This window comes from Sturnira hondurensis, unplaced genomic scaffold (assembly GCF_014824575.4).
Source record: "Sturnira hondurensis isolate 20B ecotype Veracruz unplaced genomic scaffold, ASM1482457v3 Scaffold0000451, whole genome shotgun sequence".
NCBI lineage: Eukaryota > Metazoa > Chordata > Mammalia > Chiroptera > Phyllostomidae > Sturnira > Sturnira hondurensis.
Window position 1 is genome coordinate 139385 of NW_028073082.1, and position 66674 is coordinate 206058.

General features: G+C 39.1%; 3 protein-coding genes and 1 pseudogene across 3 annotated transcripts; all 4 read right to left on the reverse strand.

Moving 5' to 3' along the window:
• Positions 1 to 11610: 11610 nt before the first annotated feature.
• On the reverse strand, positions 11611 to 14468 carry LOC118983472 (zinc finger protein 540-like). Its single transcript, XM_037041031.1, is given in 6 exon segments — positions 11611 to 11808; positions 11810 to 11903; positions 11905 to 12306; positions 12363 to 12520; positions 14089 to 14162; positions 14456 to 14468. Coding segments are annotated over 6 exon segments (939 nt in total).
• A 450-nt stretch (positions 14469 to 14918) lies between these two features.
• Positions 14919 to 15411, reverse strand: LOC118983528 (deoxyuridine 5'-triphosphate nucleotidohydrolase, mitochondrial-like; annotated as a pseudogene).
• A 16506-nt stretch (positions 15412 to 31917) lies between these two features.
• On the reverse strand, positions 31918 to 40829 carry LOC118983478 (zinc finger protein 420-like). The gene is made up of 6 exons (XM_037041042.1): positions 40815 to 40829; positions 39210 to 39336; positions 38764 to 38859; positions 34701 to 34774; positions 33207 to 33450; positions 31918 to 33122 (listed from the first exon to the last, which is right to left on the reverse strand). The coding sequence occupies exons 1-6, from the start codon at positions 40827 to 40829 to the stop codon at positions 31918 to 31920; spliced, it is 1761 nt and encodes a 586-aa protein (XP_036896937.1).
• A 9307-nt stretch (positions 40830 to 50136) lies between these two features.
• On the reverse strand, positions 50137 to 51987 carry LOC118983484 (zinc finger protein 345-like). The gene has a single exon (XM_037041055.1). It carries the CDS (start codon positions 51985 to 51987, stop codon positions 50137 to 50139), a length of 1851 nt encoding a protein of 616 aa, XP_036896950.1.
• Positions 51988 to 66674: the final 14687 nt, after the last annotated feature.

A 66674-nucleotide genomic window follows, 5' to 3' on the forward strand; every position in this document is an offset into this window, starting at 1 on the left:
ATGATTACATTGGAAAAATTAGTGACTGAAACCTTATTCCCACTCTACATTTTGAACAATTCAAATGATTACCAACACCACAAGTTATGAGATATCTTAGATTTTCCAGAAGGTCTTTAGAAAAGGGTAGTCAATCTCAATTCTACCATGTGCCACTTTGGCCTGATCATTCCCTTCAGTGGGCTGCATGTAATTTTAGGACCATGTGAATGTTACTATTCTAATGTAGGGGCAAGGATTTTGGCGATGCTTCCAGGTAGGAAGAAAGTTCTGGGTTGGACAAAAGAAGGTTGAGGGCCAGATTCAGCCTGGAGATCTTGTGTTTGCCACCTGTGCTTTAGAACAATATGTACACCTAGAATAATATGTTCAGTCTTTCTATTTGGAAATACATTGGTCTGTAAAGGTATCTGACTTAAAGTCGAAATTCCCACAGATTTGAAATATTTTCACATCTTTTTATAACCATGATTTTTCATGAATCTCTTTTAAAGTTAGTTTTCTCCATTCAATCATCCTTTGTTTCTTGTCATAAACTTCCTTATCAATATCAAAAGCACAGCTCTCATATCTTACCAGTATTTCTTCCAAAAATACATCTTCTTTTCCTGACCTCTCCAGGAAGTACTGGTTGACTGTAGATGACACAGCTGAGAGACACAAAAGAAAGGTTCACAGGTATGACACACAGGTGAATGTACAATGACCTTACAAGGAATTTTAAAACAAATCACAGTGTTGAGTACTTCAAATCACTTAAATACTTGCAGGAGGATGAAGTGTGGTACAATGACAAAAAGTCACAAGAAAGGGGAACAATGGCTGTATACTCTCATAAAACACTGTGCTCGTCTCTCTTGACACACAATAGTAGTAGAATAAATAAACTCCACATTCCCATTGTTTCCAGACACATAGTGTGCAGTGTATTCAATCACCTCACTGTTGTCCTCCATGTTCCCAATACGTTTTTCTCTTGTGCAGGACACACAGTGCTCACGCCATAACACCACATGGTGAACACATTATAGTGCACACTAAAAAGAAAGGGTAATAGTTGAAATAACACAGACCAGTGGACAGAAGACCAATGTCAAGCATAATAAGATATCATGGGCTTTGAAAAAGAAACAGGCATGATATAAATCTTGGAACACAAAAACTCTAAAAAACAAACACCAACCACATTTCCCCCCGAAATTAGAGTTTAAACTGGGGGTGAATGATATTTCTCTCTCTTTTTTTCAACCTGGGGAAAGCAAGCTCATAGAGCATAGTTCTTTACCGTTATGAAACTCAACAATTATATCAACTAAGTATACTTGGAAGCTAAAGCTTGATTAACCACCAAATCACTAAAGAAAAGCTTTTTTTTAAAGACAAAACTGTGGTTTCTCATTTTTTATTTTCAGCATACATTTCAATTTTTTCCAGTGTAACCAAAGCCTCCAGAACCCCATTCTTTGTCATCTATACCTTCAACTTCCTCTATTTCTGGATGATAAATCAGTTCACAAATGAAGTATGCAAGGCCATCATGTTTTTTAACTTCATACCTTCCTTTGCCAAAATTGAGCTGTACAACACCAATATTTCCTCCATAATCTTCATCTGTGACACTAGCTGGTACATCCATGAGGCATTTTGTAGCCAATCTAGAATGTTCAGCGACCACTCCATAGCACCCAGCAGGCAGAGTGATATTCCGGTGAGCTTTCACAAAGGCTTTCTACATTGGTTGCAGTGGGTAATAATTGACACTGGGGAGATCTTAGCCAGCCACCCGCACACACCCCTTGGTCGGGGTAATGGGGTAACACTGGGGCATTATTAATGCCAGTGTGAACCACCCTCTTCTGCAGGTGGGACCATTTGCTGGACCACATGGTGCACATCTCTTCAGAGCATAGCATAAATGAGGAGTACTCAAGCACAGCTTGCCACAAAGGAAAAGAAAGGCCTGAATCAGATCTTATCAAAAATTACATTGAATTCAGAAAACCTACTTTTGAAGATTTTATTTATTTGGGGGGAAAAGAGGAAAGAAGGTGGAGACACCAATGTGAAGTTGCCTCACACATGGCCCGTACTGGGAACATGGCCGACAACCCAGGAATGTACCCCAACTGGGAATCAAACCAGGAAACTTTGGCTTTGCAAGCTGGCACTCAAGCCAGTGACCCACAACAGGTGGGGCCAATATAGAAATGTTTATATCTGACATTCAGTGAATACAAATTCACCCATGGACAAATATAAAATGAATACTATTTCTGTGACTTAAAGCAGCAAACAGCCATTTTCCATTAAAAAAGCACAGAAAGAAGCAATGAAAAGAACAAGGAAAGATATAAACGAATGTGAATTTAAATTTCATGGCAATTGATGTATGGCTGATTCATATTTGAATCAAGTCCCACAATGATTAAATACTGATCTTAAAACTATCATTTATTTTCCCTATATGTCAATAAATGCTAAAAAGCCAATCAACAAACTTTGAAGAATTTGTGTTAAAAAGGGAATTACCCTGGAAAACCAGCAGTGATAATGACTGACTGAGACTGACAGATGCTGGAGTCGAAGTCTTTCTTTTAAAGGGCCTGATGCAGAGCTGCAGCTACTCACAAGCTGTGACCTTAAGCCTTGGGAGAGCACATTGAAAGTTGCTAGAGACATTCAGGGAGGTACTCAACTCTCTGGCTTCAGGGCTAAGGCTGGATAGGCAGTCTTCTCCCACACAGCAGTCATCTGAGGTCCTTCTTCCCTTGCAGAGCTCTCCCAAGAAAACAGGTAGAAGGTGCGATATCTGAGTCCCCTCCTATCTGGCTAATGCTACAGCCCTGTCCTAGTGATGCTCGGAGACCTTGCAAGAGTCCACTTGAGAAATCACCCAAGCAATATCCAGTGGCTTTTCCATACAAATGGCCTATCTTGCTCATGATGCAGACTCTTCTAAATCTCTCAAAGAGGCTGGATCTGCCTTTTCATGCTCTATACTTTTGACTCAGTAGCCCAGGAAAAACAAAAGAACATTGTCTTTCTACATTTTTAAAAATATTTTATTTATTTATCTTTCGAGGGGAAGGGAAGGAGAGAGGGAGAGAAACATCAATGTATGGTTGCCTTTCGTGTGTCCCCTGCTGGGAGTTGGCCTGCAGGGAACTGGCCTGCAACCCAGGCATGTGCCCTGACTGGGAATCGAACCTCAATCCACTGAGCTATACCAGCCAGGGCACTTTCTACATTTTTAATGGTGTTCAAATGTAGCTGTCTCCATTTTCCCTCCAAGTCTCTGACACAACACAATTATCCAAGTTCTCTCCATCGTTCCAACCACCTTCCGTTTTTTCCATGTGTTCTCTTTTTATCTAATTGTTGTTTGAGTAAACTGTTTTGTTTTTTGTCCCATCACAGCCCACCCCACCCCTCTCCAATCCCTCTCATTTCCACTCCTCCATAGTTTTTATCCATGTGACCTTTATACATGTTCCTGAAAACTCTTGCCCTCTTTCTTCTCATGATTTCCTCCCAAGTCCCTTCTGGTTACTGTCAGTTTGTTCTTTCTTTCAATGGTTCTGTTTATATTTTGCTTGCTTTTTTGTTTTGATGATTCATTTCCTCTTATAGGTGAGATTATATGATGTTTGTCTTTCACCTCTTGCCTTATTTCATTATCATAATGCTCTCCAGATCCATCCATGGTGTCCCAAAAGATAGGAGCGCCTTCTACCCTAAGAAACCTGAAACACCAACTAAAAAGGACCTATGATCCCCAACGTTGAGATCACCACAATTTATAATAGTCAAATGCTGGAAGCAACCTAAGCGCCCATGAGGAAATGAATGATCAGGAAACCATAGTACATTTGCACAAGTACAAGTATATTTTGAAGTGAAACAGAAAAGTAGATTGTCTCAATACCATATGACATAACCATTAACAGGTATCTAAACAACAAAAAAAACAAGCAAGCAAAATATGACCAATTACACACAAATACGGAACAGGCTGACAGGGTGCGGAGGGGAGAGGGGAGAGAATCATAGGGGGGAAAAGGATGACTCACATAAACAAGTACATAGGACACATGGACAATAACTAAATTGGGGGGTGAAATGGGAGGGAGGTGGCGAGCACTGGGGGTTCAGGGGTGGGAATATAAGACAGAAAACTGTACTTCAACAAGAATAAAATAAAGGGAGAGGGAGGGCTTTGGTTGAAACTGCAAACAGAATAATACAGGTCACTGCAGTGTAAAGAGAATTCTGAAAACATGAAGGAGCATGACACACTGTTGGACACCAGCTGGCCCTCTCTGACAGCAACACATACAAATCTGCCTCTTCACAATCCTTTCCCCTGAAGCACAGCTTCTCATACAATGCCTGAAAGTCTGGCTTCCTGTCACCACTGGGTGTCTCACCTGTGACACCTTCATCTCCATTTCCACCTACCTGGGGGGGTCGGATATTGACTTTTTTCTGCAAATATCCCAGAGGTCCTTCATTTGCTCCAAAAATCTAACAAGGACTGACTTAGAAACAACAAGACCTATGTACAAAATAATAATTATTATTTTAAATCTGTCTCCATTTCCAACCCACTTTGAGCTGAGAAAAAAAGGGCTGTGGGAAATTTAAAATATTCTAGATCATTTTCCAAAATTCTGTCTCCTCATAGTGCCTTAATCATTCTAACAACAAGTAAATATTTCAGATAATGAGCTGCAAAGGACTGCAGTTCTCAAAGCCTTTATTTAATCCATGAGATAACCTCCAAACCCTGCCCTGTGAGCATCAATCTGAAAGTCTCCCATACAAAGTAGAGTCCCCAAAAGAGTTGAAATAAAAAGAAATCCTGGGGTGGAGGAGAAACTCCAAAGGAAATCATTCTCACTCAGGGAGACCAGGTTGCTGTAATTCTCCAACATCACATCCGAGTACAATTTCCGCTGACCTGCGTCTAGACACTCCCACTCCTCTCGAGAAAAATCTACTGACACGTCCTTGAAGGTTAAGAATGGCTGATGATAAAAAAAAAGGACAAGCATATTTTTCCACAATACACAGGACAGATCTCACTGTCATCTAACATGAAAGCTGTTAGAAGTGGTTTTCACCTAGTAGATATCCTGCATCATTCAGTAAGGCCACTTTGACCTTCTAAAACTCTCAAAAGTATTTGGTAACACAAAGAACTGACCATAATACATGTGTCTACAAATCCACTGCAAAGACAATACTTTTCAGGAAAATAAACTTTAAAATGTAGGAACACACACAGGTATACTGATTGCTGAGTGTTGTATTTCTATCATTCAGAATCAGCTATGTATACTCCTCAGCTACAAAAGCATGATGAACTGTAACTGTCAGAAACTTCTTTAGGTTTCATTCAGACAGCAAACAATGTCCTTTTCTAAAAATGCAGAATCTGATTCAGGAGTTGTGGGTGGGGCCTATGTTTCCACATTTTTTCAGAAGCTCACTTGCTTAAGTATGTTTTATTGATTATATTCTCATAATTATCCCATTTTTTCTTCCCTTTCTCCCCTCTTGCCCTTAAACCTGTCTCCCTCCATAACTCCTACACTAGGTTCATGTCCATGGATCATTCGAAAGAGTTCTATGACTTTTCCAGATCCTATACTATTTTAAATTCTCCCTATGTATGTTATACCCATCATTTATGTTTCTTCCCTGTATCTTTGACCAGATTCTCCCACTAACTCCACCCAGTACACAACCCTCCATATGAACTCCATTTTGGTTATGGTGGTCCTGTTCTGGTTATTTTCTTATTTTCATTTTGGTTTTGTATTTACAGAACTTTTGGTTAAAAGTTGTGAGCTTGTTATCATTTCACTCTTTAAAATTTTGATCATCTTCTTTTTCGTAGACAAGTGTGTGGGACATTTTATATAAGGGCTTGGTGATAATGAAATCCTTTAACCTGACCTTATCTGGGAGGCAATTCACTTATCCTTCCATTCTAAATGATAGTTTTCCCCCTTAATTAATCTTGGATGTAGGTCCCTGCGTTTCCTGACTTTGAATAATTATTTCCAGCCCCTTGTGGTCTGCAAAGTTTCTTTTTAGAAGTCAGCTGACAGTATTATGGGAACCCCTTTGTAGCTAACTCTCCTTTTGTGGTCCTTCCTTTAAGATTCTATCCTTACCTTTTATCTTGGGTAATGGAATTGTGATGTGCCTTGCTGTGTTCCCCCTTGGGTGCAACTTCTTTGACTCTGTGAGGTTCCCTCACTTGCACCTCTATTTTATTCACCACACTGGTAAGTTTTCCTTCTTTACTTTTCAAATCAGTTTTCCATTTTGTGCTCTTCCTCTTCTCCTTCTGGAAACCCTATGATTAGAATGTTGGAGATTTTAAAGTTCTTCCAAAGCTCACTCAGCCTCTCCTCATTTTATTCAATTCTGGTTACTTCATTCTATTTGCGATGAGTGTTTGTTTCTTCTTTGTGGTCCAAATTACTGATTGGAGTCCTAGTTCCTTTCATTTCACTGTTGGTCCTCTGTATATGTTTCTGTATGTCATTCTGTATAGCCGGCACTTCTTCCTTTTGTAGCTCTACTCAGCCATGTCTGTGAGCATCCTGATTACCAATGTTTTGAATCCTGCATCTCATTGGTTGGATATATCTTTGGCACTTAGTTCATTTTTAAAGGATTTCTTTTTACAGATGGTGTAGGGAGGGAGACAGAGTAAGAGAAACACAAATGTGTGGTGCCCTCTTGTGTGACTCATATGGGAACCTAGCTGTCAACCAAGGTGAGTGCCCTCACTGGGTATTGAACCATCAACTCTTTGGTTCACAGGGTGGCACTTCCTCCACTGATGCACAGCACTCAGGCATCTTTTGCCAGAATGTTGCTCTGCTCTTTCATTTGGGCTATTATTCTTTGTCTAACTGCACCTGTTACGTTCCCAGGTGTGGAGCTATAAATATTTGTCAGTGCAGGGCCACCCACCTTGCTGTGTTGTGGTGCTGTGTCTGAGGTAGTGTTCAGAGAGAAAATAATCCTGCTAGCTCATCTCTCACACAGCTTTCAGTCAAGTCTCCTGATACCAGCAAGCAAATTGCCCTTTCTGGTCATGATTCTGTGGTGAGTGGGCTTGTGTAACTCCTAGGATCCCATGGAATCCTGCAGCAGACTCTTCTGTAAGACTGGGTGTTTCTCCTGTAGCTGCACTTCTACAGGTTTTTATAGCCAGAGGGTTTGTGGCTTCAGTTTCACATGCTGGAAGCCTAAATTATTCTGTGTGTATTGTTCCCATGTTATTCTTCTTGTGTATGTGCACATTAATGTAATACCACTTGGTTCACCAAATACCGCCGCAGCTCGCCAGCCCACCAGCACCTGGCCCACAGAACAGTTTAGCCAGCTGCCTCCTTGCTGCACATCATCTCCACCCCGACTTGGTATCTCTGACCCTCCTAGCAGTTTGTATGAATGTTTCTTCTGTAACTCCTTGGTAGTCAGACTTTCATTACAGTTATATCTCTGATATTTGTGGTAGTTTGTTGTTTTTAAAATGGTGGCTATCCTTCCTTTGTTTGTGCAAAAAAAGCAATACACATCTACCTATGTCTTCATCATGGACGCCAGAGACAAGCTCACTTTTTACTAATGAAACCACCATCTATGATCCACCTGCCACACTTCTCACTAGCACATAATGGAGACACTGAAAAAAATCACACAAATGCTTTGCACCTTAGCATATGTTAGAAAATTTACATTTCCAAAGAAGTAAGTACATAGCAGCCAGAATTTCATTTGAAAATTTTCACAGTTATTTTGAGAACAAAATTATTCTTCATATTGAAATAGTTTCTGAAACATACAGTAAAAGATGGACCTTTAGTTTCATTCAAAACTTAAGCTATGATCTTCAAACTATCATAGCCAATTTCACACAGAGACCTCATGGATATTCACTGCTCTGTATGTAACTGAACAGAATGAAAAGAGTAAACTTAACAAAAGAGAAAACTAACACAATCATTAACATTTTATGCACACAGTAAGGAATACATGTAAATATGGAAAATAGGTGTAAATGAAAGGAAATAGAACATACATATTCTATGTCAATATAAATCACGGTTATTTTGTGATTCTGTAACTCTGGTGAATCCCTCTGCGAAAGATACTCTGTGTAATTTATAAACACAATAAAGAGAAACACACACATAATGATGGGAAGGAAGTTAACACTATAGTTTCTTTGTTCACGTGTGACTGTTTTATTTCATTAAAAATGTCTTTGTATCATGAGTGGTGAAATAAATCTTACCAATTTATCTAAATTAAACACACATTTATAGCATGATTCCTGTAAAATTACCTGAAAATATGAAAGGTGATAATGTAGGGTACATGTGTGACCTGAGTGTGCAATGTAACAAACTTTCACAGGAACAAGGACCACTGATTAAATCCTCCTTGTCAAGTTGCCTATGATATCTATGAAATAAATATACGGCCTTCATTTCCCAAGGCAAACAGAAGTTAGAAAGACAACAAAACTGTTCAGATGACCTGTGATAGTTTTTTCACACCCCTCAATAGTTCCCTATCAGACTACTATTAATGATAAAGGAAAAACTATTAACTCTACACTGAATAGAACATCTCAGTCAAGTGACTATCAGGTGGATTGGATCCATCCATATCCAGTGACTCAGGCTTGCAGAAGAACATGCCCTTATTGGTGTGACACTATTTTCGAAATACAGAAATAAGAAAGTCATTATGTGAAAATAATCATAAGTAAACACTCACTTTTTCTAATGTCAATCTACATGTACCTCTCATGTTCAATACACTCATTGTGTATTTAAATAGCAAGACTTCCTTATGAACTCAGCGACAATGTCTATTCTACTGACTCTCGGTTTTCAGAACAGGGATTCTCACTGAAAAATCTGCATTCACTTACCTCTGATGTACAGAGGTGATGCTTAAGCCACATGAAGTGAAACATATATCCCTTCTTCACCAATACCCTAGCCTCTGAGACCATCCCAGCAAGTATATTGCACACGGCTGCATTCCAACTTTCATCTTTCACTCAGAAGACGTATTCCCTTTTAGATGGTTATTAATTAAAGGAAGGAATGCTTGACCTTGGGCAGCATAGATAAAGATAAGGGACAGAGGGCCCTGAGACATAGACATTAGTACAGTACACAAAATACTGTACTTGAGAAACATAAACAGAAAATGATACTAGTAGAAAAATACAACCTCACTACCCAACAACATGAAAGAACAGAAATGAAGGTTGCTGGTTCTTAAGCCAATCATATTAGGAGGAAAAGCAAGCACAGCCTCAGATGCAGGGGCAGGGCACATCTTTTACCTGAGTAGCTGCCAATAATGCAGTGGCATTATAAAGGAGCTTAGCTGAACTCTTCAAAAAGCACATATCATCTATTGTCATTATTGGAACCCTCCATTAGGCATAATGAACAATGGGTATTTTTTCACATTATTTAATGTCTAAGGAAACCAAGGAAATAAACTGCTACTGCCATAACTGCACTGCATTATGGAAGGACAAATGGTTATCTGAAAACTTCAGTGAAGTTGGAGATGTAAACACATTCCAGTAAATTCACCTTTATTAATAAAAATAATCAATTCACACATTATCTAAATAAAGAATCACAAAACAATTGTGTTACCATTTCTAAAACCAGACATTGTAAACAATCGGGAGTGTTACTTTTCTGGCATATTATAATCCAAGACTGCAGTTTTCTTTGGTTTCTTTTTTTTTAAAGATTTTATTTATTTATTTATATTTAGAGGAGAAGGAGAGAGGGAGAGAAACATCAATGTATGGTTTCCTTTTGTGCTTCCCCTGCTGGTAGTTGGCCTGCAAGGAACCAGCCTGCAACCTAGGCATGTGCCCTGACTGGGAATCAAACCTCGATCCTCTGGTTCGCAGGCCCACGTACAATCCACTGAGCTACACCAGGCAGGGCCTCTTTGGTTTCTAATTGGAAGCCAACAGTTGGAGGCCAACTGTTGAGCAAACGTGGACATACAGCCTTGTTATGCACTGAGGGATGAACTGTCCATATTCCTTCACATATCGCTGATGGCTTTTTTATTCCAACGACATTAACTAACACTTAACTATGACTATGATGAGGACAGATCAGGATTTTAACAAAACAACATTTTCCTTAAAGGGAGATTTAGAAAAGTAGTTAAAATTTATATCGTTTCTACATCTTCCTATAATGTAAACTAGCATGACTTCCATTGTAACATACAATAAAATTCTGAGGAGCATAAAACAAACAATTTCATTTATATTTCTCAATACATTGGACAATCATTAGATTTTTTCATACATTGTGCATTATAGTGTCTTCAACCTTCTGTACAAATGTAGTCATGAGTGAAGCTCACCTAATATACAAGAATTCACTGGTGGTTAAAGACACAAAAATCACCCCACAGATTTCACACAGAGCAGAAATAAAAACTTAGTAGCATTAACTGAAAAAAGACTGGAATCAGTCTAAGATTTCCTTCTCAAAATATTTCAAATGCTGTCAATATACTATAGTTTACATTCTGAGCAATTATACATATCTAGACATCCATCCCCTCCACATTTTGAAGCACACTGGACAGGAACAATTGCTGTTTTTAAACTTTGTGCAATTCTCCCTACTAATATTCTGGTCTACAGCAATACCTGAAACCTACCAATAGCTCTCTACTCTGAATTATGATATTTTAAGCTGCGGTTTTTATTATATACTTTTCTAAATTTTTACATTTTTCAAGCCACTTTCATGTATAAATTCTTTTGGGTTATTAGAACTGTGTAATTTCACAAAAGTCTTTCGCTCTTTATGAACATAAAATTCCACCTTTCTGTGCTTTCCCTAATATATAATAAGGCAGCAGGTTCAGCTATACAATTTTCTGCAATCTCTGTTTTCATGGTGTTTTTATAGTGTTAATTCTTATATGCCACATAAGAGGTGAATGCTGAAAAACATGATTTACAATGTTGCGTATGTTTTGGATATAGGTTAAAATATTGCCAAAGACTCCATGTTTGAACAGTTTTTCTCTAGATGGATGTGTCTCATATTGGGTAAGGCACCTCTGATAAAAAATACACTTTTTATATGCACTACTTTTTATGGTTTCTCTCCAGTATGCATGATCCGATCTCGAAACGTTTCGTCACTTGGTTTACATTTATAAGCCTTGTTTCCAGTATGAATTTTCTGAAGTTTAGTAAGAGTTGTAAGTGGCTAAAGGCTTTATCCCATTTTGCACATTTAATAGGCTTCACTGCAGTATAAATATACTTTGTGATGAATGAGCATTGAGGACTGGTTGAAGCTTATACCACAAAAGTATACATAGAAGGTCTTCCTGTGTCGTGAATTGTTTGATGTTGAGTAAGGTCTGAGGGCTGCAAAGATGCTTTATCAGATGCTGAACACTTACAATTTGAATTTTCCGGTGCTAACAAAGGTTACCTTAGAGGTTTAACAATTTACCAAATATTTCGCATATATACGGCTTCTCTTCAGTGTGAATTATCTAATGTTGAGTAAGGCTTGTGATCGACCTAAGACTGCCGTGTGGGGAAAATTTCTTTGACTTCTCTCCAGTGTGAATTTTCAGATGTCGAGTGAGGTGTGAGTTCAGCCTAAAAGCTTTGCCACATTGACTACATTCATAAGGCTTCTCTCCAGTATGAATTTTCTGATGTCGAGTAAGTGTTGTCTGATGCCTAAAGGGCTTTGCCACATTTTGTACATTCATAAGGCTTCTCTCCAGAAAGAATCTTCTGATGTTGAGTAAGGGATGACCTCAGCGTAAAGGCTTTGCCATTTTGTACATTCATAAGGCTTCTCTCCATAATGAATGGTCTGATGTTGTGTAAGTGGTGACCTCAGCCTAAAGGCTTTGCCAGATTGTGAGCATTCATAAGGCTTCTCAACAGTATGAATTTTCGGATGCGGAGTAATGGGTGACCTCAGCCTAAAGGCTTTGCCACATTGTGTACATTTATAAGACTTCTCTCCAGTATGAATTTTCTGATGTCGAGTAAGGTGTGAGGTCAACCTAAAGGCTTTGCCACATTGTGTACATTCATAAGGCTTTTCTCCAGTATGAATTTTCTGATGTGGAGTAAGGGATGTCTGATGCCTAAAGGGCTTCCCATATTCTGTACATTCATAAGGCTTCTCTCCAGGATGAATTTTCTGATGTTGAGTCAGGTGTAAGGTCAACCTAAAGGGTTTGCCACATTGAGTACTATCATAAGGGTTAGGGTTAGACTCTGGCACCTAAGGGTTGAGGACCGTGTAAATGTTTTGCCACATTGTGTACATTTATAAGGCTTCCTTCCAGTATGAATTGTCTGATGTCTTGTAAGGTTTCAGATCCACCTGAAGGCTTTGCAACATTTTCTGCATTCATAAGACTCCTCTTCTGCATGAATTTTCTGAGCTTATGTGAGGTTTGACGATCTCCTGAATGCTTCTGAACATTCTGTACACATAGGAGAGTTTTCACCGGTATGAATTCTGTCATGCTCAACAAGACTATAGGACTCTCAAAATTCATTGTCACATGCACTACATTTGAAAAATTTCTCTCCTGTATCAATTTTCTGATGATCATTAACATTTGGGGACCAGTTAAAGGCTTTAGCACATTGTCTACATTCATCACAGTTGTGTCCAATGTGCACTGTGTGATGATTAGGAAGGGTTGGTGTTCTCCAAAAAACTTTGTCAGATTCTTTACAAATTTCAGTTTTCTGTCCAAGATAACTTTTTTTATGTAGAATTACACCTGAGATCCAGTGACCTGTTTTAGCACAGTCTTCACATTTATGTTCTTTGCTGGGACCTCTTTTCTTAATCTTATTGAAATTTGATATTTGATTGGAGCATTTCCTGCATGTTATGTATTTGCAAACATTCTCCCTGACAGCTATATTCATTTGTTGAGTGCTATTTGAGGATTCCTTTAAGCATTGGACATTATGACTTTGCTTGTTTGTCTTCTTCTCAGTAGGAACAACCTGATGAGTATTGTGAACTGACGTTTTGTCAAAGACTTTTCCACAATCATAATGGCTATCTGCAAGCTGACTCTTTGGCTGGACATTAGAATTTGACTCATGGAGAAAACTCTTCCAATGTTCACTGCATTGACTACCTCTGTAATCATCACACACACTCTGGGAAACATTGAACACAGAAAGGCTATTAGTGACATCTATAATTTAATTAATCGTGTAAACTTATTCCTAAGTAATCTTGCTGTGATCCCTATAAAACCCTGTTGGTTGTATTAAAAATTCTACTCAAGTTCAAGAAAGCATTATGCAGTGGATTAAAAGAAAACATCATTTCTGCAAAAGTACAGCATTTTCTGAAGAAAGGAAATGTCAAATCCATCACATTTAAGCTTTCTACGTGCATTCCAAATGCCTACATTGTACAAATTAGTGACTGAAACCTTATTCCCACTCTACATTTCAAACAATTCAAATGATTACCAACACCAAAACTTATGAGATATATTTGATTTTCCAGAGGGTCTTTAGAAAAGGGTGGCCAATCTCAATTCTACTATGGCCCCTTCAGCCTCATCATTCCCTTCAGTGGGCTGCATATACTTTTAGGACCATGTGAATGTTACTATTCTAATGTAGGGGCAAGGAGTTAGGTGATGCCTCCAGGTAAGAAAAAGGTTCTGGATTGGATAAAAGAAGGTTGAGGGCCAGATTTAGCCTGGAGATCTTGTGTTTGCCATGTGTGCTTTAGAAGAATATGTACAGCTAGAATAATATTTTCAGTCTCCCTATTTGGAAATTCATTGGTCTGTAAAGGTATCTGATTTAAACTGGAAGTTTCCCCAGATTTGTAATATTTTTCACATCTTATATAACCATGAATTTTCATGAATTATTTTTAAAGTGAGTTTTCTCCATTCAATCATGCTTTGCTTCTTGTCATAAACTTCCTTATCAGTATCAAAGGCACAGCTCTCATATCTTACCAGTGTTTCTTCAAAAAATAGTTCTTCTATTCCTGACCTTTCCAGGAAGTACTGGTTCTCTGTAGATGACACAGCTGATAGACACAAAAGAAAGGTTCACAGGTATGACACACTTGTGAATGTACATCGACATTACAATGAATTTTTAAACAAATCACAGTTTTGAGTACTTTGAATCACTTAAATACTTGCAGGAGAATGAAGTGTGGTGCAATGAAAAAAAGTTACAAAAAAGGGGAACAATGGCTGTTTACTCTCATAAAACACTGTGCTCATCTCCCTTGACACACAATGGAAATAGAGTAAATAAATTCCACATTTCTATTGTTTCCAGACACATAGTGTCCAGTGTATTCAATCTTCTCACTGTTGTCCTCCATGTTCCCAATACGTGTTTCTGTTGTGCAGGATACACAGTGCTCAGACAACACATGGTGAACACATTACAGTGCACACTAAAAAGAAAGGGTAATACTTGAAATTACATAGACGAGTGCACTGAAGACCAATGTCAAGCATAAAAAGATATCATGGGCTTTGAAAAAGAAACAGGCATGATATAAATCTTGCAACCCAGAAACACTCAAAACCAAACACCCACCACTTTTCCCCCCCAAAATTAGAGTTTAAACTAGGGGTGAATGTTATTTCTTTTTTAAACCCGGAGAAAGCAAGCTCATAAAGCATAGTTGTTTACAGTTATGAAACTCAAAATTATATCAACTAGTATTTTTGGAAGCTAAACCTTGATTAAGCACCAAGTCACTAAACAAAAGCTTCTCTTTTAAGACAAAAGTATTGTTCCTCATTTCGCATTTTCAGCAGACATTTCAATTCTTTCCAGTGGAACCAACGCCTCCAGAACCCCATTCTGTGTCATGTATGCATTCAACGTCCTCTGTTTCTGGATAATAAATCAATTCACAAATGAATTGTGCAATGCCATTATGTTTTTTAACTTCAAACTTTCCTTTGCCAAAATTGAGCAGTACAACACCAACATTTCCTCCGTAATCTTCATCTATGAATTCAGGTGCTACATCTATGAGGCCGTTTGTATCCAATGTAGAACGTGCAGCTACCCTTCCATAAACCCCAGCAGCAGAGTGATATGAATGATAGATTTTACAAGGGCTTTCTACATTCATTGCAGTGTGTAATTTTTGGCAATGTGTAGGTTATAGCCAGCCACCCACGCAAACCCCTTGGTTTGGGTGGTGGGGAAACACTGGAGCATTATTAATGAGAGTGTGCACCGCCCTCCTCTCCAGGTGGGGACCATTTGCTGGACCACATGGTGCACATCTCTTCAGAGCACTGCATAAAAGACAAGTGCGCAAGCAAACCTTGCCACAAAGGAACAGAAAGGCCTGAATCATATCTTTTCAAAAACTGCATTCAATTCACAAAAGCTACTTTTGAAGATTTTATTTATTTTTAGACAAAAAAGAAAGGATGGTGAGAGACATAAATGTGAAGTTGCCTCAGACGTGCCCCCTACTGGGAGCAGAGCCCACAACCCAGGAATGTACCCCAACTGGGAATCAAAGCAGGAATCTTTGGCTTTGCAAGCTGACACTCAAGGCAGTGACCCACAACAGGTGGGGCCAACATAGAAAAGTTTATATCCGACATACAGTGAATACAAATTCAGCCATGGACAAAGAGAAAATAAAGACTATTTCTGTGACTCAAAAGACCAAACAGCCATTTACCATTAGAAAAGCACAGAAAGAAGCAATGAAAAGAATAAGGAAAAACATAAAGGAATGTGAATTTAAATTTCATGGCAATTGATGTATGGCTGATTCATATTTGAATCATGCCCCACAATGATTAAATAGTGATCTTAAAACTATCATTTATTTTCCCTATATGGAAATAAATGCTAAAAAGTCAATCAACACACTTTGAAGAACTTATGATATAAAAGGAATCACCCTGGAAAATCACCAGTGATAAGGACTGACTGAGACTGAGAGATGCTGGAGTCCAAGTCTTTCTCTTAAAGGGCCTGATGCAGAGCTGCAGCTACTCACAGGCTCTGACCTTAAGCCTGGGGAGAGCACATTGAAAGTTGCTAGAGACATTCAGGGAGGTACTCAACTCTCTGGCTTCACGGCTAAGGCTGGATAGGCAGCCTTCTCCAACACGGATGTCATGTGAGGCACTTCTTCCCCTGCAGAGCTCTACCAATAAAACAGGTAGAACGTGGTATTTTTGAGTCCCCACCTACCTGGCTAATGCTACAGTCCTGTCCTAGTGATTCCCCGAGATCTTCCAAGACTCCACTTCAGAAATCACCCAAGCCATATCTAGTGGCTTTTCCATTCAAGGGGCTCCCCTTGCCGCATGATGCAGACTCTTCTAAATCTCTCAAAGCTACTGGATATGCTTTTACGTGCTCTATACTTCTGACTCAGTAGCCCAGGAAAAACAGAACATTTTCTTTCCACATTTTTAATGCTGTTCAAATGCAGCTGTCTCCATTTTCCCTCCAACTATCCCACACAACACAACTATCCCCACTGATCTCCATGGTTCCTACCAGCTTCTGTTTTTTCCATGTGTCCTCTTTTTATTTGTTGTTTGAGTACAGTGTTTTGTTTTTTGTCCCATCACAGCCCAGCCCACCCTTACCCAATCCCTCTCATTTCCACTCCTCCATAGTTTTTGTCCAGGTTACATTTATACATGTTCTTGAAAACACTTGCCCTCTTTCTTCTCATGATTTCCTCCCAAGTCCCTCTGGTCATTGTCAGTTTGTTCATTATTTCAATGTTTCTGTTTATGTTTTTCTTGCTTGTTTGTTTTGACGATTCATTTCCTCTTATAGGTGAAATCATATGGTATTTTTCTTTCACCACTTGGCTTATTTCATTACCATAATGCTCTCCAGATCCATCCATGCTGTCCCAAGACCCAGGAGCTCCTTCTACACTAAGAAACCTGAAACACCAACTGAAAAGGACCTATGAACCTGAATGTTAATAACACCACAATTTACATTAGTCACATGCTGGAAGCAACCTAAGCGCCCATGAGGAAATCAACGAATCAAGAAACCATAGTACATTTGCAGAAGCACAAGGACATTCTGAAGTGAAACAGAGAACTAGATTGTCTCATACCATATGATATCACCATTAACAGGATTCTAAACAAGAACACAAACAAACAAGCAAAATATGATCAATGACACTCAAATACGGGACAGGTTGACAGGGTCCAGAGGGGAGAGGGGAGAGAATCATAGAGAAAAAGACGATGGACTCTCATGAACAAGTATAAAGGACACATGGACAATAAGGTGAGGGGCAGAAACGGGAGGAAGCTGGGGAGCACTGGAGAGGCAGGGCTGGGAATGTAAGAGAGAAAAATGCACTTGACCAAGAACTAAATAAAATATAAAATTAAAAAGAAGAAAACTAGACTGTCTCAATTTGTGGAGGTACATTGAGTTGCAAGAGAATCAACGGGTCTAAACTTCAAAGGGATTTGTTTGCAACCTCGAGAGGGTTAAAAATTGTAAGTTCAAAAACATGACATCTGGCCACAGGGTTCCTGTGATATCTGCATCATATTCCACGATCACAACCACTTTCTTCATGAACTCCATTCTTGCCACAAGAACAAAAGGAAAAAAGGAAATGGCTTAATGTACAATTCCTCAAGAACGTGTACAGTTTTTCCCAGGTCCTCAAAGCAATGAAAGTGGAGTCAGACTATGGAGACCCTTAAAATCTAAAAAATGAGTTAACTGTATGCACTGCACACGTTGTAAAGATCCTATTTTTTTATTTTTAGACAGGGAGTGCTTATGTTGAAACTACTAACACAATAACAGAGGTCACTGCAGTGTAAATAGAATTCTGAAAACATGTATGAGCATGACACACTGTTGGACACCAGCTGGCCCTCTCTGACAGGAACACATACAATCCTGCCCTTTCACAATCCTTTCTCCTGAAGCACAGATTGTCATAGCATGCCTGAAGGTCTGGCTTCCTTGTGACCACTAGGTTTCTCACCTGTGACATCTGCATCTCCATTTCCACCTACCCGGGGGGCCGGATATGGACTTTTTTCTGAAAATATCCCAGAGGTCCTTCATTTGCCCCAAAAATGTGACCAGGACTGGCTTAGAAACAACAAGACCTGTGAACAAAATAATAATTATTATTTTTAATAATGTCTCAATTTCCAATCCACTTTGAGCTCAGGAAAAAGGGCTGTGGAAAATTTAAAATATTCTACAAGATCATTATCCAAAATCCTGTCTCCTCATAGTGCCTTAGTCATTCTAAAAACATGTAAATATTTCAGATAATGAGCTGCAAAGGACTGCAGTTCTCAAACTCTTTATTTTCTCCATGAGATAACCTCCAAACCCTGCCCTGTGAGCATCAATCTGAAAGTCTCCCATACAAAGTAGAGTCCCCAAAAGATGTGAAATAGAAAGAAATCCTGAGGTGGGGAGTAGAAACTCTTAAGGAAATCATTCTCACCCAGGGAGACCAGGTTGCTGTAATTCTCCAACATCACATCCGAGTACAATTTCCGCTGACCTGAGTCTAGACACTCCCACTCCTCTCGAGAAAAATCTACTGACACATCCTTGAAGGTTAAGAATGGCTGATGATAACAACAACAACAACAAAAGAACAGGCATATTTTTCCACAATACACAGGAGAGATCGCACTCTCATCTAACATGAAAACTGCTAGAAGTGATTTTCACCTAGGAGATACCCTGCATCATTCAGTAAGGCCACTTTGACCCTCTAACACTCTCCAAAGTATTTGGTAACACAAAGAACTGACCATAATACATGTGTCTACAAATCCACTGAAAAGACATTGCTTTTCAGGAAAATAAACTTTAAAATATAGGAACAGACACAGGTATACTGATTGCTGAGTGTTGTATTTCTATCATTCAGAATCAGCTATGGATACTCCTCAGCTACAAAAGCATGATGAGGTGTAACTGTAAGAAACTTCTTTAGGTTTCATTCAGACAGCAAGCAATGTACTTTTCTAAAAATGCAGATTCTGCTTCAGGAGTTGTGGGTGGGGCCTGTGTTTCCACATTTTTTCAGAAGCTCACTTGCTTAAGTATGTTTTATTGATTATATTCTCATAATTATCCCATTTTTTCTCCCCTTTCTCCCCTCTTTCCCTGAAACCAAGATATCAAGTTGCCAGTGATATCTATGAAATAAATATACGGCCTTCATTTCCCAAGGCAAACAGAAGTTAGAAAGACAACAAAACTGTTCAGATGACCTGTGATAGTTTTTTCACACCCCTCAATAGTTCCCTATCAGACTACTATTACTGATAAAGGAAAAACTATTAACTCTACACTGAATAGAACATCTCAGTCAAGTGACTACCAGGTGGATTGGATCCATCCATATCCAGTGACTCAGGCATGCAGAAAAACATGTCCTTATTGGTGTGACACTGCTCTCGAAATACAGAAATAAGAAAGTCATTATGTGAAAATAATCATAAGTAAACACTCACTTTTTCTAATGTCAATCTACATGTACCTCTCATGTTCAGTACACTCATTGTGTATTTAAATAGCAAGACTTCCTTATCAATTCAGCGACAATGTCTATTCTACTGACTCTCGTTTTTCTCTTACAGGGTTTCTCACTAGAAAATCTGCATTCACTTACCTCTGATGTACAGAGGTGATTCTGCAGCCACATGAACTGAAACATATATCCCTTCTCCACCAATACCCTAGCCTCTGAGACCATCCCAGTAAATATATTGCACATGGCTGCATTCCACCTTTCAGTTTTCACTCAGAAGACGTGTTCCCTTTTAGATGGTTACTAATTAAAGGAAGGAATTCTTGACCTTGGGCAGCATAGATAAAGATAAGGGGCAGAGGGCCCTGGCACATAGACTTTAGTACTGTACACAAACTGCTGTACTTGACAAACATAAATAGAAATTGATACTAGTACAAAAATACAACCTCACTACCCAACAACATGAAAGAACAGAAATGAAGGTTGCTGGTTCTTAAGGCAATCATATTAGGAGGAAAATCAAGCACCAAGCCTCAGATGCAGGGGCAGGGCACATCCTTTACCTGAGAAGATGCCATATCCTCTTGGTACTCTTGCTCCTCCTCCTCTGGGTTCTGTTCTCGGGAGACCATATGTACAGGAATCAAGTTAGCATTGTGAGAATTTGTCTTGAAAGCCACAGCCTTTTTAAGTAATCCCACCACAATCACTGGCAGAACCACCTGGGAAACTTGAATGACACACACTGTCATCTCCTTTGTCCTGAGGAGGCAAGATAATGAGCAACTACATGGAGATCACACTGAGTTTGTTTTTCTGCATTCCTGTGCTCTCTCCTCACACAGAGGTCCAGAAATTGCTACACCAATAAGAACGTGTGTTGCTCTCCTGAACATCACACCCAAGGGAGCAGTCTATTATCTCCCCTGAACAAAGCCTGCTCTCCACACTCACAGACACATTCCAGAGTCCTCCTACCAATCAATGGGTTCACCTGAGCATCTCCTGGGGCTACTCATTCCACAAGATTGTCCCACCAAGAGAAGTTGAGGTCTGAGAGGGATCTCAGCTGATGCCACTTTTCCTCAGGTAATCCAATAACAACCCAAAGGAGTTTTACAGTTGACCTGTAAATAGCCTGCGGAACCCATTGAGATCAAAGCCCTACTTCGCATCCAGAATCTGCCCTGCTGCCACTGCACTTGCCTTCACAAATCCTCCAAACCGGTCTCCCTATCTCCAGTGCATCTTATTAAACTCTGAGGATATCTAAGGGGACTTCAGCACACCTGCACCCTGGGGAGAAATTCGGGTTCCCTGGCCCGGGTACTGAGAAGTGCACAGATTGGTAGCTCGACTTGACTTGTGACATCAAATGCTTAGGAGTGGGCCGGTTCGCCACGCAATGTTTCTCTGCAGAAAATTCACAATAAAAGGGGAGAGAATCCTCGGGCAGGAATGCCTCAGAGTTTCCTCGAAAATTGCCCCTCCAACCCGCAGCCAAGGCGTGAGAGTGTGGGGACGACTCCCCTGTACTCTAGACTCACCATTGTGGAGGCACAGTGGCTAGAATTTTAACCAAAGTAGCCAACCTCGGGCTTCCCGTGCACAGGAATGTGGACTCAGAGGATCCGAATCAATGGGAAACACCGGTCAAAACAATATTCACCCTAAGACGTTGGCTCTATTACTACTTTACGGAGTCTCAAAGATTGCGCAGGCGCACTTTATGTGGATTCACAGGGGTGGGAGTCTGAGTGGAGCACTTCTGGCCATGGGCAGTGCCTGAATACAGGCCTGCGGGTGGTGGAGACCTGCGTGGCTGAGCTGGGAAGAAGTCGCCGGGTTGGGGCCAAGACTCCCCTCTACATGATTCTCCTTGCTTATATTCTTTATGTGAACACTCCAGTTTACGTCGGGACCTTCTTGTACCTCCTCTACATAATTATAAAATTTGTGAGATTTCCATTAAAAATGAAGATTATGATACTCCCATAAATTTTCAATGATTCTTTGACATACTCTATTTTTAATCTTTCTCTTACCTTTATATTTACTATATTTTAGTACTGTGTGGCTCTCAATTCAATATATTACCAAAGTCATTAGGGCCCAGCTTCTGTCCAGAAGAGTAATGGATGTGGTGGAAATCCTAGAATTCAGTGACCAGGAGTGTCAAATTATAGTGTGGTTGTGAGTGGGATCATATTAGTCTGACTAAAGGGGCCAAAGAGGATGGAAAACACACTAGAAATAATTCTCTCCAACAGGAGAGGAAAACTGCATTGTTCCTTTATAAGAATAGTCTGCCTATCAAAAGAACAACACACATGCTTTAAACATGCACATAGTGCTATAGGAAGACAAAACATTTTGTGGGCCTCCAAGGAATTCTGGATGAATTTTACATGAATTGCAGTGATACAGAAAGTTTATTAAAGAGTCCTACCTACTCACGATTCCACTAACAAATGAATATAAACTTCTAATGGGACTCTTGTGATTCAAACCACTTTGTGGAGTCCTCCTCCATGTTCAGAGAAAAAAAACAGCAATAACACTTCAATATTTTTCTCATTCAGTACAAAAAGTTGGTAACCATAGGACTCTTGCCCACAACAAGTGGACAGTGTTTCTGGGCAGAATGTAGCTCAAGCACCTATTTTGGGGGGTCAGAGGGAGGAATGATCCTTTCCTTGACTCTAGATGCCCTGAGAATAAATAACTTCCCCTTCTATTTCCTGTCCCTTATTGTACCTACTCACCTCTAGTAGGAAGCATAACTTCCTCCTGAAATAAGCAGTTTACCCCACCCTCTTTCTTTAAAAAGGATTTTATTTATTTATTTTTTAGAGAGGTGAAGGGAGAGAGAAAGGGAAGGAGAGAAACACCAGTGGGTGGTTGCCTCTCACATGCCTCCTACTGGGGACCTGGACTGCAACTCAGGCATGTGCCCTATCTGAGAATTGAACCCCTAACTCTTTGATTCACAAGCTGGCATTCAAGCACTGAGCCACTCCAGCCAGAGCCAAATGAATACTACTGATATGTTTTAAAATATTTCCTTCATGTTTTCCCACTCTGAATGCCTTCAATTCCTAATTTTTTCTCTTCTTCTCATCATTGTTCATCCTCATCTTCCTCTTTTTCCTCTTTTTTCTTCCCTTTAATTGGATATTATAGTCATAGTTTTTGTTAATTTCATCAGGTTACAGTGAGTTTTATGATACAACTTTGTGCAAATGTAAACAATACAACAGTGTATATATTTCAAAATAGCACTTTGTGTGGAACATGAGTGCTTCCTTTTTAACTACCTACACCCAGCAGTTCTAGCAATACATGTCTGGCTTTTGAGGTTTATTCCAAGGTCTTTGTGCTTCTCAGACTTCCCTAAGAAAAGAAGGATAGTTCCCCATCCCTACTACATTGTGTGTATAGTAAGGAATCGGAGTCATTTAAGTTAACTAGACTCTTTCTTCAAAGGGCCTGAGGGCCATATTCTACCTTTAGAGTTTGCCAGGGTTTTCACTTTTACGTCAAGAGCACCCCTAAATTATTTCCTAAAGTTCACTTTAGGACAAGAATGAGGCAGAGTTCCACTCTCGAAGTCCTGCCTGCAAATGATTTCCTTCATTTCTGAAGCCAGGACTATTGAAATGTGGTGTTAAGTGCAGTGGAAAAGTTAAAATCATCTATCAAAGAAACATANTAGAGTTTGCCAGGGTTTTCACTTTTACGTCAAGAGCACCCCTAAATTATTTCCTAAAGTTCACTTTAGGACTGAAGAATGAGGCAGAGTTCCACCCTCAAACTCCAGCCTGCAAAGGAGTTCCTTCATTTCTGAAGCCAGGACTATTGAAATGTGGTGTTAAGTGCAGTGGAAAAGTTAAAATCATCTATCAAAGAAACATATTTATTATTTTGTGATGGGAACAATTTATAGGTGTAGTACATTGAATGTCCTAATGTTAAAAATGCTAATGTCAGCCCTGAGAATGAAAATGATACACATAGTTTTAACATGCAATCTGAACATGAAGAAATGCTAAACAATAGGCTATATATTACCATGGTAAATAGTGCAAGATGGATTCGCCCAAAAATAATCTAAATAAAGGGCAATTTAAAACTCTAAAATACAATATAGCATTGAGAATACGAAAAAGTCAGGAAAATATTTTCAAAACAAAATGCTTTTTAATACACATACTTTTTCCTAATAGGGTCCCAAGTCCCAGCTTTTCTCCTAGAGATAATTGAAGTCCAAAGTGCATGAAGATACCACCTTCCAATTCTTACAAATAGTGTCCTCAATATACTAGAGACAAGCGTCAGTGAGATGATGGCAATGAAAATCCTAGTACACCATTGGTGGGCATGTAATTTGTTGAATGTACTCTAGAATGAATGTAAACATCCCCTCATTACGTTAGACAGGAAAGCCATTTGCTCAAGACATCCCACTTAGGACACATGGACATGAACTAAAGGGGGAAAATGAGGGTAGGAGAAGGTTGCAGGGTTGAGGGTAATGAAGGGAAAAAAGGGGATAACTATAATCGCATAATCAATAAAATATTTTTTAAAACAGACTTCCCAGTCAGATAGAATATCCAAAAAATTGAATCTCTGCCTAAAAGATCCATACACATTTATTGGACCATCATTCTCAAAGGCCAACACAAAAACAACCAGGATTATTTACAATGTATCAGTACTTCAATATTATTTCATGTACCAAGAAATTAGAATGGAATATGTATTATACAACCATACAAGAAATAAATGTTGCCTTTTGCCTATATCCATGAACTGTTTAGAGCATTCTGCTAAATGAAATAAAGGAGAGGTAAGCAAAAATGTATAATTACTCTTCTATTTGTATATTCCAACATAAGAAAGACTGGGGAGTCTGGTCAAGATTCCAGAGAAGGTAAATAATATACTCAAATATTCCATGAGCACGTCAGAATTAAGCTAAGCTACAAAACAACCATCATTCATAAACCACCTGAAATCTAGCTGAACAGAAGTCCCAGAAGTAAGCAAATAAAATGCTACATGGAAATAGGCAGAACAAGCAAAGATACAAAAATTGTTGCTGCCACTGACACCCAGCCATGTGATCTTTAAAAACTGGGAGAAATAACTGGGCTGCGGAAATTACCCCTGAAGAATGACATGCGTCCTAGCCCCACACATGTATCCCCTGATGTCCATGCCACTGGTGGAAAGACAAATCCTCATAAATTCTGGCTGTGGAAATCAGTGAGGAATTGTTAGACATAGATGGCAGGTACCTGGAGACCCATGAGTTCCCCTTAAATGGCATGAGCACAAAATTAGAAGGCCTCATTCACCGTGAGCTTTTAAATCCTGGCAGGAATTGGACATGCAGAGAGAAAATGAAAGGTCTGGACACATGGTGAGAGTGGGAGGACTCTCTTGAGCCAGATGTGAGGTAATTGCTTCCATTCTGAAAGTATGTCCGCCACTAACATGAGACTCGGTAGAATGGGCACCATAACTGAGTCTCCTACAACCTGCCTACAGCTAGTAGCTCTACTATCCTGACTCCCTGATATGTTGCTCCACCAAGTCTCCAGGATTACCTGAGCTTTTGCAGTGGCTATTCCACAACATGTGGTCTCTGTCCCATCATGCTTCAGACATTTGTAATATCTATGGAAAAGGCCACAACTGTCTTCTACATATCCTGTAACACTTGCTGTGTTGTCCTCGGACTGATGCCATCAGCAGCAGGACATGTTGCACAGCTTGTCTTCTTCTGGTCACCTCTAAGACAATCTAAATTAGCAGCCAACTGAAGATCTCTTTGTATGTCACAGGAAGTCACCTAGAAGGGGTAAGTGGCAGCACAGGTGGACATCCCAAAGCTAGGACATCTGGCAGACAACTTCACTCCCAACATAGCACCACCCAACCACCTCCTTAAGTAACAAACTGAAGAAGCAGCCTCTGTGGTTATCAGAGTCATAGTGAAGTAAGTCTAGTTTTGAGGGTCTGACCCCATAAAAGTAGATGTACCACCGCACATGGGGTGAAAGGTCAGTGTTTGCTGTCAGTCCTCATAGTCAACTGACCCAGGTATAAATCCATCCCATTTTGGTGACAGGAAATCAAGCCTAAACTATGATGGGAGTGTGTACACTGCCCACAATGGAAAGGAGAGAACAAGTGAAGCCCCCAGATTTGGTGAAAAGAAATACTGTGCCAGTAGATTCTATAGGGCACTCACTAGATGAGTCCACTTCACAAAGGGCAAGCAACATGGCAGCTCTAACAAAATAAAAGGAAGCAAACACAGGGAGTTCGCCAAAGTGAAGATTAGAAACCTTAACCTCACTCAAATATGGAACACGCTCACAGGTTCCAGAAGGGAGAGGGGAGAGAATCATAGGGGAAAAGGGAATGGACTCACATGAACAAGTATAAAGGACACATGGACAATAACTAAGGGTGGGGGGTGGAAAGGGGAGGGAGGCTGGGAACATGGGGCGAGGGGGCGGGCAGGGTTGGGAATATAAGACAGAAACCTGTACGTGAACAAGAATTAAATAAAAATTATATTAAAAAATAAAAAATAAAATAAAAACCTTAAGCTAATTGAAAGAAGAGAACTTAGGGACATTGAAATTACAAACAATGTGACCCTAACCAGAGGGGAATTGGAAGGGGATAATGGCGGGAAAGTGGGGAAGGGTTTTCAGGAACAGCTATAAGGAACATATGGCCAAAACCAAGGGTGGGTGGAATCAGGGGAGGGAGGTGGGGATGGCTAGGATAGAGGCGAGTGGTGGGGGGTAAATACAGAGGACTGTACTTCAACAACAATAAAATATAAGAAGAAAGGAATGACCAGTTTATTGGTAAAGAAATATGGTAATGAATATTCGGTAAGCAAGTAGATGTCACTACTACACATTTACATTCTAAAATTAATCCAAATTAAAGACTTTGATTCATGTTACATGTCAATTTGTAACAGTATAAAGTATTTAAGATGTATTGAAAGATAATGTTAGTATATAAAATTAAACTTTGTCGAAGTTATTTTCAAAACAATAATAACCAGAACTCTGAAGTTATACTTCTTAGCACTTTAAAAAATTATTTTAGAGTTCTTCAAGAAGAGTTGTCTCCACTTTAAAAAATTAGCATTTGCCTTGCTGGTGTAGCTCTGTTGGGGGATGCTGGGATGCTAACCAAAGGGTGGCCAGTTTGATCGCCAGTGAGGGCACATGCCTGGGTTGTGGGTCAGGTTCTCAGTGGGGACATGTGACAAAAAAAAATAACATTGATTTTTCTCTTTTTCTCTTACTCCTCCCTCCCTTCTCTCTAAAAATAACTAAATAAAATATTTTAAAATCATACTAAAATTGAATTATCATTTATTAAGCACAGCACTTTGGTATTGGATAGTGAGCAGCAGTTATATAAAAGACCAAAAGAGAAACTGAGTGAGACAACTTTATTCCCCAGAGATGCTGGAAGAGGTACACAGCAGTCCTGCAGTGGCTCCAGTGAGGATGTGGCTGGATGCTGGGAAACTCCAGGAGATCCCAGGACACCTGATTTAATTCAGGGTCATGTGCAGAGGACTTTGGGGTAATGAGAGCTAAGGTTACATTGTTCAAAAAAAAACCAGAAAAAGCAACATGTTCATACAGTGTGGAGAGATCTTATCTACTGGCCATGTGTGGTGAAAGCCTCAGGTGCAAGGAAAACTCCTGCTCAGACCAGTTGGCAGGAAGTCAGTTCAAGAAGGAACCGCTAATTGTGACTCTGTGAGATGTTATGTACTGTGTGGAATTGCAGCAGAAGATACTGGCAGTTCAAGGCTCCTAGTTACACAAAATAAATTGCATCAATAATGGAGCAGTATTATAAAGTAGCTTAGCTGAACCCTTCAAAAAAGCACATATCATCTATTGTAATTATTGGAATTTTCCATTAGGTATAATGAAATATATCAATAATGAGGATTTTTTCATATTATTTTGTGTCTAAGGAAACCAAGGAAATAAAGTGTTACTACCATAACTGCACTGCATTATGGAATGACAAATTGTTATCTATAAACATCAGTGAATTTGGAGATGTAAACACATTCCAGTAAATTCATTTTTATTAATAAAAATAATCAATTCACACCTTATCCAAATAAAGAATTTCAATACAATTGTGTTACCATTTCTGAAACCAGACCTGGCAAGCATTGGGGAGTGTTACTTTCCTTGCATATTATAATCCAAGAGCACAGTTTTCTTTGGTTTCTAACTGGAGGCCAACTTTTGAGCAAACGTGATGTATAGCACTGTTATGCACTGAAGGTTGAACTGTGGATATTCCATCACGTATCACTGATGGCTTTTATATTCCAACCACATTAACTAATACTTAACTATGACTATGATGGGGACAGATCAGGATTTTAACAAAATGACATTTTTCTTAAAGGGAGATTTGAAAAAGTAGTAAAATTTATATCACTTCTATTTCTTAATATAATGCAAAGAAGCATGACTTCCATTGTAACGTACAATAAAATGCTGAGTAACATAAAACAAACAACTTCATTTGAATTTTTCAACACATTGAAAAATCATGAGATTTTTCTCACACATTGTACATTCTGCTGTCCTCAACCTATTATACAAATGTAGTCATGAGTGAAGATCACCTAATATACAAGAGTTGACCGGGGTTAAGGAAACAACAATCACCCCAGTGATTTCACACACAGCAAAAATAAAAGCATAGTAGCATTAACTGATAAAAGACTGGAATCAGTTTAATATTTCCTTCTAAAATATTTCAAATATTGTCAATATACTATAGTTTATATTCTGAGCAATTATACATATCTATTTTTAAATTTTTATTTTTATTTCACACTTATTCAAGTACAGTTTTCTGTCTTATATTCCCAGCCCTGCCCCCCCCCCCCACCAGTGCAGACATCCATCCCCTCCACATTTTCAAGCACACTGGACAGTAACAATTTCTGTTTTTAAACTTTGTGAAATTCTCTGTACTAATATTCTGCTTTACAGCAATAAAAAACTGAAATGTCTGCTGAAAATAGGAAATGAGGAACAATACTTTTCTCTTAAGAGAAGCTTGTCTTTAGTGATTTGGTGCTTAAACAAGGTTTAGCTTCCAAAAATTTTAGTTGATATAATTGTAGGGTTTCATAACTGTAAAGAAATATGCTATATGAACTTGGTTTCTCCCAGGTAAAAAAAAAGAAATAACATTCACCCCAAATTTAAACTCTAATTTCGGGGGGGAAAAGTGGTGGGTGTTTGTTTTTGAGATTTTGTGTTCCAAGATTTATATCATGCCTGTTTCTTTTTCAAAGCCCATGATATCTTATTATGCTTGACATTGGTCTGAAACGTATCATTAGCTCTCTACTCTGAATTATGATATTTTGAGCTGTGGTTTTTATTATATACTTCCCTAAATTTTTACACCTTTCAAGCCACTTTCACGTATAAATTATTTTGGGTTATTAGAACTGTGTTATTTCAGAAAAGTCCTTCACTATTTGTGAATATTGAATTCCAATGCACTGTGCTTTCCCTGATATATAACAAGGTGGTAGGTCCAGCTATACAGTTTTCTACAATCTCTGCTTTAATGGTGTTTTTATACTGTGAATTCTCATATGCCACGTAAGAGGTGAGTGTTGAAAAACGTGATTTACAATATTGGGTATGTTTTGGAGGTAGAGTAAAATACTGCGGAAGTCTCTATGTTTAAGCAGTTTTTCTCTAGATGGGTGTGACTCATATTGGGTAAGGCACCTCTGATAAAAAATACACTTGTTACATGCACTACTTTTTATGGTTTCTCTCCAGTATGCATCATCTGATGTCAAAACGTTTTGTCACATAGTCCACATTTATAAGCCTTGTTTCCAGTACGAGTTTTCTGAAGCTTAGTAAGAGTGAGAAGTGGCGAAAGGCTTTATCCCATTTTGCACATTTAATAGGATTCACTACAGTATAAATGTACTTTGTGATGAATCAGCATTGAGGACTGGTTGAAGCTTATACCACATAAGGTACATGTATAAGGCATTCCTGTGTTGTGAATTGTTTGATGTTGAGTAAGGTTTGAGGGCTGCAAAGATGCTTTACCAGGTACTCAACACTTACAATTTGAATTTTCTGATGCTGAAAAAGGTTACATTAGAGGTTTAACAATTTACCAAATATTTCACATATACAAGGCTTTTCTCCAGTGTGAATTATATAACATTGAGTAAGGCTTGAAGTCGACCTAAAGACTGCCACATTAAGAAAATNTTTTATATTCCAACCACATTAACTAATATTTAACTATGACTATGATGGGGACAGATCAGGATTTTAACAAAATGACATTTGTCTTAAAGGGAGATTTGAAAAAGTAGTAAAATTTATATCATTTCTATGTCTTAATATAATGCAAAGCAGCATGACTGCCATTGTAACGTACAATAAAATGCTGAGTAACATAAAACAAACAACTTCATTTGAATTTTTCAATACATTGAAAAATCATTAGATTTTTTCACACATTGTACATTATGCTGTCCTCAACCTATTATACAAATGTAGTCATGAGTGAAGATCACCTAATATACAAGAGTTGACCGGTGGTTAAGGAAACAACAATCACCCCAGTGATTTCACACACAGCAAAAATAAAAGCATAGTAGCATTAACTGATAAAAGACTGGAATCAGTTTAATATTTCCTTCTAAAATATTTCAAATATTGTCAATATACTATAGTTTATATTCTGAGCCATTATACATATCTATTTTTAAATTTTTATTTTTATTTCACACTTATTCAAGTACAGTTTTCTTTCTTATATTCCCAGCCCTGCCCGCCACACCAGTGCAGACATCCATCCCCTCCACATTTTCAAGCACACTGGACAGTAACAATTGCTGTTTTTAAACTTTGTGAAATTCTCTGTACTAATATTCTGCTTTACAGCAATAAAGAATTGAAATGTCTGCTGAAAATAGGAAATGAGGAACAATACCTTTGTTTTTAAAAGAGAAGGTTTTCCTTAGTGATTTGGTGCTTAAACAAGGTTTAGCTTCCAAAAATATTAGTTGATATAATTGTAGAGTTTCATAACTGTAAAGAAATATGCTATATGAACTTGGTTTCTCTCAGGTAAAAAAAAAAAGAAATAACATTCACCCCAAATTTAAACTCTAATTTCGGGGAGAAAAAGTGGTGGGTGTTTGTTTTTGAGAGTTTTTGTGTTCCAAGATTTATATCATTCTTGTTTCTTTTTCAAAGCCCATGATACCCCATTATGCTTGACATTGGTCTGAAACGTATCATTAGCTCTCTACTCTGAATTATGATATTTTGAGCTGTGGTTTTTATTATATACCTTCCCAAATTTTTACATCTTTCAAGCCACTTTCACGTATAACTTCTTTTGGGTTATTAGAACTGTGTTATTTCACAAAAGTCCTTCACTATTTGTGAATATTGAATTCCAATGCACTGTGCTTTCCCTGATATATAACAAGGCAGTAGGTTCAGCTATACAATTTTCTACAATCTCTGTTTTAATGGTGTTTTTATAGTGTGAATTCTCATATGCCACGTAAGAGGTGAATGTTGAAAAACGTGATTTACAATGTTGGGTACGTTTTGGAGGTAGAGTAAAATACTGCGGAAGTCTCTATGTATAAGCAGTGTTTCTCTAGATGGGTGTGACTCATATTGGGTAATGCACCTCTGATAAAAAATACACTTGTTATATGCACTACTATTTATGGTTTCTCTCCAGTATGCATGATCTGATGTCGAAACGTTTTGTCACAGAGTCCACATTTATAAGCCTTGTTTCCAGTACGAGTTTTCTGAAGTTTAGTAAGAGTGGTAAGTGGCTAAAGGCTTAATCCCATTTTGCACATTTAATAGGATTCACTACAGTATAAATGTACTTTGTGATGAATGAGCATTGAGGAGTGTTTGAAGCTTATACCACATAAGGTACACGTATAAGGCATTCCTGTGTTGTGAATTGTTTGATGTTGAGTAAGGTTTGAGGGCTGCAAAGATGCTTTATCAGATGATGAACACTTCCAATTTGAATTTTCCGGTGCTGACAAAGGTTACATTAGAGGTTTAACAATTTACCAAATATTTCACATATACAAGGCTTTTCTCCAGTGTGAATTATATAACATTGAGTAAGGCTTGAAGTCGACCTAAAGACTGCCACATTAAGAAAATTCATTTGACTTTTCTCCAGTGTGAAATTTCAGATGTCGAGTGAGCTGTGAGTTCAGCCTAAAGGCTTTGCCACATTGAGTACATTCATAAGGCTTTTCGCCACTGTGAATTGTTAGATGTTGAGTGAGGTTTGAGATCTGGCTAAAGGCTTTGCCACATTGAGTACATTCATAAGGCTTCTCTCCAGTGTGAATTTTCTCATGTTTATGAAAATTAGAATGGTCTCTAAAGGTTTTCCTACATTGTGTACATTCGTAAGGCTTCTCCCCTGTATGAATGGTCTGATGTTGAGTAAGTGTTGACTGGTGCCTAAAGGCTTTCCCACATTCAGGACATTCAAAAGGTTTTTCTCCACTGTGAATTTTTAGATGTCGAGTGAGGCATGAGAGCTGGCTAAAGGCTTTGCCACATTGTGTACATTCATAAGGCTTCTCTCCAGTATGAATTTTCTTATGTCGAGTAAGTGCTGACCACTGCCTAAAGGCTTTACCACATTTTGTACATTCATAAGGCTTCTCTCCAGTATGAATTTTCTGATGTCGTGTAAGGTTTGAGGTCGTCCTAAAGGTTTTGCCACATTGAATACATTCATAAGGCTTGTCTCCAGTATGAATTTTGTGATGTTGTGTAAGGTGTGAGGTCGTCCGAAAGGTTTTGCCACATTGAATACATTCATAAGGCTTCTCTCCAGTATGAATTTTCTGATGTTTTGTAAGGTGTGAGGTCGTCCTAAAGGTTTTTCCACATTGAATACATTCATAAGGCTTCTCTCCAGTATGAATTTTCTGATGTTTTGTAAGGTGTGAGTTCGTCCTAAAGGTTTTTCCACATTGAATACATTCATAAGGCTTCTCTCCAGTATGAATTTTCTGATGTTGAGTAAGTGTTGACCGGTGCCTAAAGACTTTCCCACATTCAGTACATGCAAAAGGCTTTTCTCCACTGTGAATTTTTAGATGTTCAGTGAGGTGTGAATGCCGGCTAAACGCTTTGCCACATTGACTACAATCATAAGGTTTCTCTCCAGTATGAACTATCTGATGGCATGTAAGGGTTGAGGACCGTGTAAATGTTTTGCCACATTGGGTACATTTATAAGGCTTCCTTCCGGTATGAATTGTCTGATGTCTTGAAAGGGCTGAGATACACCTAAAGGCTTTGCAACATTTTCTGCATTCATAAGACTTCTCTCCCGGATGAATTGTCTGAACTTGTGTGAGGATTGACGACCTCCTGAATGCTTCTGAACATCCTCTACTTGTAGGAGAGTTTTCACCATTATGAAATCTGTCATGCTCAGGAAGATTATAGGACTCTCTAAATTCATTGTCACATGCACTACATTTGAAAAATTTCTCTCCTGTATCAATTTTCTGATGATCATTAACATTTGAGTACTGGCTAAAGGCTTTAGCACATTCTCTACATTCATCAGAGTTGTGTCCCATGTGAACTGTGTGATGATTGGAAAAAGTTGGTGTTATCCAAAACACTTTGCCACATTCTTTACAAATTTCAGTCTTCTGTCCAACATAACTTTTTTTGTGTAGAATTACACCTGAGATCCAGTGACCTGTTTTAGAACAGTCTTCACATTTATGTTCTTTGCTGGGACCTCTTTTGTTAAGTGTATAGAAATTTGACATCTGATTGGAGCATTTCCTACGTGTTAAATATTTGCAAACATTCTCCCTGACAGCTATATTCATTTGTTCAGTCCTGTTTGAGGATTGCTTTAAGCATTGGACATTATGACTTTGCTTGTTTGTCTTCTTCTCAGTAGGAACAACCTGATGAATATTGTGAACTGACGTTTTGTGAAAGACTTTTCCACCGTCATAATGCCTGTCTGCAAGCTGACTCTTTCGCTGGATATTAGCATTTGACTCATGGATAAAATTCTTCCAATGTTCACTGCATTGACTACCTCTGGAATCATCACACACACTCTGGGAAACATTGAACATAGAAAGGCTTTTAGTGACATTTATAATTTCATTAAGCATGTAAACTTATTCCTAAATAACCATGCTGTGATCCCTATAAAACCTTGTTGGTTGTATTAAAAATTATACTCAAGTTCAAGAAAATATTATGCAGTGGAATGAAAGAAAAGATCATTTCTGCAAAAGTACAGCCTTTTCTGAAGAAAGGAAATGTCAAATTCATCACATTTAAGCTTTCTACATGCATTCTAAATGACTACATTGTACAAATTAGTGACTGAAACCTTATCTCCACTCTACATTTCAAACAATTCAAATGATTACCAACATCACAACTTATGAGATATCTTAGATTTTCCAGAATGTCTTTAGAAAAGGGTAGTCAATCTCAATTGTACCATGGGCCACATTAGCCTCATAATTCCCTTCAGTGGGCTGCATATACTTTTAGGACCATGTGAATGTCACTATTCTAATGTAGGGGTAAGAGTTTGGTGATGCCTCCAGGTAAGAAAAAGGTTCTGGTTTAGATAAAAGAAGTTCGAGGGCCAGATTCAGCCTGGAGATCTTGTGTTTGCCATGTGTGATTTAGAAGAATATGTACAGCTAGAATAATATTTTCAGTCTCCCTATTTGGAAATACATTGGTCTATAAAGGTATCTGATTTAAACTGGAAGTTTCCCCAGATTTGTAATATTTTTCACATCTTATATAACCATGAATTTTCATGAATCATTTTTAAAGTGAGTTTTCTCCAATCAATCATGCTTTGCTTCTTGTCATAAACTTCCTCATCAGTATCAAAGTCACAGCTCTCATATCTTACCAGTGCTTCTTCAAAAAATCGTTCTTCTATTCCTGACCTTTCCAGGAAGTACTGGTTCTCTGTAGATGACACAGCTGATAGACACAAAAGAAAGGTTCACAGGTATGACACACTTGTGAATGTACATCGACCTTACAATGAATTTTTAAACAAATCACAGTTTAGAGTATTTTGAATCACTTAAATACTTGCAGGAGAATGAAGTGTGGTGCAATGACAAAAGTCACAAAAAAGGGGAACAATGGCTGTTTACTCTCATAAAACACTGTGCTCATCTCCCTTGACACACAGTGGAAATAGAGTAAATAAATTCCACATTCCCATTGTTTCCAGACACATAGTGTCCAGTGTATTCAATCTTCTCACTGTTGTCCTTTATGTTTCCAATACGTGTTTCTGTTGTGCAGGATACACAGTGCTCAGACACCACATGGTGAATACATTACAGTGCACACTAAAAAGAAAGGGTAATACGTGTAATAACATAGACCAGTGCACTGAAGACCAATGTCAAGCATAAAAAGATATCATGGGCTTTGAAAAAGAAACAGGCATGATATAAATCTTGCAACCCAGAAACACTCAAAACCAAACACCCACCACTTTTTCCCCCCGAAATTAGAGTTTACACTTGGGGTGAATGTTATTTCTTTTTTTACCCCGGAGAAAGCAAGCTCATAAAGCATAGTTGTTTACAGTTATGAAACTCAAAATTATATCAACTAATAGTTTTGGAAGCTAAACCTTGATTAAGCACCAAATCACTAAACAAAAGCTTCTCTTTTAAGACAAAAGTATTGTTCCTCATTTCGCATTTTCAGCAGACATTTCAATTCTTTCCAGGGGAACCAACGCCTCCAGAACCCCATTCTGTGTCATGTATGCATTCAACGTCCTCTGTTTCTGGATAATAAATCAATTCACAAATGAAGTGTGCAATGCCATTATGTTTTTTCACTTCAAACTTTCCTTTGCCAAAACTGAGCAGTACAACACCAACATTTCCTCCGTAATCTTCATCTATGAATTCAGGTGCTACATCTATGAGACCGTTTGTATCCAATGTAGAACGTGCAGCTACCCTTCTATAAACCCCAGCAGCAGAGTGATAAGAATGTTAGATTTTACAAGGGCTTTCTACATTGGTTTCAGTGTGTAATTATTGGCACTGTGTAGGTTATAGCCAGCCACCCACACAGACCCCTTGTTTGGTGTGGTGGGGCAACCGTGGAGCATTATTAATGAGAGTGTGCACGGCCCTCCTCTCCACGTGCGGACCATTTGCTGGACTACATGGTGCACATCTCTTCAGAGCACTGCATAAAAGACAAGTGGGCAAGCAAACCTTGCCACAAAGGAACAGAAAGGCCTGAATCACATCTTTTCAAAAAATGCATTCAATTCAGAAAAGCTACTTTTGAAGATTTTATTTATTTTTAGACAAAACAGAAAGGAACATAAATATGAAGTTGCCTCAGACGTGCCCCCTACTGGGAACATGGCCCACAACCCAGGAAAGTACCCTAACAGGGAATCAAACCAGGAACCTTTGGCTTTGCAAGCTGGCACTCAAGCCAGTGACCCACAACAGGTGGGGACAACATAGAAAAGTTTATATCCGACATACAGTGAATAGAAATTCAGCCATGGACAAAGAGAAAATAAAGACTATTTCTGTGACTCAAAAGACCAAACAGCCATTTACCATTACAAAAGCACAGAAAGAAGCAATGAAAAGAACAAGGAAAAACATAAAGGAATGTGAATTTAAATTTCATGGCAATTGATGTATGGCTGATTCATATTTGCATCATGGCCCACAATGATTAAATACTGATCTTAAAACTATTATTTATTTTCCCAATATGTAAATAAATGCTAAAAAGACAATCAACAGACTTTGAAGAACTTATGATATAAAAGGAATCACCCTGGAAAGTCAGCAGTGATAATGACTGACTGAGACTGAGAGATGCTGGGGTCCAAGTCTTTCTCTTAAAGGGCCTGATGCAGACCTGCAGCTACTCACAGGCTCTGACCTTAAGTCTGGGGAGAGCACATTGAAAGTTGCTAGAGACATTCAGGGAGGTACTCAACTCTCTGGCTTCAGGGCTAAGGCTTGATAGGCAGCCTTCTCTTACACAGATGTCATCTGAGGCACTTCTTCCCTTGCAGAGCTCTCCCAATAAAACAGGTAGAACGTGGTATTTTTGAGTCCCCACCTACCTGGCTAATGCTACAGTCCTGTCCTAGTGATTCCCCGAGATTTTCCAAGACTCCACTTCAGAAATCACCCAAGCCATATCTAGTGGCTTTTCCATTCAAGTGGCTCCCCTTGCCGCATGATGCAGACTCTTCTAAATCTCTCAAAGGTGCTGGATATGCTTTTACGTGCTCTATACTTCTGCCTCAGTAGCCCAGGAAAAACAAAAGAACATTTTCTTTCTACGTTTTTATTGGTGTTCAAATGCAGCTGTCTCCATTTTCCCTCCAACTATCCCACACAACACAACTATCCCCACTGATCTCCATGGTTCCTACCAACTTCTGTTTTTTCCATGTGTCCTCTTTTTATTTGTTTTTGAGGACAGTGTTTTGTTTTTTGTCCCTTCACAGCCCAGCCCACCCCTCCCCAATCCCTCTCATTTCCACTCCTCCATAGTTTTTGTCCATGTGGCCTTTATACATGTTCCTGAAAACTCTTGCCCTCTTTCTTCTCATGATTTCCTCCCAAGTGCCTCTGATCATTGTCAGTTTGTTCATTATTTCAATGTTTCTGTTTATGTTTTTCTTGCTTGTTAGTTTTGACGATTCTTTTCCTCTTATAGGTGAGATAGTATGGTATTTGTCTTTCACCACTTGGCTTATTTCATTACCATAATGCTCTCCAGATTCATCCATGCTGTCCCAAAACCCAGGAGCTCCTTCTACACTAAGAAACCTGAAACACCAACTGAAAAGGACCTATGAACCCCAATGTTAATAACACCACAATTTACATTAGTCACATGCTGGAAGCAACCTAAGCACCCATGAGGAAATCAACGAATCAAGAAACCATAGTACATTTGCTGAAGCACAAGGACATTTTGAAGTGGAACAGAGAACTAAATGGTCTCATACCATATGATATTACCATTAACAGGATTCTAAGCAACAACCAAACAAGCAAGCAAAATATGACCAATGACACTCAAATACGGGACAGGCTGACAGGGTCCAGAGGGGAGAGGGGAGAGAATCATAGAGAAAAAGACGATGGACTCTCATGAACAAGTATAAAGGACACATGGACAATAAGGTGAGGGGCAGAAACGGGAGGAAGCTGGAGAGCACTGGAGAGGCAGGGCTGGGAATGCAAGAGAGAAAAATGCACTTGACCAAGAACTAAATAAAATATAAAATTAAAAAGAAGAAAACTAGACTGTCTCAATTTGTGGAGGTACATTGAGTTGCAAGAGAATCAACGGGTCTAAACTTCAAAGGGATTTGTTTGCAACCTCGAGAGGGTTAAAAATTGTAAGTTCAAAAACATGACATCTGGCCACAGGGTTCCTGTGATATCTGCATCATATTCCACGATCACAACCACTTCCTTCATGAACTCCATTCTTGCCACAAGAACAAAAGGAAAAAAGAAAACGGCTTAATGTACAATTCCTCAAGAACGTGTGCAGTTTTTCCCAGGTCCTCAAAGCAATGACAGTGGAGTCAAACTATGGAGACCCTTAAAATCAAAAAAATGAGTTACTGTATGCACTGCACACTTTGTAAAGATCCTATTTTTTATTTTTAGACAGGGAGGGCTTATGTTGAAACTACTAACACAATAACAGAGGTCACTGCAGTGTAACAGAGGTCACTGCTCGTACATGAAAACATGTACGAGCATGACACACTGTTGGACACCAGCTGGCCCTCTCTGACAGCAACACATACAATCCTGCCTTTCCACAATCCTTTCTCCTGAAGCACAGCTTCTCATAGCATGCCTGAAAGTCTGGCTTCCTCTTTCACCACTGGGTTTCTCACCTGTGACATCTGCACCTCCATTTCCACGTACCTGGGGGGCCGGATATTGACTTTTTTCTGGAAATATCCCAGAGGTCCTTCATTTGCTCCAAAAATGTGACCAGGACTGGCTTAGAAACAACAAGACCTATGGACAAAATAATAATTATTATTTTTCATAATGTCTCCATTTCCAATCCACTTTGAGCTCAGGAAAAAGGGCTGTGGAACATTTAAAATATTCTAGAAGATCATTTTCCAAAATCCTGTCTCCTCATAGTGCCTTAGTCATTCTAAAAACATGTAAATATTTCAGATAATGAGCTGCAAAGGGCTGCAGTTCTCAAACTCTTTATTTTCTCCAAGAGATAACCTCCAAATCCTCCCTTGTGAGCATCAATCTGAAAGTCTACCATACAAAGTAGAGTCCCCAAAAGATGTGAAATAGAAAGAAATCCTGAGGTGGGGAGTAGAAACTCTTAAGGAAATCATTCTCACCCAGGGAGACCAGGTTGCTGTAATTCTCCAACATCACATCCGAGTACAATTTCCGCTGACCTGCGTCTAGACATTCCCACTCCTCTCGACAAAAATCTACTGACACGTCCTTGAAGGTTAAGAATGGCTGATGATAACAACAACAACAAAAAAGAACAGGCATATTTTTCCACAATACACAGGAGAGATCGCACTGTCATCTAACATGAAAACTGTTAGAAGTGGTTTTTACCTAGGAGATATCCTGCATCATTCAGTAAGGCCACTTTGACCCTCTAACACTCTCCAAAGTATTTGGTAACACAAAGAACTGACCATAATACATGTGTCTACAAATCCACTGAAAAGACATTGCTTTTCAGGAAAATAAACTTTAAAATGTAGGAACAGACACAGGTATACTGATTGCTGAGTGTTGTATTTCTATCATTCAGAATCAGCTATGGATACTCCTCAGCTACAAAAGCATGATGAGGTGTAACTGTAAGAAACTTCTTTAGGTTTCATTCAGGCAGCAAGCAATGTACTTTTCTAAAAATGCAGATTCTGCTTCAGGAGTTGTGGGTGGGGCCTGTGTTTCCACATTTTTTCAGAAGCTCACTTGCTTAAGTATGTTTTATTGATTATATTCTCATAATTATCCCATTTTTTCTCCCCTTTCTACCCTCTTGCCCTGAAACCAAGATATCAAGTTGCCAGTGATATCTATGAAATAAATATACGGCCTTCATTTCTCAAGGCAAACAGAAGTTAGAAAGACAACAAAACTGTTCAGATGACCTGTGATAGTTTTTTCACACCCCTCAATAGTTCCCTGTCAGATTACTATAACAGATAAAGGAAAAACTATTAACTTTACACTGAAAAGAACATCTCAGTCAAGTGACTACCAGGTGGATTGGATCCATCCATATCCAGTGACTCAGGCATGCAGAAAAACATGTCCTTATTGGTGTGACACTGCTCTCGAAATACAGAAATAAGAAAGTCATTATGTGAAAATAATCATAAGTAAACACTCACTTTTTCTAATGTCAATCTACATGTACCTCTCATGTTCAGTACACTCATTGTGTATTTAAATAGCAAGACTTCCTTATCAACTCAGCGACAATGTCTATTCTACTGACTCTCGTTTTTCAGAACAGGGATTCTCACTGGAAAATCTGCATTCACTTACATCTGATGTACAGAGGTGATTCTGCAGCCACATGAACTGAAACATATATCCCTTCTCCACCAATACCCTAGCCTCTGAGACCATCCCAGTAAATATATTGCACATGGCTGCATTCCACCTTTCAGTTTTCACTCAGAAGATGTGTTCCCTTTTAGATGGTTACTAATTAAAGGAAGGAATTCTTGACCTTGGGCAGCATAGATAAAGATAATGGACAGAGGGCCCTGGCACATAGACATTAGTACTCTACACAAACTACTGTCCTTGACAAACATAAATAGAAATTGATACTAGTACAAAAATACAACCTCACTACCCAACAACATGAAAGAACAGAAATGAAGGTTTCTGGTTTTTAAGCCAATTATATTAGGAGGAAAAGCAAGCACCAAGCCTCAGATGCAGGAGCAGGGCACATCCTTTACCTGAGAAGCTGCCATATCCTCCTTGTCCTACTGCTCCTCCTCCTCTGGGTTCTGTTCTCAGGAGACCATATGCTGAGGAGTCAAAGTAGCATTGTGAGAATTTGTCTTGAAAGGCAGAGCCTTTTTAACTAATCCCACCACAATCACTGGCAGAACCACCTGGGAAACTTGAATGACACACACTCTCATCTCCTTTGTCCTGAGCAGGCAAGATAATGAGCAGCTACATGGAGACCACACTGAGTTTGTTTTTCTGCATTCCTGTGCTCTCTCCTCACACAGAGGTCCACAAACTGCTACACCAATAAGAACGTGTGTTGCTCTCCTGAACATCGCACCCAAGGGAGCAGTCTGTTATCTCCCCTGAACAAAGCCTGCTCTCCACACTCACAGACACATTCCACAGTCCTCCTACAAATTAATGGGTTCACCTGAGCATCTCCTTGGGCTACTCATTCCACAAGCTTGTCCCACCCAGAGAAGTTTAGCTCTGAGAGGGATCTCAGCTGATGTCACTTTTCCTCAGGTAATCCAATAAAAACCCAAAGGGTTACAGTTGACCTGTAAATAGCCTGCGGAACCCATACTTCGCCTCCAGAATCTGCCCTGCTGTCATTGTACTTGCTTTCACAAATCCTCCAAACCCCTCTCCCTATCTCCAGTGCATCTTATTAAACTCTGAGGATATCTAAGGGGACTTCATCACACCTGCACCCTGGGGAGAAATTCGGGTTCCCTGGCCCGGGTACTGAGAAGTGCACAGATTGGTAGCTCGACTTGACTTGTGACATCAAATGCTTAGGAGTGGGCCGGTTCGCCAGGCAATGTTTCTCTGCAGAAAATTCACAATAGAAGGGGAGAGAAACCTCGGGCAGGAAGGCCTCAGAGTTTCCTCGAAAATTGGCCCTCCAACCCGCAGCCAAGGCGTGAGAGTGTGGGGACGACTCCCCTGTACTCTAGACTCACCATTGTGGAGGCACAGTGGCGAGAATTTTAACCAAAGTAGCCAAACTCGGGCTTCCCGTGCACAGGAATGTGGACTCAGAGGATCCGAATCAATGGGAAACACCGGTCAAAACAATATTCACCCGAAGACTTTGGCTCTATTACTACTTCACCGAGTCTCAAAAATTGCGCAGGCGCAATTTATGTGCATTCACAGGGGTGGGAGTCGGAGTGGAGCACTTCCGGCCATGGGCAGTGCCTGAATAAAGGCCTGAGGATGGTGGAGACCTGCGTGGCAGAGCTGGGAAGAAGTCGCCGGGTTGGGGCCAAGACTCCCCTCTACATGTTTCTCCTTGCTTATATTCTTTCTGTGAACACTCCAGTTTACTTCAGGACCATCTTGTACCGCCTCTACATAATTACAAAATTTGTGAGATTTCTGTTAAAAATGAAGATTCTGATACTCCCATAAATTTTTGATAATTCCTTGACATACTATACTTTTAATCTTTCTCTTACCTTTATATTTACAATATTTTAGTACAGTGTGGCTCTCAATTGAATATATTACCAAAGTCATTAGGGCCCAGCTGGTGTCCAGAAGATTAATGGATGTGGTGGAAAATCCTACAATTCGGTAACCAGGAGTGTCAAATTATAGAGTGGTTGTGAGTAGGATCATATTAGTCTGACTAAAGGGGTCAAAGAGGATGGAAAACACACTAGAAATACTTCTCTCCAACAGGAGAGGAAAACTGCATTGTTCCGTTATAAGAATAGTCTGCCTATGAAAAAAACAACACACATGCTTTAAACATGCACATAGTGCTATAGCAAGACAAAACATTTTGTGGGCCTCCAAGGAATTCTGGATGAATTTTACATGAATTCGAGTGATACAGAAAGTTTATTAACAAGTCCCACCTACTCATGACTCCACTAACAAATGAATATAAACTTCTAATGGGACTCTTCTGATTCAAAACGCTTTGTGGAGTCCAACTCCATGTGCAGAGAAAAAAAGCAGCAATAACACTTCAATATTTTTTCATTCAGTACAAAAAGTTGGTAACCATAGGACTCTGGCCCACAACAAGTGGACAGAGTTTCTGGCTAGAATGTAGCTCAAGGACATATTTTGGGGGATCAGAGGGTGGAATGATCCTTTCCTTGACTCTAGATGACCTGAGAATAAATATCTACCCCTTCTATTTCCTGTCCCTTATTGTACCTACTCACCTCTAGTAGGAAGCATGACTTCCTCCTGAAATAAGCAGTTTACCCCACCTTCTTTCTTTTAAAATGATTTTATTTATTTATTTTTTAGAGAGGTGAAGGGAGAGAGAAAGGGAAGGAGAGAAACACCAGTGGGTGGTTGCCTCTCACATGCCTCCTACTGGGGACCTGGCCTGCAAGTGAAGCATGTGACCTATCTGAGAATTGAACTCCTAACTGTTTGATTCAGAGGCTGGCATTCCGCCCTGAGCCACTCCATCCAGAGCCAAATAAATACTACTGATATGTTTTAAAATATTTCCTTCATGTTTTCCCACTCTGAATGCCTTCAATTCCTATTTTTTTCTCTTCTACTCATCATTGTTCATCCTTATCTTCCTGTTTTTACTTCTTTTTCTTCCTTTTAATTGGATAATATTATAGTCATAGTTTTTGTTAATTTCATCAGGTTACAGTGAGTTTTATGATACAACTTTGTGCAAATGTACACAATACAACTTTGTGTGGAACATGAGTGCTCCCTTTTTAACTACCTACACCCAGCATTTCTAGCAATACATGTCTGGCTTTTGAGGTTTATTCCAAGGTCTTTGTGCTTCTAAGTCTTCCCTGAGAAAAGAAGGCTAGTTCCCCATCCCTACTACATTGTGTGTATAGGAAGAAATGGGAGTCATTTAAGTTAACTAGACTCTTTCTTCAAAGGGCCTGAGGGCAATGTTCTACCTTTAGAGTTTGCCAGGGTTTTCACTTTTACTTCAGAGCACCCCTAAATTATTTCCTAAAGTTCAGTTTAGGACTGAAGAATGAGGCAGAGTTCCACTCTCGAAGTCCTGCCTGCAAATGAATTCCTTCATTTCTGAAGCCAGGACTATTAAAATATGGTGTTAAGTGCAGTGGAAAAGTTAAAATCATCTATCAAAGAAACATATTTATTATTTTGTGATGGGCACAACTTATACGTGTAGTACATTGAATGTCCTGATGGTAAAACTGCTAATGTCCACATTGAGAAAGAAAATGATACACATCATTTTAACATGCAATCTGAACATGAAGAAATGCTAAACAATAGGCTATATATTACCATGGTAAATAGTGCAAGATGGATTCCCCCCAAAATAATCTAAAGAAAGGGCAATTTTAAACTCTAAAATACAATATAGCATTGAGAATAGGAAAAAGTCAGGAAAATAGTTTCAAAACAAAATGCTTTTCCTAATAGGGTCCCAAGTCCCAGCTTTTCTCTTGGAGATAATTCAAGTCCAAACTGCATGAAGCTACCACCTTCCATTTCTTATAAATTGTGTCCTCAAATATACTAGAGACAAGCGTCAGTGAGATGATGGCAACGAAAATCCTAGCACACCATTCGTGGGCATGTAAATTGTTGAATCTACTCTAGAATGAATGTAAACATCCCCTCGTTACTTTAGACAGGAAGCCATTTGCTCAAGACATCCCACTTAGGACACATGGACATGAACTAAAGGGGGAGAATGAGGGGAGGAGAAGGTTGCAGGGTTGACGGTAATGAAGGGAAAAAAGGGGATAACTATAATCGCATAATCAATAAAATATTTTTTAAAAAAGACTTCCCAGTCAGAAAAATTATCCAAAAAATTGAATCTCGGCCTAAAAGATCCATACACATTTATTGGATCATCATTTTCAAAGGGCAACACAAAAAGAACCAGGATTATTTACAATGTATCAGTACTTCAATATTATTTTATGTACGAAGGAATTAGAATGGAATATGTATTATACAACCATACAAGAAATAAATGTTGCCTTTTGCCTATATCCATGAACTGTTTAGAGCATTCTGCTAAATGAAATAAAGGAGAGGTAGGCAAAAATGTATAATCACTCTTATATTTGCATAATCCAAGATAAGAAAGACTAGGGAGTCTGGTCAAGATTCCAGAGAAGGTAAATGATATACTCAAATGCTCCACGAGCACATCAGAAGTAAAACTAAGCTACAGAACAACCATCATTCATAAACCACCTGAAATCTAGCTGAAGAGAAGTCCCAGGAATAAGCAAATAAAATGTACATGGAAATAGGTAGAACGAGCAAAGACATAAAAATTGTTGCTGCCACTGACACCCAGCCATGTGATCTTTAAAAACTGGGAGAAGTAACTGGGCTGCGGAAATTTCCCATGAAGAATGACATGCGTCCTAGCCCCACATGTGTATCCCCTGAGGTCCATGCCACTGGTGGAAAGACAAATCCCCATAAACTCTGGCTTTGGAAACCAGTGAAGGATTGGTAGACATAGATGGCAGGTACCTGGAGACCCATAAGTTCCCCTTAAATGGCATGAGCACCAAATTAGAAGGCCTCAGTCACCGTGAGCTTTGAAATCCTGGCAGGAATTGGACATGCAGAGAGAAAATGAAAGGTCTGGACACATGGTGAGAGTGGGAGGACTCTCAAGAGACAGATGTGATGTCCGAAGTAATTGCTTCCATTCTGAAAGTATGTCCGCCACTAACATGAGACTCGGTAGAATGGGCACCATAACTGTATTTCCTACCACATGCCTACAGCTAGTAGCTCTACTATCCTGACTCCCTGATATGTTGCCCCACCAAGTCTCCAGGATTACCAGAGGTGTTGCAGTGGCTATTCCACAACATGTGGTCTCTGTCCCATCATGCTTCAGACATTTGTAATATCTATGAAAAAGGCCACAACTGTCTTCTACATATCCTGTAACACTTGTTGTGTTGATGCCATCAGCAGCAGGACATGTTGCACAGCTTGTCTTCTTCTGGTCACCTCTAAGACAATCTAAATTAGCAGCCAACTGAAGATCTCTTTGTATCTCATAGGAAGTGGCCTAGAAGGGGGTAAGTGGCAGCACAGGTGGACATCCCAAAGCTAGGACATCTGGCAGACAACTTCACTCCCAACATAGCACCACCCAACCACCTCCTTAAGTAACAAACTGAAGAAGCAGCCTCTGTGGTTATCAGAGTCATAGTGAAGTAAGTCTAGCTTTGAGGGACTGACCCCATAAAAGTAGATGTACCACAGCACTTGGGGTGAAAGGTCAGTTTTTGCTGTCAGTCCTCATAGTCAACTGACCCAGGTATAAATCCATCCCATTTTGGTGATAGGAAATCAAGCCTAAACTATGATGGGAGTGTGTACACTGCCCACAATGGAAAGGAGAGCACAAGTGAAGGCCCCTGATTTGGCGAACAGAAAGATTGTGCCAGTGGATTCTATAGGGCACTCACTACATGAGTCCACTTCACAAAGGGCAAGCAACATAGCAGCTCTACACAATAAATGGAAAAACACAGGGAGGCCGCCAAAGTGAGGATTAAAAACCTTATCCTAATTGAAAGAAGAGTACTTAGAGACACTGAAATTACAAACAATGTGACACTAACCAGAGGGGAATTGGAATGGGATAATGGTGGGAAAGTGGGGAAGGGTTTTCAGGAACAGCTATAAAGGACATATGGACAAAACCAAGGGTAGGTGGAATCAGGGGAGGGAGGTGGGGATGGCTAGGATGGAGGCGAGTGGTGGGGGGTAAATACAGAGGACTGTACTTCAACAACAATAAAATATAAGAGAGAAAGGAATGGCCATTTTATTGGTAAAGAAATATGATAATAAATATTCAGTAAGCAAGTAGATGTCACTACTACACATTTACATTCTAAAATTAATCCAAATTGAAGACTTTGATTCATATTACATGTCAATTTGTAACAGTATAAAATATTTAAGATGTATTGAAAGATAATGTTAGTATATAAAATTAAACTTTGTCGAAGTTATTATCAAAACAATAATAACCAGAACTCTGAAGTTATACTTCTTAGCACTTTAAAATATTATTTTAGAGTTCTTCAAGAAGAGTTGTCTCCACTTTAAAAAATTAGCATTTGCCTTGCTGGCATAGCTCTGTTGGGGGATGCTGGGATGCTAACCAAAGGGTGGCCAATTTGATCGCCAGTGGGGGCACATGTCTGGGTTGTGGGTCAGGTTCTCAGTGGGGACATGTGACAAAAAAAAAAAACAACATTGATTTTTCTCTCCCTCTCTTACTCCCTCCTCCCTTCTCTCTAAAAATAACTAAATAAAATATTTTAAAAACATACTAAAATTGAATTATCATTTGTTAAGCACAGCACTTTGGTATTGGATAGTGAGCAGCAGTTATATAAAAGACCACAAGAGAAACTGAGTGAGACAACTCTATTCCCCAGAGATGTTGGAAGACGTACACAGCAGGCCTATAGTGGCTCCAGTGAGGATGTGGCTGGATGCTGGGAAACTCCAGGAGATCCCAGGACACCTGATTTAGTTCAGGGTCATGTGCAGAGGACTTTGGGGTAACGAGAGCTAAGGTTACATTGTTCAAAATAAACCGTAAAAAGCAATATCTTCATAAAGTGTGGAGCGATCTTATCTACTGGCCATGTGCGGTGAAAGCCTCAGGTGCAAGGAAAACTGTTGCTCAGATCAGTTGGCTGGAAATCAGTTCAAGAAGGGACCACTAATTGTGACTGTGTGAGATGTTATGTACTGTGTGGAATTGCTGAAGAAGATACTGGCAGTTCAAGGCTCCTAGTTACACAAAATAAATTGCATCAATAATGGAGCAGTATTATAAAGTAGCTTAGCTGAACCCTTCAAAAAAGCACATATCATCTATTGTAATTATTGGAATGCTCCATTAGGTACAATGAAATATATCAATAATGAGGATTTTTTTCACATTATTTTGTGTCTAAGGAAACCAAGGAAATAAAGTGTTACTAGCATAACTGCACTGCATTATGGAATGACAAATTGTTATCTATAAACATCAGTGAATTTGGAGATGTAAACACATTCCAGTAAATCCATTTTTATTAATAAAAATAATCAATTCACACGTTATCTAAATAAAGAATTTCAATACAATTTTGTTAGCATTTCTCAAACCAGACTTCCAAGCATTGGGGAGTGTTACTTTCCTTGCATATTAAAATCCAAGAGCGCAGTTTTCTTTGGTTTCTAACTGGAGGCCAACTGTTGAGCAAACGTGACGTACAGCACTGTTATGCACTGACGGTTGAACTGTCGATTTTCCATCACGTATCACTGATGGCTTTTATATTCCAACCACATTAACTAATATTTAACTATGACTATGACGGGGACAGATCAGGATTTTAACAAAATGACATTTTTCGTAAAGGGAGATTTAGAAAAATAGTTAAAATTTATATCGTTTCTATGTCTTAATATAATGCAAAGTAGCATGACTTCCATTGTAACGTACAATAAAATGCTGAGTAACATAAAACAAACAACTTCATTTGAATTTTCAATACATTGAAAAATCATGAGATTTTTCACACATTGTACATTATGCTGTCCTCAACCTATTATACAAATGTAGTCATGAGTGAAGATCACCTAATATACAGGAGTTGACCGGTGGTTAAGGAAACAACAATCACCCCAGTGATTTCACACACAGCAAAAATAAAATCATAGTAGCATTAACTGATAAAAGCCTGGAATCAGTTTAATATTTCCTTCTAAAACATTTCAAATACTGTCAATATACTATAGTTTATATTCTGAGCAATTATACATATCTATTTTTGAATTTTTATTTTTATTTCACTCTTATTCAAGTACAGTTTTCTGTCTTATATTCCCAGCCCTGCCCCCCCCACCAGCGCAGACATCCATCCCCTCCACATTTTCAAGCACATTGGACAGTAACAATTGCTGTTTTTAAACTTTGTGAAATTCTCTGTACTAATATTCTGCTTTACAGCAATAAAGAATTGAAATGTCTGCTGAAAATTGGAAATGAGGAACAATACTTTAGTCTTAAAACAGAAGCTTTTCTTTAGTGATTTGGTGCTTAAACAAGGTTTAGCTTCCAAAAATATTAGTTGATATAATTGTAGAGTTTCATAACTGTAAGGAACTATGCTTTATGAGCTTGCTTTCTCCACGTTGAAAAAAAAAGAAATAACATTCACCCCTAGTTTAAACTCTAATTTTGGGGGAAAAAGTGGTGGGTGGTTGTTTTTGAGAGTTTTTGTGTTCCAAGATTTATATCATGCCTGTTTCTTTTTCAAAGCCCATGATATCTTATTATGCTTGACATTGGTCTTAAACCTATCATTAGCTCTCTACTCTGAATTATGATATTTTGAGCTGCAGTTTTTATTATATACTTTCCTAAATTTTTACACCTTTCAAGCCACTTTCACGTATAACTTCTTTTGGGTTATGAGAACTGTGTTATTTCACAAAAGTCCTTCACTATTTGTGAATATTGAATTCCACCTTTCTGTGCTTTCCCTGATATATAACAAGGCAGTAGATCCAGCTGTACAATTTTCTACAATCTCTGTTTTAATGGTGTGTTTATAGTGTGAATTCTCATATGCCACGTAAGAGGTGAATGTTGAAAAACGTGATTTACAATGTTGGGTATGTTTTGGATATAGAGAAAAATACTGCGGAAGTCTCTATGTTTAAGCAGTTTTTCTCTAGATGGGTGTGTCTCATATTGGGTAATGCACCTCTGATAAAAAATACACTTGTTATATGCACTACTATTTATGGTTTCTCTCCGGTATGCATGATCTGATGTCGAAACGTTTTGTCACATAGTCCACATTTATAAGCCTTGTTTCCAGTACGAGTTTTCTGAAGTTTAGTAAGAGTGGTAAGTGGCTAAAGGCTTAATCCCATTTTGCACTTTTAATAGGATTCACTACAGTATAAATGTACTTTGTGATGAATGATCATTGAGGACTGGTTGAAGCTTATACCACATAAGGTACACGTATAAGGCATTCCTGTGTTGTGAATTGTTTGATGTTGAGTAAGGTTTGAGGGCTGCAAAGATGCTTTATCAGATGCTGAACACTTCCAATTTGAATTTTCCGGTGCTGACACAGGTTACATTAGAGGTTTACCACTTTACCAAATATTTCACATATATAAAGCTTCTCTACAGTGTGAATTATATAACATTGAGTAAGGCTTGATGTCGACCTAAAGACTGCCACATTGAGAAAATTCATTTGACTTCTCTCCAGTATGAAATTTCAGATGTCGAGTGAGTTGTGAGTTCAGCCTAAAGGCTTTGCCTCATTGAGTACATTCATAAGGTTTTTCGCCACTGTGAATTGTTAGATGTTGAGTGAGGTTTGAGATCTGGCTAAAGGCTTTGCCACATTGAGTACATTCATAAGGCTTCTCTCCAGTGTGAATTTTCTCATGTTTATGAAAATTAGAATGGTCTCTAAAGGTTTTCCTACATTGTGTACATTCGTAAGGCTTCTCCCCTGTATGAATGGTCTGATGTTGAGTAAGTGTTGACTGGTGCCTAAAGGCTTTCCCACATTCAGTACATTCAAAAGGTTTTTCTCCACTGTGAATTTTTAGATGTCGAGTGAGGTTCGATAGCTGGCTAAAGGCTGTGCCACATTGTGTACATTCATAAGGCTTCTCTCCAGTATGAATTTTCTGATGTCGTGTAAGGTGTGAGGTCGTCCTAAAGGTTTTGCCACATTGAATACATTCATAAGGCTTCTCTCCAGTATGAATTTTCTGATGTTGTGTAAGGTGTGAGGACCTCCTAAAGCTTTTGCCACATTGAATACATTCATAAGGCTCCTCCCCAGTATGAATTTTCTGATGTTGAGTAAGTGTTGACTGGTGCCTAAAGGGTTTCCCACATTCAGTACATTCAAAAGGTTTTTCTCCACTGTGAATTTTTAGATGTCGAGTGAGGTTGAAGAGCTGGCTAAAGGCTTTGCCACATTGTGTACATTCATAAGGCTTCTCTCCAGAATGAATGTTCTGATGTTTAGTAAGTGTTGACCTCAGCCTAAAGGCTTTCCCACATTCAGCACATTCAAAAGGCTTTTCTCCACTCTGAATTTTTACATGTCGAGTGAGGTGTGATTGCGGGCTAAAGGCTTTGCCACATTCAGTACAATCATAAGGTTTCTCTCCAGTATGAACTGTCTGATGGCATGTAAGGGTTGAGGACAGTGTAAATGTTTTGGCACATTGGGTACATTTATGAGGGTTTCTTCCAGTATGAGTTGTCTGATGTCTTGAAAGGTTTGAGATCCACCTAAAGGCTTTGCAACATTTTCTGCATTCATAAGACTTCTGTCCCGCATGAATTTTCTGAGCTTGTGTGAGGTTTGACGACCTCCTGAATGCTTCTGAACATTCTCTACACATAGGAGAATTTTCACCAGTATGAATTCTGTCATGCTCAGCAAGATTATAGGACTCTCTAAATTTATTGTCACATGCACTACATTTGAAAAATTTCTCTCCTGTATCAATTTTCTTATTATCATTAACATTTGAGGACAGGCTAAAGGCTTTAGCACATTCTCTACATTCATCAGAGTTGTGTCCCATATGCACTGTGTGATGATTAGAAAAGGTTGGTGTTATCCAAAACACTTTGTTACATTCTTTACAAATTTCAGGATTCTGTCCAACATAACTTTTTTTATGTAGAATTACGCCTGAGATCCAGTGACCTGTTTTAGCACAGTCTTCAAATTCATGTTCTTTGCTGGGACCTCTTTTGTTAAGTGTATTGAAATTTGATACTTTATTGAAGCATTTCCTACATGTTAAAAATTTGCAAACATTCTCCCTGACAGCTCTATTCATTTGTGCAGTGCTATTTGAGGATTGCTTTAAGCATTGGACATTATGACTTTGCTTGTTTGTCTTCTTCTCAGTAGGAACAACCTGATGAGTATTGTGAACTGACGTTTTGTCAAAGACTTCTCCATCGTCATAATGGCCATCTGCAAGCTGACTCTTTGGCTGGACAGTAGAATTTGACTCATGGAGAAAAGTCTTCCAATGTTCACTGCATTGACTACCTCTGTGTTCATCACACAAACTCTGGGAAAAATTGAACACATAAAGGCTTTTAGTGGCATCTATAATTTCATTAAGCATGTAAACTTATTCCTAAATAACCATGCTGTGATCCCTATAAAACCTTCTTGGTTGTATTAAAAATTATACCCAAGTTCAAGAAAATATTATGCAGTGGAATAAAAAAACAAGCATTTCTGCAAAAGTACAGCATTTTCTGAAGAAAGGAAATGTCAAATTCATCACATTTAAGCTTTCTACATGCATTCTAAATGACTACATTTTACAAATTAGTGACTGAAAACTTATTCCCACTCTACATTTCAAACAATTCAAATGATTACCAACACCACAACTTATGAGATATCTTAGATTTTCCAGAATGTCTTTTGAAAATGGTAGTCAGTCTCAGTTCTACCATGGGCCACTTCAGCCTCATCATTCCCTTCAGTGGGCTGCATATACTTTTAGGACCATGTGAATGTTACTATTCTAATGTAGGGGGGGCAAGGAGTTTAGTGATGCCTCCAGGTAAGGAAAAGGTTCTGGGTGGGATAAAAGAAGGTCGAGGGCCAGATTCAGCCTGGAGATCTTGTGTTTGCCATGTGTGCTTTAGAAGAATATGTACAGCTAGAATAATATTTTCAGTCTTCCTATTTGGAAATACATTGGTATGTAAAGGTATCTGATTTAAAGTGGAAGTTTTCCCAGATTTGTAATATTTTTCACCTCTTATATAACCACGATTTTTCATGAATCATTTTTAAAGTGAGTTTTCTCCATTCAATCATGCTTTGTTTCTTGTCATAAACTTCCTTATGAGTATCAAAGGCACAGCTCTCATATCTTACCAGTGTTTCTTCAAAAAATGGTTCTTCTATTCCTGACCTTTCCAGGAAGTACTGGTTCTCTGTAGATGACACAGCTGATAGACACAAAAGGAAGGTTCACATGTATGACACACAGGTGAATATACATTGACCTTACAAGGAATTTTTAAACAAATCACAGTTTTGAGTACTTCAAATCACTTAAATACTTGCAGGAGGATGAAGTGTGGTGCAATGACAAAAGTCACAAAAAAAGGGGAACAATGGCTGCTTACTCTCATAAAACACTGTGCTCATCTCCCTTGACACACAATGAAAATAGAGTAAATAAACTCCACATTCCCATTGTTTCCAGACACATAGTGTCCAGTGTATTCAATGATGTCACTCTTGTCCTCCATGTTCCCAATACGTGTTTCTGTTGTGCAGGACACATAGTGCTCAGGCCATAACACTACATGGTGAACACATTACAGTGCACACTAAAAAGAAAGGGTAATATTTGAAATAACACCGACCCGTGTTATCATAATTCAGAGTAGAGAGCTAATGATACGTTTCAGACCAATGTCAAGCATAATAAGATATCATGGGCTTTGAAAAAGAAACAGGCATGATATAAATCTTGCAACCCAGAAACACTCAAAATCAAACACCCACCACTTTTTTCCCCAGAAATTAGAGTTTAAACTAGGGGTGAATGTTATTTAATTTTTTTCAACCTGGGGAAAGCAAGCTCATAAAGCATAGTTCCTTACAATTATGAAACTCTTCAATTATATCAATTAATATTTTTGGAAGCTAAACCTTGTTTAAGCACCAAATCACTAAAGAAAAGCTTCTCTTTTAAGACAAAAGTATTGTTCCTCATTTCCTATTTTCAGCAGACATTTCAATTCTTTCCAGTGGAACCAACGCTTCCAGAACACCATTCTGTGTCATCCATACATTCAACCTCCTCTGTTTCTGGATAATAAATCCATTGAGAAATGAAGTGTGCAATGCCATTATGTTTTTTAACTTCAAACTTTCCTTTGCCAAAATTGAGTAGTACAACACCAACATTTCCTCCGTAATCTTCATCTATGAAATCACCTGCTACATCTATGAGGCCATTTGTATCCAATCTAGAACGTGCAGCTACTCTTCCATAAAACCCAGCAGCAGAGTGATATGAACGTTGGATTTTACAAGGGCTTCCTACTTTGGTTGCAGTGTGCAATTATTGGCAGTGTGTAGGTTATAGCCAGCCACCCACATAGACCCCTTGGTTGGGGTGGTGGGGCAACCCTGGAGCATTATTAATTAGAGTGTGCACCGCCCTCCTCTCCAAGTGGGGATCATTTGCTGGACCAGATGGTGCACATCTCTTCAGAGCACAGCATAAAAGAGAAGTACGCAAGCACAGCTGGCCACAAAGGAACAGAAACGCCTGAATCAGATCTTTTCAAAAATTACATTCAATTCAGAAAAGCTACTTTTGAAGATTTTATTTATTTTTAGACAAAACAGAAAGGATGGTGAGAGACATAAATGTGAAGTTGCCTCAGACGTGCCCCCTACTGGGAACACGGCCCACAACCCAGGAATGTACCCCAAGTGGGAATCAAACCAGGAATCTTTGGCTTTGCAAGGTGGCACGCAAGGCAGTGACCCACGACAGGTGGGGCCAACATAGAAAAGTTTATATCCGACATACAGTGAATACAAATTCAGCCATGGACAAAGAGAAAATAAAGATTATTTCTGTGACTCAAAAGAACAAACAGCCATTTACCATTACAAAAGCACAGAAACAAGCAATGAAAAGAATAAGGAAAAACAAAGGAATGTGAATTTAAATTTCATGGCAATTGATGTATGGCTGATTCATATTTGAATCATGTCCCACAATGATTAAGTACTTATCTTAAAATTATCATTTATTTTTCCAATAGGTAAATAAATGCTAAAAAGTCAATCAACAACCTTTGAAGAACTTATGATATAAAAGGAATCACCCTGGAAAGTCAGCAGTGATAATGACTGACTGAGACTGAGAGATGCTGGAGTCCAAGTCTTTCTCTTAAAGGGCCTGATGCAGAGCTGCAGCTGCTCACAGGCTCTGACCTTAAGCCTGGGGAGAGCAGACTGAAAGTTGCTAGAGACATTCAGGGAGGTACTCAACTCTCTGGCTTCAGGGCTAAGGCTGGATAGGCAGCCTTCTCCTACACAGATGTCATCTGAGGCCCTTCTTCCCTTGCAGAACTCTAACAATAAAACAGGTAGAAGGTGCTATATGTGAGTCCCCACCTGCCTGGCTAATGCTACAGTCCTGTCCTAGTGATTCCGCGAGATTTTCCAAGACTCCACTTCAGAAATCACCCAAGCCATATCCACTGGCTTTTCCATTCAAGTGGCCCCCCTTGACGCATGATGCAGACTCTTCTAAATCTCTCAAAGCTGCTGGATATGCTTTTACGTGCTCTATACTTCTGACTCAGTAGTCCAGGAAAAACAAAAGAACATTTCCTTTCTACATTTTTATTGGTGTTCAAATGCAGCTGTCTCCATTTTCCCTCCAACTATCCCACACAACACAACTATCCCCACTTTCCTCCATCGTTCCTACCAACTTCTGTTTTTCCCATGTGTCCTCTTTTTATTTGTTGTTTGAGCAGTGTTTTGTTTTTTGTCCCATCACAGCCCAGCCCACCCCTCCCCAATCCCTCTCATTTCCACTCCTACATAGTGTTTGTCCATGTGACCTTTATATATGTTCCTGAAAACTCTTGCCCTCTTTCTTCTCATGATTTCGTCCCAAGTCCCTTCTTCTTACTGACAGTTTGTTCTTTATTTCAATGTTTCTGTTTATATTTTGCTTCCTTGTTTGTTTTGATGATTCATTTCCTCTTATAGGTGAGATTGTATGGTATTTGTCTTTCACCACTTGCCTTATATCATTACCATAATGCTCTCCAGATCCACACATGCTGTCTCAAAACCCAGGAGCTCCTTCGACACTAAGAAACCTGAAACACCAACTGAAAAGGACCTATGAACCCCAATGTTAATAACACCACAATTTACAATAGCCCAATGCTGGAAGCAACCTAAGCGCTCATGAGGAAATCAATGAATCAAGAAACCATAGTACATTTGCACAAGCACAAGGACATTCTTTAGTGAAACAGAAAACTAGATTGTCTCATACCATATGATATCACCATTAACAGGATTCTAAACAACAACACAAACAAACAAGCAAAATATGACCAATGACACTCAAATACAGGACAGACTGACAGGGTCCAGAGGGGAGAGGGGAGAGAATCATAGAGGAAAAGACGATGGATTCTCATCAACAAGTATAAAGGACACATGGACAATAACTAAGGTGGGGAGGAAGGTGGGGAGCACTGGGGAGGCAGACCTGGGAATATAAGACAGGAAACTTCACTTGGACAAGAACTAAATAAAATATAAAATTAAAAAGAAGAAAACTAGACTGTCTCAATTTGTTCAGGTGCATTGAGCTGCAAGAGAATCAGAGTCTAAACTTCAAAGGGATTTGTTTGCAACCCCCAGAGGGTTAAAAAGTGTAAGTTCAAAAACATGATATCTGGCCACAGGGTTCCTGTGATATCTGCATCATATTCCAGGATCTCAACCACTTCCTTCATGAACTCCATTCTTGCCACAAGAATGAAAGAAAAAAAGAAAAGGGTTTAATGTACAATTTCTCACCCACGTGTGCACATTTTCCCAGGTCCTCAAAGCAATGACAGAGAAGCCAGACTATGGAGGCCCTTAAAATCTAAAAATGAGTTAACTGTATGCACTGCACACTTTGTAAAGATTGTATTTTTTATTTTTAGACAGGCAGGGCTTAGGTTGAAACTACTAACACAATAACAGAGGTCACTGCAGTGTAAATAGAATTCTGAGAACATGTAGGAGCATGACACACTGTTGGACACCAGCTGGCCCTCTCTGACAGCAACACACGTAATACTGCCTTTTCACACTCCTTTCTCCTGAAGCACAGCTTCTCATAGCATGCCTGAAAGTCTGGCTTCCTCTGTCACCACTGGGTTTCTCACCTGTGACATCTGCATCTCCATTTCCACCTACCTGGGTGGGCGGGTATGGACTTTTTTCTGCAAATATCCCAGAGGTTCTTCATTTGCTCCAAAAATGTGACCAGGACTGGCTTAGAAACAACAAGACCTATGGACAAAATAATAATTATTATTTTAAATAATGTCTCCATTTAAAACCCACTTTGAGCTCAGGAAAATGGGCTGTGGAAAATTTAAAATATTTTGGAAGTTCACTTTCCAAAATCCTGTCTCCTGATAGTGCCTTAATCATTCTAACAAAATGTAAATACTTCAGATAATGAGCTGCAAAGGACTACAGTTCTCAAAGCCTTTATTTTCTCCATGAGATGGCCTCCAAATTCTCCCTTGTGAGCATCAATCTGAAACTCTCCCATACAAAGAAGAGTCCCCAAAAGATGTGAAATAGAAAGAAATCCTGAGGTGGGGAGTAGAAACTCTGAAGGAAATCATTCTCACCCAGGGAGACCAGGTTGCTGTAGTTCTCCAACATCACATCCGAGTACAATTTCCGTTGACCTGCTTCTAGACATTCCCACTCCTCTGGAGAAAAGTCTACTGACACGTCCTTGAAGGTTAAGAATGGCTGATGATAAAAAGAAAAAGGACAGGCATATTTTACCACAATACACAGGAGAGATCTCACTGTCATCTAACATGAAAGCTGTTAGAATTGGATTTCACCTAGGAGATATCCTGCATCATTCAGTAAGGCCACTTTGACCCTCTAATACTCTCCAAATATTTGTTAACACAAAGAACTGACCATAATACATGTGTCTACAAATCCACTGAAAAGACATTCCTTTTCAGGAAAATAAACTTTAAAATGTAGGAACACACACAGGTATACTGATTGCTGAGTGTTATATTTCTATCATTCAGAATCAGCTATGTATACTTCTCAGCTACAAAAGCGTGATGAGCGGTAAATGTAAGAAACTTCTTTAGGTTTCATTCAGACAGCAAACAATGTACTTTTGTAAAAATGCAGATTCTGATTCAGGAGTTGTGTGTGGGGCCTATGTTTCCACATTTTTTCAGAAGCTCACTACCTTAAGCATGTTTTATTGATTATATTCTCATAATTATCCCATTTTTCTCCCCTTTATCCCCTCTTGCCCGGAAACCTGCCTCCCTCCATAACTCCTACACTAGATTCATGTCCATGGATCATTTGAAAGATTTCTAGTACTTTTACAGATCCTACACGATTTTAAATTCTCCCTATGTATGTTATACCCATCATTTATGCTTCTTATTCCCTGTACCTTCGCCCAGATTCTCCCACTAACTCCACCCAGTACACAACCCTCCATATGATCTCCATTTTGGTTATGGTGTTCCTGTTCTGGTCATTTTCTTATTTTCCTTTTGGTTTTGTATTTACAGGTTCAGTTGTTAAAAGTTGTGAGTTTGTTACCATTTCACTCTTTATAATTTTGAGCATCTTCTTTTTAGTAGAGAAGTGCGTGAAACATTTCATATAAGGGCTTGGTGATAATGAACTCCTTTAACCTGACATTATCTGGGAAGCACTTGACTTGTCCTTCCATTCTAAGTGATAGCTTCCCCCCTTAATTAATCTTGGATGTAGGTCCCTGCCTTACCTGAATTTGAATACATGTTTCTAGCCCCCTGTTGTCTGCAAAGTTTTTTTAGAAGTCAGCTGACAGTATTATGTGAACCCCTTTGTAGCTAACTCTCCTTTTGTGATCCCTCCTTTAAGATTCTATCTTTACCTTTATAAAAATATTTTATTTATTTACCTTTAGAGGGGAAGGGGCAGAGAGAAGGAGAGAAATATCAATGTATGGTTGCTTCTCGTGTGTCCCCTGCTGGTAACTGGTCTGCAACCCCAGCATGTGCCCTGACTGGGAATCGAACCATTGGTGTGTGATTCACAGGCCCGTGGTCAGTCCACGGAGCTACACCCCCCAGGGCACTATCCTTACCTTTTATCTTGGGTAATGGAATTGTGATGTGCCTTGGTGTGTTCCCACTTGGGTGCAACTTCTTTGACTCTGTGAGGTTCCCTCACTTGCACTTCTATTTTATTCACCACACTGGTAAGTTTTCCTTCTTTACTTTCCAAATCAGTTTTCCATTTTATGCTCTTCCTCTTCTCCTTCTGGCAACCCTAATATTAGAATGTTGTAGGTTTTAAAGTTGTTACAAAGCTTACTCAGCCTCTCCTCATTTGATTCAATTCTGGTTTCTTCATTCTATTCGAGATGAGTGTTTGTTTCTTCTTTCTAGTCCAAATTATTGATTGGAGTCCTAGTTCCTTTCATTTCACTGTTCGTCCTCTGTATATGTTTCCGTATGTCATTCTGTATAGCCTGCACTTCTTCCTTTTGTAGCTCTACTCAGCCATGTCTATGAGCATCCTGATTGCCAATGTTTTGATTCCTGCATCTGAGTGGTTGGCTATCTTTTTGGAACTTAGTTCCTTTTTTTAAGGATTTATTTTTACAGATTGGGTAGGGAGGGAGACAGAGAGTAAGAGAAACTCAAATGTGTGGTGTCCTTTTGTGTGGCTCACCTGGGAACCTAGCTGGCAACCAAGGTGAGTGCCCTCACTGGGTATTGAACCATCAACTCTTTGGTTCACAGGGTGGCACTTCCTCCACTGATGCACAGCACTCAGGCATCTTATGCCAGAATGTTGCTCTGCTCTTTCATTTGGGCTATTATTCTTTGTCTAACTGCACTTGTTATGTTCCAAGGTGTGGAGCTATAAATATTTGTCAGTGCAGGCCACCCACTTTGCTGCGTTGTGGTGCTGTGTGTCAGGTAGTGTTCAGAGAGAAAATCATCCTGCTTGCTCATCTCTCACGCAGCTTTCAGTCAAGTCTCCTGATACCGTCAAGCAAATTGCCCTTTCTGGTCATGATTCTGTGGTGAGTAGGCTTGTTTACCTCCTAGGATCCCATGGAATCCTGCAACAGACTCTTCTGTGATACTGGGTGTTTCTCCTGTTGCTGCACTTCCACAGGTTTTTATATTCAGAGGGTTTGCGGCTTCAGTTTCACATGCTGGAACCCTGGATTTTGCTGTGTGTATTGTTTCCATGTTATTCTTCTGGTTTATGTGCACACCTGTTATGCCAGATTCCTCCTTACGGCACATCATCTCCACCCTTTACTTGGTATCCCTTACCCTCCGAGCAGTTTGTATGAATGTTTCTTCTTTAACTCCTTGGTTTTCAGACTTCCATACAGTTAAATCCCAGGCATTTGTGGTAGGTTTTAGTTTTCAAATTGGTGGCTATCTTCCTTTATTTGTGCAAAAAAAGCAATGCACATCTACCTATGTCTTCATCATGGCCGGCAGTGACAAGCTCACTTTTTAGTAATGAAACCACCATGTATGATCCACCTGACATAGTTTTCACTGGCACATAATGAAGACAATGAATAAAATTACCCACATGTTTTGGAGTTTAGCATATGTTAGAAAATTTACATTTCTGAGGAAGTAAGTACATGGCAGCCTGAATCCCATTTGAATATTTTGTATAGTTATTTTCAGAACAAAATTATTCCTCGTATTGAAATATTTTCTGAAACATACAGTAAAATATGGACCTTTAGTTTCATTCAAAACTTAAGCTATGATCTTCAAAATATCAAAGCCAATTACACACAGAGACCTCATAAATATTCACTGCTCTGTATGTAACTGAAAAGAATGAAAAGAGTAAACTTCATAAAAGAGTACACAAAGTAATCCCATCATTAACATTTTATGCACACAGTCAGACATACATGTACATATGGAAACTAGGTGTAAATAAAAAGAAATAGAACATACAATTTCTATATCAATATAAATCAAGGTTATTTTGTGATTCTGCAACTCTGGTGAATCCCTCTGTGAAAGATACCCTGTGTATTTTATAACCACAATAAAGAGAAACACACACATAATGATGGAAAAGAAGTTAAAACTATAGTTTCTTAGTTCACATGTGACTGTTTTATTTCATTAAAAATGTCCTTGTATCGCGAGTGGTGAAATAAATTTTACCAATTTATCTAAATTAAACACACATTTATACCATGATTCCTGAAAAATTACCTGAAAATATGAAAGGTGATGATGTAGTGTACATGTGTGACATGAGTGTGCAATGTAACGAACATTTACAGGAACAAGGCCTCACTGATTAAATTCTCCCTCTCAAATAGCAATGAAATCTATGAAATAAATATACGGCCTTCATTTCCCGAAGGAAACAGAAGTTAAAAAGACAACAAAACTGTTCAGGTGAATTGTGATAGTTTTTTTACACCCCCCAATAGTGCCCTGTCAGACTGTTATTAATGATAAAGAAAAAACTATAAACTCTACACTGAATAGAGCACCTCAGTCAAGTGACTATTATCAGGTGGATCGGATCAATCCATATTCAGTGACTCAGGCATGCAGCACAACATGTCCTTTTTGTTGTGACACTAGTGTTGAAAGACAAATAAGAAAGTCATGATGTGAAAATAATCGTAAGTAAACATTCATTTCTTCAAATGTCAATCCACATGTACCTCTCAATTTCAGTACACTAATTGTGTATTTAAACAGCAATACTTTCTTAGCAATTCAGCCACAAAGTCTATTCTACTGACTCTTGTTTTTCACAACAGTGATTCTCACTGGATAATCTGCATTTGCTTACCTCTGATGTACAGAGGTGATGCTGCAGCTACATGAACTTAAATATATATCCCTGCTCCACCAATACCTGAACCTCTGAGCCCAACCCAGCAAATATATTGCACACGGCTGCCTTCCCAGGTTGATCTGCCACAGAGAAGATTTCTTCCATGTTTGATGGTTACCAATTAAAGGAAGAAATTCTTACCCTAGAGCAGCATAGATAAAGATAATGGACCACAGGCCCCGGGGGTACTTTACACAAACTACTGTCCTTGACAAACATATGTAGAAAATGAAAGTACAAAAAAACAACCTCACTATCCAACAACATGAAAGAAAAGAAATGAAGGTTGCTGATTCTTAAACCAATCACATTAGGAAGAAAAGCTACCACAGCCTCAGAGAAAGGTGCAGGGCACATCTTTTACCTGAGAAGCTGCCATACCCCTTGGTTGAGATCCTCCGTCTCCTCTGGGTTTTTTTTTCATAAGATCATATGTTGAGGAGTCAAGTTAGCATTGTGAGAATGTGTCTTATAAGGCACAGCTCTTTCATCCAATCCCACCACAATCACTGGCAGAGGATCTGGAAATACTGAAAGGCCCATCCTCTCCTCTCCTTTGTCATGAGGAGGCAAGATAATGAGCTGCTACATGGAGACCACACTGAGTTAGTTTTTCTGTCTTCATGTCCTCTCTCCTCCTATAGAGGTCCACAAACTACTACATCAATAAGAATGCGTGGTGCTCTCCTGAACCTCATTCCCAACAGAGCAGTCTGTCATCTCCCTTGGACAAAGCCTGCTTTCCACCCCTGGCAGATATACTCCACAGTCCTCCTGACAATCAATGGGTTCACCTGAGCATCTCCTGGGGCTACTCATTCCACAAGGATGACCCACCCAGAGAAGTTTAGTAACGCTGAGAGAGAGCTCAGCTGACCTCACTTCTTAGGTCTCCTCAGGTGATCTAATAACAACTTGAGGGGGTACAGTTTATCTGTTAAATGCATGCAGAACCCTTTGAGATCAAAGCCCCTCTTTGCATCCATAATGTGCCCTGCTGCCACTGCACTTGCTTTCACAACTCCTGCAAACCACTCTCTTTATCTCCAGTGCATCTTATTAAACTCTGAGGCTATCTAAGGGGCCTTCAGCACACCTGCACCCTGCGGAGCAATTTGGGTTTCATGGCCCGGAAACTGAGAAGTGCACAGATTGGTAGCTTTACTTGACTTGTGCCTTTAAATGCTGAGGGATGGGCCTGCTGCCCAGGCAATGTCTCTGTGCAGAAAATTCAAAATAGAGAGGTGAAGAAACCTCGGGCAGGAAGGCCTCAGAGTTTCCTTGAAAATTGGCCCTCCAACCCGCAGCCAAGGCGAGAAGAGTGTGGGGGCGTCTCCCTGTATTCTAGACTCACTGTTGCAGGAGGCTTGGCAGCCACTATTTCAACCAATGTAACAACCCTTGGGCTTCCTATGCACAGGAATGTGGACTCAGAGGATCAGCATCAAACGGAAACACCAGACAGATGAAAATTCGCTCGACCTTCTTGGCCCTATCACTACTTCTCAGAGTCTCAAAAGCTGCGCATGTGCACTTTATATGCATTCACAGGGTTGGGAGTCTGAGTGGAGCACTTCCTGCGATGGGTGGTGTCTGATACAGGCCTGGGGATGGTTTCCTGCATGGCAGATCTAAGAAGAGGTTGCCGGGTGGGGGCCAGGGGTCCCCTCTACATGTTTCCCCTTGGTTATATTCTTTCTGTGAACACTCTAGTTTACTTCGGGACCATTTTGTACTGCCTTTACGTAATTATAAAAGTTGTGAGATTAGCCCTGGCTGCTGTAGCTCAGTGGATTGAGCACAGGCCTGCGAACCACACGATCGCGGTTCGATTCCCAGTCAGGGTACATGCCTGGGTTGCAGGCCAGTTCCCAGCAAGGGACTCATGAGAAGCAACCATACATTGACATTTCTCTCCCTCTCTCCTTCCCTTCCCCTCTAAAGATATATAAATAAATCTTTAAAAAAAAGTTGTGAGATTTCGGTCAGAAATGAAGATTATGATACTCCCATAAATTTTAGGTGATTCTTTGACACACTGTATTTTTAATCTTTCTCTTACATTCATAATTACTACATATTGGTACTGTCTGGCTCTCAATTCAATATATTGCCAAAGCCATTATAGCCCAGCTGGTGTCCCAGAGAATTGCTGGATGTGGTGGAAAATCCTACAATTGGGTGACCAGGAGTGTCCGATTAGAGTGTGATGGTGAGTGGGGTCGTATTAGTCTGACTAAAGGGGTCAAATTCGATGGAAAACACAGTAGAAAACCTTCTCTCCAACAGAAGAGGAAAACTGCATTGTTTCTTCATAAGGACACTCTGCCTAGCAAAAGAACTACACATATCCTTTAAACATGCAAATAGAGCTGTAGCAAACCAAAGCATTTTGTGGGGCCCCAAGCAATTCTGCATTAATTTTACATGAATTCCAGTGATATAGAAAGTTTTTTTAAAAAGTGCTACCTAGCCATGATTCCACTGACAAATGGATATAAACTTCTAATGAGACCCCTCTGATTTATAGCACTTTGTGGAGTCCTCCTTCATGTTCTGAGAGAAAAAAACAGCAATAACACTTTAATATTTTCCCATTCAGTACAAAAAGTTGGTAACCATAGGACTGTGGCCCACAACAAGTGGACAGTTTTGCTGGGCAGAATGTAGCTCAACAATCTATTTTGGGGAGCAAGAGGGAGGAATGATTTTTTTTGACTCCAGTTGTCCTGACAGTAAATATCTAGACCTTCTATTTCCTCTCCCTTATTGTACCTACTCACCTCTAGTAGAAAGTATAACTTCCTCCTGACATTAGCAGTTTCCCCCACCTTCTTTCTTTAAAATGATTTTATTTATTTATTTTTTAGAGAGGTGAAGGGAGAACGAGAAGGAGAAAAACATCAGTGGGTGGTTGCCTCTCACATGTCCCCTATTGGGGACCTGGCCTGCAACTCAGGCATGTGCCCTAGACTGAGAATTGAAGCCCTAACTCTTTGATACACAGGCCAGTGTTCAAGCACTGAGACATGTAAGTCAGGGCCACATAAATACTACTGATATATTTTAAAATATTTTCTTTATGTTTTCCCACTCTGCATGCCTTCAATTCCTATTTTTTCTCTTCTCCTCATCCTTGTTCATCTTCATCGTCCTCTTTTTTCTTCTTTTTCTTCCTTTTATTTGGATAATATTATAGTCATATTTTTTGTTGATTTAATCAGGTTACAGTGAGTTTTATGATACAACTTTCTGCAAATGTAAACAATACACCAGTGTATATATTTCAAAATAGCACTTTGTGTGGAACATGGGCACTCCCTTTTTAACTACCTATACCTACCATTTCTAACAATACATGCTTGGCTTTTGAGTTTTATTGCAGGGTCTTTGTGCTTCTCAGCGTTCCCTAGAAAAAGAAGTATACTTTCCCATCTCTAGTACATTGTGTGTATAATAAGGAATTTCACTGGACTCATTTAAGTAGACTGTTTCTTCAAAGGGCCTGAGGGCCAAGTCCTTCAGTTAGAGTGTGCCAGGGTTTTCACTTTTAACTTCAAGTGTACCCTCAAATTATTTCCTAACGTTGAATTTAGGACTGAGGGATGAGGCACAGTTACACTCTTGAAGTCCTGCCTGCAAATGAGTTCCTTCATTTTTGAAGTCAGGACTGTAGAAATATGGTGTTAAATGCAGTGTAAAAATTAAAATCTTCTATAAAAGGAGCATACTTATTATTTTGTGATGGGAGCAATTGATAGGTGTAGTACATTGAATGTTCTAATGTTAAAACTGCTAATGTTAACATTGACAAAGAAAATGATACACATATTTTTGACATGTATTCTGAACATGAAGAAATGCTAAACAACAGGCTATATATTACCATGGTAAATAATGCAAAATTGGATTCCCAAAATAATCTAAAGAAAGGGCAGTTTAAAACCATAAAATATAATATAACGTTGAGAAGAGGAAAAAGGCAGGAAAATACTTTCACAACAAAATGCTTTTTCTAATAAGGTCCGAAGTCCCAGCTTTTCTCTTGGAAAAAATTCAAGTCAAAACCACATGAACATACCACCTTTCAGTTCTAACCACTAGTGTCCTCAAAAGTACCAGAGACAAGTGCCAGTGAGATAATGGAAAAGAAAATCCCAGCACATCGCTGTTGGGAATGTAAATTAGTGAATCCACTACAGAATGAGTTTAAACATCCCACAGGTTACTTTATACAGGAAAGCCATTTGTTCAAGACATCCCACTGAGAACACATGGACATGGACTAAAGGCAGGGAATGTGAGTGGGAGAAGGTTACAGTGTAGAGGGGAATGAAGGGGGGTAAATGGGATAACAGTAATAGCAGAATCAATAAAATATATTTTAGAAAAGACATCCCAGTCACAAAATATATCAAAAAATTAAATCACTACCTAAAAGAGATACTTTGATACCCATGTTAATTGGAGCATTATTGACTAAATCCAATACACAAAAAACAACCAAAATGTTTAACAATATATCAATACTTGAATAATAGTCTGTACACAAAAACATTAGAATGAAGTATGTATTATACAACCATAGAAGAAAAAATGTTGCCTTTTTACCTATATCCATTAACTGTAAGAGCATTTTGCTAAATAAAACAAAGCAGAGGTGGGAAAAGTGTATAATTACTCTTATATATGTGTAATTTAACATAAGAAAGACTAGGGGTTCTGGTCAAAATTCCAGAGAAGGTAAATACTATACTCAAAAGCTCCATGAGCACATCAGAATTGCAACTAAACTACAGAACAACCATCATTCCGAAACCACCTGAAATCTGGCTGAATAGAAGTCCCATAAATAAGCAAATAAAAAGCTACATGGAAATGGTTAGAAGGGACAAAGATCTGAAAACTATTGCTGCCACCAACTCCCAGCCATGTGATCTTTAAAAACTGGGAGAAATAACTTGGCTGCAGAAATTCCTGCTGAAGAATGAGAGGACCTAGCCCCAACATTTGAACCCCTGTCCCCCATGCCACTGGTGGGAAGACAAGTCCTTATAACCTCTGGCTGTAAAAACCAGTGAGGAATTGGTGGACAGACACAGCAAATACCTGGAG

Bases quoted from the DNA above. Each gene is read 5' to 3' on its own strand.
- LOC118983478 (XM_037041042.1), bottom strand. The intron at 38,860-39,209 runs GTGAGAATGATT...TTTTGTCCATAG, and splicing joins CAGCAACCTGGTCTCCCTGG to GTCTTGTTGTTTCTAAGCCA. The intron at 33,451-34,700 runs GTAAGATATGAG...TATGTTGGACAG, and splicing joins GATTTTTTGAAGAAGCACTG to AAGACTGAAATTTGTAAAGA.
- LOC118983484 (XM_037041055.1), bottom strand. From the start codon at position 51,987: ATGCTTAATGAAATTATAGATGCCACTAAAAGCCTTTATGTGTTCAAT.